The sequence below is a fragment of the Macaca nemestrina genome, chromosome 12, assembly GCF_043159975.1.
Source record: "Macaca nemestrina isolate mMacNem1 chromosome 12, mMacNem.hap1, whole genome shotgun sequence".
NCBI classification, from domain to species: Eukaryota; Metazoa; Chordata; class Mammalia; order Primates; family Cercopithecidae; genus Macaca; species Macaca nemestrina.
The window spans coordinates 71,286,587-71,338,422 of NC_092136.1; the positions used below are offsets into that span (position 1 = coordinate 71,286,587).

Consider the following 51,836-nt stretch of genomic DNA (forward strand, 5'->3'; position numbering starts at 1 on the left):
AAACCCCACAACTTTTCTAGAACTCTTCAAACTAACCAAAAATTTCAAAACTCTAAAGAATATTTGTGAGTGATCTCACCAACATGGTGGACTAGGAAGCTCCTGACCCTCTACCCATGAACATACCAAATAAATCTCTTTACCTCTGACAGAAAGCCAGAGGGAACTCCTCTGAGAGCCAGCTGAGAGACTCCTACCCATTGAGCAATTAAGGAAACATCCACACCATATGGATAGGAAAAGCTGAGGCACACTCGGGCACAGACCTCACCCCAAGCACTATACCATAAAAGTGGGAAAGAAATCCCAACACCCAGCTTCTCCCTGTGAAGAGATGGCATTAAACCTCACATCTACTGCCCTAACTCTAAATGCTCCATTGTTTGGCTCTTAATTCACCAACTTGGGAAGTGGAGAGAATTAGACCTGAACAAGTCTCTCCAGACAACAGGAAAAAAGCAACTTTTTTTTTTTTTTTTTTTTTTGAGATAGAGTCTCACTCTGTTGCCCAGAGCTGGAGTGCACTGGCACGATCTCGGCTCACTGCTACCTCTGCCTCCTAGGTTCAAGGGATTCTCCTGCTTCAGCCTCCTGAGTAGCTGGGATTACAGGTGTGGTGAATTACAGGCATGCACCACCATGCCCGGCTAATTTTTGTATCTTTATTAGAGACGGGGTTTCACCATGTTGGTCAGGCTGGTGTCGAACTCCTGACCTCGTGATCTGCCGCCTTGGCCTCCCAAAGTGCTGGGATTAAGGGTGTGAGCTACTGGGCCTGGTCAAAAAGCAAGAGTTTTATATTAGCACTTAAGTATTGCCAAGAGCTTCATTCCCTGTGATCAGTACAGAGAAGGGACTTTAAAATGCAGCTCCTGTTTCTCCCTGGAAGGGACACACTCTTCCAGTAGCTACTTGATGGTGTGGCTTCTAACTAATTTGCACTGGGGAGTTAAAGGTTCAGACAGATATTAACCTGCAGCCAGCCTGAGAAGCAGACTGGCACTTCCCAATCCTTCTCCCCAGCTCACTCCAGCAATACCCCCAAGTATATAAATACCCCCTGGAAGGAGTTTGTCCACACATCAATTGCCCCAACTTTCATAGCTTCAACCCAAGGGAATGCATCCTAAACTTCCTAGCTCTGGGAGGAGCTAGACGACAAGAAAAAAGTGGCAGCTTTATATGGGCATGTAAGTATTTCCAAGGGCTTCATCCCCCAGGGGTGGTGCACAGAAAGGGTTTTTAAAAATGCAGCTCCCCTGTAGTCCCAGCTACTCGGGAGGCTGAGGCAGGAGAATGGCATGAACCCAGGAGGCGGTGGAGCTTGCAGTGAGCGGAGATGGCGCCACTGCACTGCACTCCAGCCTGGGCGACAGAGAGAGACTCCCTCTCAAAAAAAGAAGAAGAAGAAGAAAAAAAAAAGCAGCTCCCAGCAGGGCATAGGGGTGCATGCCTGTAATCCTAGCGCTTTGGGCCGGGCGCGGTGGCTCACGCCTGTAATCCCAGCACTTTGGGAGGCCGAGGTGGGCGGATCACAAGGTCAGGAGATCGAGACCACGGTGAAACCCCGTCTCTACTAAAAATACAAAAAATTAGCTGGGCGCGGTTGTGGGCGCCTGTAGTCCCAGCTACTCGGGAGGCTGAGGCAGGAGAATGGCGTGAACCCGGGAGGCGGAGCTTGCAGTGAGCCGAGATCGCGCCACTGCACTCCAGCCTGGGCGACAGAGCTAGACTCCATCTCAAAAAAAAAAAAAAAAAAAAAAAAATCCTAGCGCTTTGAGAGGCCGAGGCAGGCGGATCACTTGAGCTCAGGAGTTCAAGACCAGCCTGGGCAACATGGTGAAACCCTATCTCTACAAAAAATAAAAAAATTAGCCCAATGTGGTGGCGCATGTCTGTAGTTCCAACTAGTCCAGAGGCCGAGGTGGGAGGATTGCTTGAGCCTGGGAAGCGAAGATTGCAGTGGGCCACTCTACTCCATCTTGGGTGACACAGTGAGACCCAAAAAAAAGAAAGAGAGAGAAAGAGAGAAGGAAAGAAAGGAAGGAAGGAAGCAAGCAAGAAAAGAAGGAAGAGAGAGAGAGAAAGAAAGAAAGAGAAATGCATCCCCCATTAAAAAAAAAAAAGAAATCCAGGTGTGGTGGCTCATGCCTATAATCCCAGCACTTTAGGAGGCTGAGGCGGGTGGATCACCTGAGGTCAAGAGTTTGAGACTAGCCTGGCCAAAATGGTGAAACCTTGTCTCTACTAAAAATATAAAAATTAGCTGGCATAGTGGCAGGTGCCTATACTTCCAGCTACTTGGGAGGCTATGGCAGGAAAATTGCTTAAACCTGGGAGGCAGAGGTTGCAGTGAGCCAAGATCGTGCCACTGCACTCCAGCCTGGGCAACAGAGGGAGAGTCCATCTGAAAAAGAAAAAAAAAAAAAAAAAAGCCAGGTGCAGTGGCTCATACCTGTAATTCCACCACTTTGGGAGGCTGAGGCAGGAAGTTCACTTGAGGCCTGGAGTTCAAGACCAACCTGGGCAACATAGCAAGACCTCATCTCTCTCTATATGTAAAGCAACTTCCTGTTTCTATTTGGAAGGGGTTTTTGGCATGCATCGAGTGCACAACTTTTCAGTTACCTCCCACAGGTCTCCATCCTAAACCTTTTAAGTCTGTGAGCAGAAGGGACTAGGTATATGTGAGTTTTTTTTTTTTTTTTTTTTTTTTGAGACAGAGTCTTGCTCTGTCATCCAGGATGGAATACCGTGGAGTACAGTGGTGCGATCTCAGCTCACTGCAACTTTTGCCTCCCAGGTTCAAGTGATTTTCCTACCTTAGCCCCCTGCCCCCAGTAGCTGGGATTACAGGCATGCACCACCATGTCCAGCTATTTTTTTTTTTTTTTTTTTTTGCATTTTTAGTAGGGACGGGGTTCTACCATGTTGGTCAGGCTGATCTCGAACTCCTGACCTCAAAAGATCCGCCTGCCTTGACCTCCCAAAGTGTTGGCATTACAGTCGTGAGCCACTGCGCCCAGCCATATGTGAGTCTTTCTAGATCACAGAACAAACAGATAGTTTTAAATTGGTGCACAAACAGTTCTAGGGCTATGCTTCTTTGGAACAATTGAGAAAAGGGGAGGGAACATCTAGTTCCCATTTTCTCTCCCAAAGGGGCTTACAGTACACTTCCAGTGGCTACTTGATGACCTAACAGCGAAGAAACTTGCACCAGGGAGATCATGGAGCAAACAAACAATAGCCCTATTACAGCTTTAGCAAGGGAACTTCATGAAACTTTCCTCTGGCTCACTCCTTAAATAAATCCAGGTCTACTCATTCTTCCAGGAAGGAGCTTGGCCATGCACTGAGTGCCACAACTTCTATGGCTCCAACCCTGGGGACTGTCTCCTTAATGACCTAGCTCTTGAAGTTAATGGAGCTTTGCATTCCTGGGTGGGCTGAGACCACAGAAAATGAAGAGGTGAACATATAATAGGCACGCTTCCAACAGCTATTTCCCCAGGATCAGAAGGCACAACCTGGATGTTAGCATAGGCATTTGCCACAGATCTTCTCCTCAGCTTAATGCAGAGAGAATGGGAGATAGACACCTGTATTCAGCTTTACCATAAAGATAGAAGTAGCTGAAACACACACACAACACTCCAACATTTCCAGCTACACCTACAGAGTCTGGCTCCTGCCTTCCTGGTCTGAGAATACTGAAATGATATGACATAAACTCCAGGGGGCCACCAAAAACAGAATAGAGGCCTGGACAAACACAAAGACTTGAGAGGTACCTTAAAATCTCTGGTCAGACAGATAGGTGAGAGCCTTCTTCTACACGAGGCCAGTCGGACAAGACTGAGAGAGATAGTGATATGGTCAGGCTTTGTGTCCCCAGCCAAATCTCATCTTGAAGTATAATCCTTATAATTCCCATGAGTCAAGGGAGAGATGAGGTGGAGGTAACTGAATCATGGGGGCAGTTTCCCCCATGCTGTTCTTGTGATAATGAGTGACTTCCCAGGAGATCTGATAGTTTTATAAGGGGCTCCTCCCCCTTTTCTTGGCACTTCTCCTTCCCGCCGCCTTGTGAAGAAGGTGCCTTGCTTCCTCTTCGCCTTCAGCCATGATTGTAAGTTTCCTGAGACCTACCCAGCCATGCTGAACTTTGAGTCAATTAAACCTCTTTCCTTTATAAGTTACCCAGTCTTGGGAAGTTCTTTATAGCAGTATGAAAACAGACTAACACAGATAGTTATTTTATCTTATGTGCAGAAACCAACACAGAGAGTCAAGGAAAATGAAGAAATAGAGGAATATGTTCTAAATAAAAGAACAAGAAGAATATCCAGAAACTGACCTGAGTGAAGTGGAGATATGTGATTTACCTGATAGAGAATTCAAAATAATGATCATGGAGATGCTTACTGAGGTCAGCGGAGCAATGTAAGAACAAACTGAAAATTTCAATAAAGAGACAGGAAGTATTTAAAAAGTAAATAATAGAGCTGAAGAATACTGTAACTGAAATGAAAAAAATCAATAGAGGGGTTTAATAGTAAACTAGATCAAGGAGGAAAAAAAAATAGTGAATTTGAAGACAGGTTACTGGAAATTACAAAATCTGAGACCAAAAAGGAAAAAATAATAAAAAAAGAGTGAGGATAATTTAAGAGACTTATGGACCACCATGAAGCATAACAACATACACATTATCAGTATGTCAAAAGGAGAAAACAAAGAGAAAGGGCTAGAAAACATATTCAAAGAAATAATGGCAGAAAACCCCCCAAACCTGGGGAAAGAAATAGAAATCCAGATCCAGGAAGCCCAAAGGACATCAAATAAGATTAATCCAAAGAGACCCGCATTGAGACACATCATAATCAAACTGTCAAAAGTTAAAGACAAAGAGAGAGTTTTGAAAGCAGCAAGGGAAAAGTGAAATATTACATGCAAGGACACCCATAAGATTATCAGTGGGTTTTCAGCAGAAACCTTGCAAACCAGAAAGAAGTAGACTAACATATTCAAAATCCTCGTAGGAAAAATAAATTTTAATCAAGTACAATACCAAGTAACCCTGTCTCCCAAAAAGGGAGAATGATAAAGACTTCCTCAGACTAACAAAAGCTGAGAGAATGTATCACCACTAGATCTGTCTTATGAGAAATGCTAAAGGGAGTTATTTAAGTTAAAGAAGGGGATGTTAATTTAGTAGCATGAAAATATATGAAAGTATAAAACTCACTGGTAAAAGTAAGTACGTTGTCAGGCCTGACGTGGTGGCTCACACCTGTAATCCTAGCCAACGCAGGTGGATCACCTGAGATCAGGAGTTTGAGACCAACCTGGCAAACATGGTGAAACCCTGCCTCTACTAAAAACACAAAAATTAGCTGGGCACATGCCTGTAATTCCAGCTATTTGGAGGGCTGAGGTAGGAAAATCACTTGAACCCTGGAGGCAGAGGTTGCAGTGAGCTGAGATCATGAGACTGCACTCCATCCTGGGTGACAGAGCAAGACTCTGTCTCCAAAAAAAAAAAAAAAAAAGTATGTTGTCAAATTCAAAATATTTAAATACTATAATGGCAGTAGGTAAATCAACTTTATATCTCTAGATAAAGGTTGAAAGATCCTAGCTACTTGGAAGGCTGAGGCAGGAGAATTGCTTGAACCCAGGAGGTGCAGGTTACAGTGAGCTGAGATCGCACCACGGCACTCAAGCTTGGGCAACAAGAGGGAAACTCTGTCTCAAAGAAAAAAAAGGTTGAAAGAAAATCTAGTTAAAACAAGTAAAGCTACAGCACTTTGTTAAGAATACAAATTATTGGCCAGGCGCGGTGGCTCAAGCCGGTAATCCCAGCACTTTGGGAGGCCAAGACGGGGGGATCACGAGGTCAGGAGATCGAGACCATCCTGGCTAACACGGTGAAACCCCGTCTCTACTAAAAAATACAAAAAACTAGCTGGGCGAAGTGGCAGGCGCCTGTAGTCCCAGCTACTTGGGAGGCTGAGGCAGGAGAATGGCGTGTACCCGGGAGGCGGAGCTTGCAGTGAGCTGAGATCCGGCCACTGCACTCCAGCCTGGGCGACAGAGCATGACTGCGTCTCAAAAAAAAGGAATACAAATCATTTAACTTTAGAGAGCTGAGGCAGGAGGATCACTTGAGCTCAGGAGTTTGAGACCAGCCTGGGCAACATAGTGAGACCTTGTCTCTACTACACAGGTGTAATTTGTACCTGTACCTGTATAGGTAATGTAATGATATTGACAAAGAAATTTAAGACAAGAATTGTTAAGAGACAAAGGAAGTCATTTAAAAGTGATAAAAGGGTCAATCCATCAAGAAGACATAGCAAATATAAATATAAATGCAACTACCAACAGAGCCCAAAACACATGACACAAAAAATAACAGAATTGAGGAGAGAAATATATTATTCAACAATAACAGTTGGAGATTTCCATATCCCACTACCAGTAGTATTTAGAAAAACTAGGCAGTAGAGAACTTGAACAACACTATAAACCAACTAGACCTATCAGATATCTACAGAACACTCCAACCAAACAGCAGAATACTCTTCTCAAGTACACATGGAACACTATATTTTGAGCCATTAAAAAAGGTATCAATAAATTAAAAATAATTGAAATAGAAGAAAATATCTTCCCTGATCACAATGGAATGACATTAAAAATAAGAAAAGAACATTTAGGAAATTTACAAGTATGTATAAATTAAATATACTCCTAAATAACCAGTGAGTTAAAGTGTAAATCACAAGGAAAATTAGAAAATGCTTTAAGATGAATGAAATGAAAACACAAAATACCAACACCTATGAGAGGTAACTAAAACAGTGCTTGGAGAGAAATTTAGATTTGTAAATGTCATATAAAAGAAGAATAGGCCGGGCGCGGTGGCTCAAGCCTGTAATCCCAGCACTTTGGGAGGCCGAGACGGGCGGATCACGAGGTCAGGATATCCAGACCATCCTGGTTAACATGGTGAAACCCCGTCTCTACTAAAAAATACAAAAAACTAGCCGGCCGAGGTGGCGGACGCCTGTAGTCCCAGCTACTCGGGAGGCGGAGGCAGGAGAATGGCGTGAACCCGGGAGGCGGAGCTTGCAGTGAGCTGAGATCCGGCCACTGCACTCCAGCCTGGGTGACAGCGCGAGACTCCGTCTCAAAAAAAAAAAAAAAAAAAAAAAAAAAAAAAAAAAAAAAAAAAGAAGAAGAATCTTAAGTCAATAAGCTAACCTACTACCTTTAAAAAAACAAACAAACAAACAAAAAAACAAAAACAAAAAAACAGAGAAAGGGTTGGGTGCAGTGGCTCATGCCTATAATCTCAACACTTTGGGAGACCGAGGTGGGTGAATCACTTGTGCTCAGGAGTTCAAGACCAGCCTGGGCAGCATGGCGAAGCACCGAAAATACAAAAATTGGCCAGGCGTGGTGGCGTGTACCTGTAGTCCCAGATACTTGGGAGCCTGAGGTAGGAGAATCGCTTGAGCCTGGGAGGTGGAGGTTGCAGTGAGCCAAGATGGCACTGCACTCTAGCCTGGGCGACAGAGTGAGACCCTGTCTCAAAACAAAACAAAACAGAAAAAGATGAGCAAAATAAACTAGGAAAAAGCAGGAAATAATAAAGATTAGAGCAAAAATAAATGGAATAGAGGATAGAAAAACACCAAAAATCAACAAAATCAAGTTAGTTCTTTAAAAAGATCAACAAAACTGATGAGCTTAAGCTAGATTGAGCAAGAAAAAAGGAGAGAAGAATCAAATCAATAAAATCAGGAATGACAAAGGGAAGATCAGTACTGACCTTACAGAAATATAAAGGATTATAAGGGAATAGTATAAAAAATTGTATGCAACATATTAGATAACAATGATAAAATGAACAAATTCCTATAAAGTCACAAACTACCAAAGATAACACAAGAAGTAAAGAATACAAATAGACCTGTGACAAGTAAAGAGGTTGAGTTAGTAATTTTAAAATTTCCCACAAAGAAAATTTCAGACCCAGATGGCCTCAGTGGTAGTTTCTACAAAATGTTACTTATTTTTATTTATTTATTTATTTATTTATTTTATTTTATTTTATTTTAAAGACAAGGTCTCGCTCTGTCACCCAGGCTGGAGTGCAGTGGCATGATCACAGCTTCCTGCAGCTTCAACCTCTTGGGCTCAAGCAATCCTCTCACCTCAGCTTCCCAAGTAACTGGGATTACACGTGCATACCACCATGCCTGGCTAATTTTTTTTTATTTTTAGTAGAGACAAGGTTTTCCAGGTTGGTCTCGAACTCCTGAGCTCAAGTGATTCTCCCACCTCTGCCTTTCAAAGTGCTGGGATGACAGGCATGAACCACCGCACCTGGCTCAAATGTTTAAAGAACAATTCACACCAATCCTTCACAAACTCTTTCAAAAAATAAAAGGAGGAAATATTTCTCAACTCATTCTGTAAGTTGTATTATATGAGCCAGTATTACCCTATTATAAAATCGGACACAGATATCACAAGAAAAGAAAACACAGATCAATATTCCTTATGAATTAAGATGTAAATCTTCTTAAACAAATACTAGCAAATTGAATCCAGCAACATGTCAAAAGTATATACTATTACCAAGCAGGATTTATTCCAGGAATGGAAGTTGGTTTAGCATCCAAAAATCAATTGATGTTCACCATATTATTAGAATAAAGGACAAAAACCACGTGATCATCTCTATTAGTGAAGAAAATCTTGTTTGACAAAATTCAATATCCTTTAATGATTAAACAAACGCTGAACAAACTAGAAGTAGAAGAGAACTCAACCCAAAACCCAATGAAGAGCATCTCTGAAAAAAACACATAACATCGTATTCAATGGTGAAAGGTTTTCACCCTAAGATCAGGAATAAGAAAGGGATATGTACTCTCACCGTGTCTATTTAACATTGTACTGAAGGTTGTAGCTAGGGCTATTGTTCAAGAAGAAAGAAATAAAAGGTATCCAAATTGGAAAGCAAGAAGTGAAACTATTTTTATTCATAGATGATATGATATTGTACACAGAAAATTCTGAGGAATTCATAAAAACCATATCACTACCACTAAATGAATTCAACAAGTTTCAGGATACCAGATGAAAATACAAAAATTGCTGGGCGCAGTGGCTCAAGCCTGTAATCCCAGCACTTTGGGAGGCCGAGATGGGCGGATCACGAGGTCAGGAGATCGAGACCATCCTGGCTAACACAGTGAAACCCCGTCTCTACTAAAAAATACAAAAAACTAGCCGGGCGAGGTGGCGGGCGCCTGTAGTCCCAGCTACTTGGGAGGCTGAGGCAGGAGAATGGCATGAACCCAGGAGGCAGAGCTTGCAGTGAGCTGAGATCCGGACACTGCACTCCAGGCTGGGCAAGAGAGCCAGACTCCGCCTCACTCAAAAAAAAAAAAAAAAGAAAATACAAAAATCAATTGTATTTTTATACACTAGCAGTGAACAATTGTGAAAATGAATTTAAGAATATGATTCCATTCATAATAGTATAAAAAGAATAAAATATGTAGGAATAAGTTTAACAAAAGTAAAAGTTACAAGTAATAGACTTGTAACTATAAAACATTGTTGACTGCCTGTGGACGCCGCCGAAGAAGCATCGTGAAAGTCTCTCTTCTCCCTGCCATCATGTCTAAGTCAGAGTCTCCTAAAGAACCCGAACAGCTGAGGAAGCTCTTCATTTGAGGGATGAGCTTTGAAACAACTGATGAGAGCCTGAGGAGCCATTTTGAGCAATGGGGAACACTCACGGACTGTGTGGTAATGAGAGATCCAAACACCAAGCGTTCCAGGGGCTTTGGGTTTGTCACATATACCACTGTGGAGGAGGTGGATGCAGCTATAAATGCAAGGCCACACAAGGTGGACGGAAGAGTTGTGGAACCAAAGAGAGCTGTCTCAAGAGAAGATTCTCAAAGACCAGGTGCCCACTTCACTGTGAAAAAGACATTTGTTGGCAGCATTAAAGAAGACACGGAAGAACATCACCTAAGAGATTATTTTGACCAGTATGGGAAAATTGAAGTGATTGAAATCATGACTGACCGAGGCAGTGGCAAGAAAAGGGGCTTTGCCTTTGTAACCTTTGACGACCATGACTCCGTGGATAAGACTGTCATTCAGAAATACCATACTGTGAATGGCCACAACTGTGAAGTTAGGAAAGCCCTGTCAAAGCAAGAGATGGCTAGTGCTTCATCCAGCCAAAGAGGTCGAAGTGGTTCTGGAAACTTTGGTGGCGGTCGTGGAGGTGGTTTTGGTGGGAATGACAACTTCAGTCGTGGAGGAAACTTCAGTGGTCGTGGTGGCTTTGGTGGCAGCCATGGTGGTGGTGGATATGGTGGCAGTGGGGATGGCTATAATGGATTTGGTAATGATGGAAGCAATTTTGGAGGTGGTGGAAGCTACAATGATTTTGGCAATTGCAACAATCAGTCTTCAAATTTTGGACCCATGAAGGGAGGAAATTTTGGAGGCAGAAGCTCTGGCCCCTGTGGCGGTGGAGGCCAATACTTTGCAAAACCACAAAACCAAGTTGGCTATGGCGGTTCCAGCAGCAGCAGTAGCTATGGCAGTGGCAGAAGATTTTAATTAGGAAACAAAGCTTAGCAGGAGAGGAGAGCCAGAGAAGTGACAGGGAAGCTACAGGTTACAACAGATTTGTGAACTCAGCCAAGCACAGTGGTGGCAGGGCCTAGCTGCTACAAAGAAGACATGTTTTAGACAAACACTCATGTGTATGGGCAAAAAACTTGAGGACTGTATTTGTGACTAATTGTATAACAGGTTATTTTAGTTTCTGTTCTGTGGAAAGTGTAAAGCATTCCAACAAAGGATTTTAATGTAGATTTTTGTTTTTTGCACCCATGCTGTTGATTGCTAAATGTAATAGTCTGATCGTGACACTGAATAAATGTCTTTAAAAAAAAAATTGTTGAAAGACATTAAAAACCTAAATACATAGAAACAAATATCGTATTCATCAGTCAGAATACCTAATATTGTTAACATGGCAATACTCCCCCAAACTGATCTACAGATTCAACTCAAGACCTGTCAAAAATCCCAGCTGTCTTTTTTGTAGAAATTGACAACCTGGGCCGGGCGCGGTGGCTCAAGCCTGTAATCCCAGCACTTTGGGAGGCCGAGACGGGCGGATCACGAGGCCAGGAAATGGAGACCATCCTGGCTAACACGGTGAAACCCTGTCTTTACTAAAAAATACAAAAAAACTAGCCAGGCGAGGTGGTGGGTACCTGTAGTCCCAGCCACTCGAGAGGCTGAAGCAGGAGAATGACGGGAATGCAGGAGGCGGAGCTTGCAGTGAGCTGAGATCTCGCCACTGCACTCCAACCTGGGCGACAGAGTGAGAGGCCGTCTCAAAAACAAACAAAAAAAATAAATTGACAACCTGATTCTAAAATTCATATGGACATGAAAGAGATCCAAAATAGCCAAAGCAATCTTGAAAAAGAAAAACATTGAAGAAATAACACTTTTCACTTTCACAACTTGCTACAAATCTACAATAATCAAGACAGCATGGTAGTGGCATAAGGAGAGACATACATCAGTGGAATCGAACTGAGAGTCCAGGTTTTTGACAAGGGTATTAAAACATGGGGAAAAGAATAGTCTTCCACAAATGGTGCTGGGACACAACTGGATATTCATATGCAAAAAAAAAAAAAAAAAGTTGGACCTTTATCTTACAGCTTTACACAGGTGTAATACATTTGTATAAACACATTTTTATACAATATTAAAAGCAACTCAAAATAGATCCATGACTTAAATAAACATAAAAGCAAAAATGATGAAAGCCTTTGAAGAAAACCTAGGCAAAGAGTTTCACGACATTGAATTAGACAATGAGTTATTGAATATGACACCAATAGCACAGGAAACAAAAATAAAAATAGGTAACTGGACTACATCAAAATTAAAAACTTCTGTCCATCAAAGGATAATCAACAGGCAACATACAGAATGGGAGAAAATATTTGCAAATCATATACCTAATAAAGGGTGAATCCAGAATACATAAAAGAGTACTACAACTCAACAAAAAGAAAATCCACTTTTAAAAATAGGCAAAGGACTTGAATAGACATTTCTCCAAAGAAAATATACAAATGGCTAACAAGCATGGGAAAAGATGCTCAATATCAGTAATCATTAGAGAAATGTAAATCAAAGTCATAATGAGATATCACCTCACACTCAATATAATGGCTACTATAAACCCAAAACTCCCAAAACAGAAAATAAGTGTTGGTGAGGATGTGGAGAAATTGGAACTTTGTGCACTGCTGATGGAAATGTAAAATGGTGTGGCCACTATGGAAAACAGTGAGGCAGCTGTTCAAAAATTAAATATAGAATTACTATATAATCCAGCAATTTCACTTCTGAATATGTACCAAAAAGAATTGAAAGAAAGGTCTTAAAGACATATTTAGATGCCCATTTTCATAGCAGTATTCTTCATGATAGCCAAGAAGTGGAAGCAACCCAAAGGTCCATTGATAGATGAATAAATAAAGAAAATGTGGTACATACATATAATGAAATATCACCCAGCCTTAAAAAGGAATTAAATTCTGATATGCCTCACAATATGGACAAATCTTAGGGACATTATGCTTAGAGAAATAAGCCGGTCACAAAAAGACAAATATTGGGTGATTCCACTTAGACAAGGAACTTACTTATAGTACAGTAGTCCACATCACAGAGACAGAAAGTAGAATGGTGGTTGGCAGGGGCTGGGGAAAGGGAAAATGGGGAATTGTTTAATGAATATAGAGTCTCAGTTTTGCAGGATGAAAAAGTTTCCAAGATTGATTGCAAACAGTATGAATATATTTAACATTGCTGAACTGTACCGTTAGAAATGGTTAAGATGGCACATTGTATGTCATGTGTGTTTTTACCACAGTTTTAAAAAGGCCATCGAAAATTGCTTAATTATGTTTTCAGAAATGCCAGATGGTAATATATTGCTGTTTAACAGATTTGAGACAATTTTAATTTTTCTGTAACCCTTGACTTCTATACCTCAACTTCTTTTTTTTTTTTTTTTTTTAATTTGAGATGAAGTCTCACTCTGTCACCCAGGCCGCAGTGCAGTGGTCTGATCTCAGCTCACTGCAACCTCTGCCTCCAGGGTTCAAACAATTCTTGTGCCTCAGCCTCCCAAGTAGCTGGGATTACAGGCACACGCACAGCACCATGCCCCACTAATTTTTGTATTTTTAGTAGAGACAGGGTTTTACCATGTTGGCCAGGGTGGTCTTGAACTTCTGACCTCAAGCGATCTGCCCGCCTCAGCCCCCCAAAGTGCTGGGATTACTGACGTGAGCCGCTGTGCCCGGCCTATACCTCAGCTTCTACCTATGTCCACCTAGCTGCCCATAAATTAACCCGATAGCTGTCACTTAAGCCTATTCAGTATGTGCCAGGTTTTTCCCTATACAATTCTGAACAATTTTCTAGTGAGCAAACTGAAGCACAGTAAGGTCCAGTGACTTTTCCCAAGGTTGTGCAAGAGATGGAGCTCTCACTGGGTCCCATTGGCCTGACCCTAAAGCCTGGGTTCGTCTCCACCAGACCTTATCTCCATCGAGCTGGCCTTATCCTAAGAACCACTTGGAGTACCTACAAAATCCAGATGCCCCCTGGTGATGAGCAATTCTCTAGATTTTGATGAAAGTTGAATGTGTGAATGCTGGAATGAGTAAATTAACAAGTAAGGAGATGAATGCAAAGAGGAATGACTAAATGGACAGACTTAGGGAGCCTAGAAGGGGGTGGGGCCTGGAAGGGAAGGAAGAGAGGAAGGAGAATAGCTAAGTCGGGAGATTTCACTCTGTGCTTACCAGAGGGCATTGTCTACCCTGTACTGAAGACAGAAGCTGTGGGGACAGCCTAGGGGCCTGGATCTATTACCCACTTAGAGAGAGGCCAACTCAGACACAGCCGTGTATGCTCCCAGCAGCAATGGAGGTTCAGGTAAGATGCCCAAAGGAGGGAAGGTTGACAAGGGCAGTGGAGAGACTTGGAGGGTTTGTGCAGAGGGGAGGAATACACCTTTCTTTCTGTATTGTATTGTATTGTATTGTATTGTATTGTATTGTATTGTATTGTATTGTATTGTATTGTATTGTATTGCATTGCATTGCATTGCATTGCATTGCATTGCATTGCATTGCATTGCATTGCATTGCATTGCATTGCATTGTATTGTATTGTATTGTATTGTATTGTATTGTATTGTATTGTATTGTATTGTATTGTATTGTATTTTTTGAGGTGGAGTCTCACTCTGTCACCCAGGCTGGCATGCAGTGGTGCAATCTTGGCTCACTGCAACCTCTGCCTTCCAGGTTCAAGAGACTCTCCTGCCTAAGCCTCCCGAGTAGTGGGGTTTACAGGCACCTGCCACCATGCCTGGCTAATTTTTGTATTTTTAGTAGAGACGGGGTTTCGTCATGTTGGTCAGGCTGGTCTCGAACTCTTGACCTCGTGATCTGCCCGCCTCGGCCTCCCAAAGTGTTGGGATTACAGGCATGAGCCACCATGCCTGGCCACATCTTTCTTTAGTAAGATCACGCTGGCTCCTGTGGGGAAGGCAACTTGAAGGGGAAGAAATTGGAAGAGGGAAGACTTGACACTAAATGTAGAGCCATGGGCAGTAAGTTTTTGGAGGGACCTTTACCATAGAGGGAGAGGAAGCAGTCTCCATTACCCACTCTGTAGTGACGGAGCCCAAAGGAACAGCTCTGTAATGGCTGGAGGTGGGGACAAGGGCAGCAATGAACAGAGGAGGTGAGGGCTGCTCCTGTTGTTGAGTGCCTTCCAGGATACCAAGTGCTGGTCGGGCTGCTCCAGCATGGGAAACTTTCATGTTGTCTCTCAGATCTAAGGGGCTCCCTGCATTTTTAAAAAATTTATTTTTAATTTTTTAAACTTCTATCGTTTCACAGGTGATTTTGGTTACATAGATAAGTTCTTTAGTGGTGATTTCTGAGATTTTAGTGCACCCGCCACCGGAGCAGCGTACACTGTACTCAATATGTAGTCTTTTCCTCACCCCCTCCTCACCTTGCCCCACCCCCAGTCTATATCATTCTCATCTGCATTTGTGTTTTGAGAGGTAAAGTGAGGTCTGCTGCATTAGCCCAGAGACAGCTGAGGAGGCTGGAAAGGAAAATGGCTTTCAGAGAAAAGGGAAGGAAAAAATCTGAGGAAGCAAAACTACTTAAAAACACTGCTCTTTCCATTTCTGCATCATTTAACCAAACACTATCCTGTGGGTTCTGTCACTTGATCCTCATGCTGATCTGAGAACTCGGCAGAGCTGGGTCACTGCCTTCCCCAGGGCTAACCTGGTTTCTAAGCTGGCACAAGACCCCAGGTGATCCAGCATCTAACCACAGAGCCTTTGCTAGACAGACATTATGTGTCCCTGGCTCTGTTCAGGGAAGCAGGGCATAGGCCTGAAGAATTTAATTACTTGTCATAGATAAAGCCTAGAGAAAAGATGAGGGCACAAAGTATCTCCTCCAAATTGGGAAGACTTCCCCAGGGTTCAACTCACTAATGCCAGTTCTCCTGAGCCCTTAAAGCCTGGGGGCGAGGGAGCCCTCCTGGTCAACCCTCTCTACCCTAGCCTCAGGGAGCTTCAGGGCCCCAGCATTGAAGGAACAGGGTCTGACCTCATTTGCCACTGTAGGGATGGGGAGACTGAGGCAGGAAGTGAATGGGCTCCCAGCTTGGAGCCCTTTCCCCTCAGGATTTGGTTTCCCTACCCTAGCTCCCCCTGCAGGGACAGAGAGACACGGCCTGGAAATGGATGCCACTTCTGCTGCTTCTGGTCTGGGTAGCCACCTTGTGCAGTGCCCAGGACAGGAGTGATCTCCTCAATGTCTGTATGGATGCCAAGCACCACAAGACAAAGCCAGGTCCTGAGGACAAGCTGCATGACCAAGTATGGCTGGAGTGTGCCTCTACTAAGGAGGGGGATGGTTCTAACAGGGAGGAGAAAGTCAGGATGGTGGGAGAGGGATTGAGGGGTCAGATACCTCTACACCCTGAATTTTTGCTGTGGGAGAAGATGAAGGTGGAGTAGGAAGAGTAGAGAGGTGATTTTAGGGGGGCCCTCCCCAGAGGTGGATACCATGTTGGCAATGATATTGAGTCGTCATTCGATGGGCACCTGCCAATTGTCATGTGTTTTTTGTATAAAATTTCATATTCCCAGGGGTTCTTTGATGTAGGTAGATGATATTCTCCACATTACACAAGTAAGTGAAAATGAGGCTCACAAAAGCACATAGGCCCACAAAGGAGCTGGACAGGAATGGCCCCTGTGGAGGGGTAGGAATATGACTGGGTTAGGCTCCTCCTTTGGTGGGCGACAGACTAGGGAAGCTCTGGCTTTTCCCACCCTCACTAAGTGCCAGTTCCATGGAGTGCCAAGGGAGAAGAGGAGGAGGCCCTTCTGGCTGTAATTTGAGGCACAGGGGCTAGACATTCACACAGTCTATATACATGTATGCCAGTGGATTGCAACCCTATTAGATTCAATGTCTCCCTTTTATTACAGATTTTTTTTTAGATTATTTTTTCTATCCTGCAATGAAATTCAAAGAACCTATTTATATGCATAATTTTTGCAAATATCAACATAATGCTCTGTAATATAAAGGAGAAACACACAGAAAGTAACTTGTAATAAAATAATACGTATTTCAATATGTCAGTTCTCTGGTATGACTACATTAGAAGGCATTAGGAAATAGCACATGCTTGCTTTTGTCATAAAATCATTATGAATGGGGAGCTACAAATGAAGATTGATACAGGTATATTCTATTGGTGACTTAAACATTCTAAGATACTATAATATAAGCAATGTTGCTGTTGATGTCATACTTTTCTAAAATAGTGAATAATTCTAGTGGAACAAAACACATAGTACAACCTTCTATTTCATGGTATTTGCAGTCCTAGAAAACCCAGTCTAGATTATAATCTTGTGAGAATATGATGTGCCTCTATGTAAGATAGAGATAGATTTAAAAAGTAGGGCTTTTGCTTACTTTTTTTTTTTTTTTTTTTTTTTGAGAAGGAGTCTCACTCTGTCACCCAGGCTGGAGTGCAATGGTGTGATCTTAGCTCACTGCAACCTCTGCCTCCAGGGTTCTAGTGATTCTCCTGCCTCAGCCTCCCAAGTAGCTGGTACTACAGGCACCCGCCACCATGCCTGGCTAATTTTTTTGTATTTTTACCAGAGATGAAGTTTCACCATGTTGGCCAGGTTGGTCTCAAACTCCTGACCTTAGGAACCTGCCTTGGCCTCCCAAAGTGCTGGGATTACAGCCACGAGCCACCACGCCCAGCCTGGCTTTTGCTTACTTTTTCCAGCAAATATTTTCATGGGCCTACTATGTGTCTGGCACTGGTCTAGCCACCGGGGACACAGATCTTACTACATGCCAAGAAGAATAAATGTATTCAAACTCCATTACGGCATGGCTCACTCCCTCTCTTCCTTTGCTCAAAATGTCACCTATCAATGAGGCGTTTCCTAACCTATTTAAAATTTCAGCAATTCCACATTACCATTTCCTGCTCTAAGTTTTCCCATATCATTTATCATATCCTGACATACTATATATACATATATATATTTAGTTTCTTACTGTCTGTCTCCTCTGACCAGAATGAAAATTCCATGAACACATATTTCTGTCTGATTTGTTCTCTTCTGTATTTCCAGCATCTATAAGCATGACTGGCATAAAGTAGGTGCTCAATAATTTTTAAATGAGTATGTGAAAGAACTTTTTATGAAGTGTTACGTGCCTCATAAATGATAGCTATTACTTTCAAGACAGGGTTTCCCTGGGCTCCCACAGTCCCCTGATCACATGGTTGTAATTGTGTTTCCTCCAAGAAAGGGGTTCCTGGAGGCCTAGGACAGAGGGTCCATCACAGTCAGTGTTCCCAGGGCAACCTGCTTAGGGCAGAGGAGTAAGAACCAAATGGGGGAGAGACAGGAGGTGGCAGGAGGAGGAGGGTATGGCACTTAGTCCTGTGTCTTCCCCACCCAGTGCAGTCCCTGGAAGAAGAATGCCTGCTGCACGGCCAACACCAGCCAGGAGCTGCACAAGGACACCTCTCGCCTCTACAACTTTAACTGGGACCACTGTGGTAAGATGGAGCCCGCCTGCAAGCGCCACTTTATCCAGGACACCTGTCTCTATGAGTGCTCACCCAACCTGGGGCCCTGGATCCGGCAGGTAGCGTGTCTCCCCCCGACCCACCCCAGCAGACTGCCATCCCCCTCCATCACTTCAAGGTGATGGCTGCCAGCAGCCCTGGCTGAGTGGAGCCCTGCCTCCCCACTTCCCAACCAGGTGAATCAGAGCTGGCGCAAAGAACGCTTCCTGGATGTGCCCTTATGCAAAGAGGACTGTCAGCGCTGGTGGGAGGATTGTCACACCTCCCACACCTGCAAGAGTAACTGGCACAGAGGATGGGACTGGACCTCAGGTGAGGGCGATTGAGGTGGGGTTAGGAAAAAGGAGATTGAGGTGGGGTTTGGAAGATCCTCCAGGATTTGGGGTGGGGTGAAGATTTCTGGGGGTGGCAAGAAGTGAGCTTTGGGCCCAGGGGCTGAATGTCGGTGTCCACCATGTCTCTCCCTGAAGGAGTTAACAAGTGCCCGGCTGGGGCCCTCTGCCTCACCTTTGAGTCCTACTTCCCCACTCCAGTCGCCCTTTGTGAGGGCCTCTGGAGTCACTCATACAAGGTCAGCAACTACAGCCGAGGGAGCGGCCGCTGCATCCAGATGTGGTTTGACTCAGCCCAGGGCAACCCCAATGAGGAAGTGGCGAGGTTCTATGCTGCAGTCATGCATGTAAATGCTGGCGAGATGCTTCATGGGATTGGGGGTCTCCTGCTCAGCCTGGCCCTGATGCTGCAATTCTGGCTCCTTGGCTGAGTTCAGTTCTCCCAGACTACCTGCCCTCAGCTTGGATAACCAGGCTGGGCTCAGCTCAGCTCCCACAAAAGACAGCGTCCTAAGCATGCTTCTATAAGTCACCTAACCCTCTGTCACCCGGTCAGTCACTGCTCCATGGTGGGGCCAACAGTCATTTCTAATAAACAGACTGACACATCCATGTCTGTGGAATTATTTTGGTTGTGAGTTTGTGGGGGGGCGGGTGGGAGACAGATTCTATGGCTTCTGGATTCCTTCAAATTAGAGCAACTAGACTTGTGTTTGAATCCCAGCTCTGCTACTTACTTTGTGAAAATGAAACACTTTGCTTCACTGCTCTAAACCTCTGTTTCCTCCCAGATATAAAGAGGATAATAGTCCTGCCCTCAGGCTTGTGAAATATAGAGGAGCTGTTGCCTAGAAAGCCCACGAGCCCGGTGTCTGCACATTAATAGTCTTCAGGGATCCTGTTGCTCCTGTTGCCCCAAGTGGGAGCCAGGTCCTGAGCTGTTTTGTCTTGGTCTCCGAACAGGCTCCTGGTCCTCCAGCCCTTGTCTGCCTGGCTCTGTGCTCGGCTCTAACAGAAAAGCTGGGAATGGGAGTCCAGGAAAGGCTCCGGATTGCCAGTGGGATGAAAAAAATGTGATGCACATTGAAGGAGCAGAGTTGGGGCTTGGAACTCTCAGAGGAAGAACAGAGCCAATTGGAGAGGGCAGTCTAGGGGGTTCCTGGAGTGGAATATTCAACAGCCCGGAACTGGTCCAGCGCTTTGGTGTCCTTGAGGTGTGGCTGGAAGAGTTAGACACCTTTAAGGGCTTCCCGGGGTCAGGAGCCTCTGGCACCTTTGTCTCCTCCTAGGATTGGTAGATATGCCTATCTTGAGGGAGTTGCTATGTCTTCGCAAGGCCCTCGGGGGCTGGGCCTGAGTTATCTCTGGGTCTCCCAACACCCCTTTCCCTTTGGATAAGTCTTTGTTTGCACACTCCTACTACAACTGTCCCCAGAGAGGCACAGGTAAGCGTCTGAGAACACCCTGCAGGTAGGTGGCCCAGCTAGGACTAGAACCCAGGTGTGCAGACTCCTAGTCCAGGTCTCTCCCCCACTACCAAGGAGTCCCCTCACATCAGGCTCATCTTTTCTTATACTAAAAGGTGGCTGATGAGGAAGGTGGCACAGATTGTTGGATGAGTTATTGCGTTCTGGAGGCACTGTTGGGTGGGTGGGTGGATCTCTTAGTTATTACATTTATCTAGTGTGGAAGGCCCCACAGAGCCCCTTCCACGTCCCAGGCTCTGTTCCAGCTGGGTTAAGTCAATGCATATTTGAAACAGACGAAGGAGCTCGCGGGACTGACCCGGGCTCCGTCAACAGGTTCAACGTAGCAAAGTGAAAGTTCTCTCCCAGGTTAAAGGGATTCTCCCACGGCGGCCCAGGAGATGGTGGCGGCGGGAGCCCGACTGGAGGCCTGCGCCTTTAAGGAGCCAGGGGGCGGAGGGGCGGGGCAGGAAGACGACTCCCCGGAGACGCCGCCACCGGCTAGGTCTTTTTTTGGGAGGGGGCGGGCCAGACCCTTTTATGGACTCCGCCCCCTTTCCAGCGGCCGCGTCCCCTTTCCGCTCACGGCGTGAGGGGAGGGAGCCAGGGGTCGTTGAAGTGGACCCCGTCTGGGAGCTCCCCGCTGGGCGTCCGGCCCGCGGAGGCGCGAGTTTGCTGACTCGGAGGGAGCCGCTGGGGCGGGGGCGAGTGCTAATAATACCCGTTCGTCCCGCAGCCGCGCTTTACAGTTTACACAGCTGTCACCTTCGTTCCTCCTTAATTAATAATAAAAATAGCCGCCGTTCGGGAGCGCGGGCGGGGCGCCAGGCCCGGTGCCGAGCGCGGTACGAGCCTGGCCCCCAGAGCCGGTCCTCGCCACAGGATCCCCATTTTCCAGAGCGGGAAGCCGAGCTCAGCCCCACGCCGCGACTTGCCCGAGGTCACCCAGTGGGCCAGCGGCTCCCGGACCGAGGCGCGGGGCGGGGTGAGGCGGGGCGCGGTGCTGCCCCCAGCTCCCCGGGGCGGCGCGGGGCGGGGCGGGAGGCGCGGAGGGCGGGGGCGAGCGCGGATGGCCATCTTAAGTGGCCGCCTGGAGCCCAGGGCCGCTGTCCGGGGAAGGGGCGCCGGAGCAGCCCGGGAGGTGGGGGTCTGCGTGCGGCGGCCAGGATCCCGGGAGGGAACTTTCTCCTAGACGGGCCAGGGGATCCTTCTGGCTTCGGACTGCTGAACCCCCGCAAGGCCCGGCCTGCGGGTGTGGGGGGTGGTGCCGAGGAACTTGGCCGAGAGGGGGAAGGGCTCTGCCGGGCTGGGAGGGGCTGCGTGAGGGGCTCGAGAACGTCCCACTTCGTCTGGGGGTGTGTGGGGGAGCGGATCTTCCCGCAGGCTTTGCCGGGGAACGGTCCCCATGGAGTTGGGGGCTCAGATCTAAGAGGGGGCTGCATTTCGCGGGAGTTGGGGGCCCTGCCTGCCTGGGTGGAGGGAATGGGTGGGGGGGTCGTCCTGGATCCTTCGCAGGTTTGGGGAACTCGATGCAGCCAAGCTGTACGGGGGCCGAGAGGAAGAGCCATGGAGTGGAATCAGACCATTATGGGGTTTAGGGGTCATATCATTGGGAGAACTGAGAAGCGCTGAATTCTCCAGGAGGTGCCTGGATCCCGAAGTGTCGGGCCAGGATTGGGGGACTTGGATTTCGATGGGGGTTTGGGGACTGGATCTCCTCGGGTGAATGGTGGGGGCAGGATCACTGTGGGGTCGGGGAGGTCCCGGGCCCTGCGGGAAGGTGGGGGCACAGTCCCCGCAGGAGGAGCTGGGGGCAGGGGCGGCCCCGGCTGCGGGCCGAGCGGAGGGGGAGGGGGCGGCCGCCGGCTCTGCGCTCCGCTCCCGCCCCTCCCCCGCCGCCTCTGAACAAACTTTTCTTTCTCTTCAAGTTGAGGCCGGCGCTGCAGGCAGCGGCGGCTGCGCGGCGAACGAGGCGGCCTGCGCGGCGGAGTGCTGAGTCCCGATCCCCGGCTCTGTCCGGCCCACGGATCCTCAGGCCCGGGCCCCGGGCCCGGCCCCAGCCTCAGCCCCGAGCGTCTCGGGGCGGATGGCGCGGGGAGACCGGCGCGGGCGGTGCTGAGCCCTGCGCGGGCCATGGCCTCGGCCTGCGGGGCGCCGGGCCCGGGGGGCGCGCTGGGCAGCCAGGCCCCCTCCTGGTACCACCGCGACCTGAGCCGCGCGGCCGCGGAGGAGCTGCTGGCCCGGGCGGGCCGCGATGGCAGCTTCCTGGTCCGAGACAGCGAGAGCGTGGCGGGGGCCTTCGCGCTTTGCGTCCTGTGAGTGGGGCGGGGGCTCCTTGCGGGCTGGCGTGGACAGGGAGCGCGGGCACGGCGGGGTGTGGAGAGGGCCCGGCTCAGGGTGCGTGGGGCGGCGGGACGCCAGACCCGCCTCCACCCCCTAGAGTGGGAGCCTTGGCTTTCTCCTGGGTCTGAGGAGGAACGCAGGGGCACTTCCTGCTGTGTGTCTGGGGGCACTTTCAGGAGCCTTGAGGGCAGAGGATATGGGGTTCTGCGGCCCAGTGTGACTGTGATGGACGAAACATTCGGGCATTCCCCGGCAGACCCCTTCAGGCATCCTCCAGGTAGAAGTGAGCAGGGGAGAGGATGTGCATTCCACGTTGTGTGCAGTCCCGTTTGGATAGGGACTGAGTGGTGAGCAGGAGAGGGAGTCGGGGCAGAGGGACTGACTGGGTGTGTGGGGATGCCTGGCAGCTTCCTTAGGGCCCCTTTCTGTGCTTTGGGGTTCTGACTGGCCGTGTATGGCTGGTGGGGGCGGTGGTGGGTGGTGTAGAGAGGAAGGCTTGGGGAAGCAGAGGCTGAGGCTGTATGGGACCTTGCCATTATTTCTGAACCAATGAGTGAGTGAGTCCTGGCTCTGGGCTGGAGCCCTGGTTACCTGGCTGCCCTAGCCCTGAGCTATGAGTGCTGAGAGCAGAGCCATACTTCGTCCTTCTCTGAGTGGGCCAGGTCCTGTGGCTGTGCCTGTCAGCCGAGTGTGGTAGTGGTGCTGGAGTGAGTTAGCACTCCTGGTTTTGCAGCCTTCTACCTGCTTTGTACCTCCTGCCCTGCAGTTTGACATTGAGTTGGCTTCTGTGGGCCCAGTGAGTGGGAAACTGGGGGGGCTGCTTTATTTAGATCAGTTATTTAGATCTTTATTTAGATATTTCTTGGCCTTGTGAACCCCCTCCCAAACTCCTGTCTGGCTGGCCCGAGCAGGGCTCAGCAACGCCCGCGCCCGCTGCCCCACGCCATCCGCCCGGCTTACCCCTTTGTTCTCCTGACATCTTTGGTGGGGGGGCACATTAGCCTAGACCACGGGAGACTTTTTTTTTTTTTTTTTTTTGAGACAGAGTCTCGCTCTGTTGCCCAGGCTGGAGTGCAGTGGTGCAATCTCGGCTCACTGCAACCTCCACCTCCTGGATTCAAGTGATTCTTCTGCCTCTGCCTGGCGAGTAGCTGGGATTACGGGCGCTTGCCATCAAGCCCGGCTAATTTTTGTATTTTTAGTAGAGATGGGGTTTTACCATATTGGCCAGGTTGGTCTTGAACTCCTGACCTCAAGTGATCCACCTGCCCCGGCCTCTCAAAGTGCTAGGATTACAGGTGTGAGCCACCTCACCCAGCTGGGGAGACATTTTTAATTGTCACAACTGGGATGGTGCTATTGACATCTAGTGGGTAGAAGGCAGGGATACTGTTAAACATTCTACAGTGCACAAGAGAGTCCCCCACAACAAAGAACTGTGCAATCCAAAATGTCAGTGGTATGGAGGTTGAAAAACTCTAGCCTAGTCAATTGACCCAACAAGGAAGGGGCCCTGTAAGTCTCAGCTTAGGCCTCAAGTCTGAGGCCCAGTAGGGGGAGACTAAGGAGGGACAGACTAGGCAGATGAATATCCCCGAGTCCTGCCTCCCAGCCCCCTCTAAGGCATACCCCCTAATTAGGCTGGGGAGGGAGGCAGGTGCTGGGTCAGCTGTTGAGTGGGAGGGGGACAGCTGAGGCCTGTGTCTGGGTGAGGAACATTATTGTCCCAGGAGGGGTAGAATCCTGGCCCCATTGCCAGGGGAGGCTGTGAATGGGGTGAGGGGTCTGTCTGTCAGTGGGGGCTTCAGGTTTGCCAGCTGACTCTGGCTCCTCCCTGCATCTCAAGAGCCTGGGGATAAGGATCAGACGTGGACGATCAGACATGGGCAATATCTTAGATTTGCCAAATACACACATACTTGGTTACCTTTATACATTCCAGGTGTTCATGGATAACATGCAAGACACGTCCCTGCCCCAGCAGGCACAGGCAATCTGACCAGCAGGCTAGGATACTGGCCCTGGCTTTTGCCATGGTTTAAAACCCCAACTCCACCTTTTACTTACTCTGTGACCTTAGGCAAATGATTTTTCCTCTTTGAGCCTATTTCCTCAGCTGGAGAATGGGGATAATAATATCTGTTTGGAAATGTGAGAATTGAGTAAGATTGATAGGACACTGGGTACCCAGCGTGTCACAGATAGGATTCAGTTAATGGTATGCTATTGTAATAAACACAGATAGTGTTTATAATAGTCTACAAAGGAACACCCAGTGACAGACACTCAGCATAAGCAGCTAGGAGAGCCCCTGAGGGGGCCACGGTACGGGGGTCCTCACCTCCCTCCTGCCAAATACCTAGGGTGATTCCTGGGTGACTCCTTGGGGAAGCATACCCTGAGGTGTGGAGGCAGAGGATCTTCCATACCCCACTGATTGTGCACCTGGCTCAGCTGTCACCTGCTCAGCTGGGCTTCTGTCTGTCAGCACCCCTCTTGCCCCTCCTTGGCTTGGGGCTTCTAGAGGCCCGGGTTTCCCATGGGGGCCGTCTTTGGTGGGAAAGCCTAGGGTGATGTCCCCACACTCCTCGGCAAAAGTGCCCTAGACATACCCGACTCCAGCAGAGCCAGACAGCAGCATAAACACGGGAGGCACACACGCGTGTTAGCATGTTGCCCGTGTGTGCAAACAGAGGCTAACCAGGCTTCTGAAGATTCTTAGTTTGGCGGGGGGCCCAGACTGGTACCACAGCCCATAGGGGCTGTTTAGACAGCTGTGGAGGCCACAAAAGATCTCCCTGTTGCTTCCCGGGCCCTGCCCTGTGGTGAATGTGGAGTCTGTGTAGGTCTGGTGGGGAGAGGGGGGTGTTCTGGTCATTCCTGCCCAATAGGCAACACCAGGAGGGTGGAAGTGGACCGGCCCCATCATTAACCCTGTGAGGTGGTTTTAGGGAAACCAAGCAGAGGGGGTCGGTGTGCTGAGCCTGCTGGCAGGAGGAAGGGGTGCTTTGGGTCTTAGACCCCAGCCTGGGGGTGACAGATTCTGTCCCTGCCTTGGCATCAGGTATCAGAAGCATGTGCACACGTATCGCATTCTGCCTGATGGAGAAGATTTCTTGGCTGTACAGGTAGGAGCTTGGGTCCCTGACCCCTGACCTTGATCCAGCCTAGGGCTTGGGGACCTGCTGGCTGACCCTTCCTCCCCCTCTTGCTGGCCCACAGACCTCGCAGGGTGTGCCTGTGCGCCGCTTCCAGACCCTGGGCGAGCTCATCGGCCTCTACGCCCAGCCCAACCAGGGCCTTGTGTGCGCCCTGCTTCTTCCTGTAGAGGGGGAGCGAGAGCCGGACCCGCCAGATGACCGGGATGCCTCAGGTACTTCCCAGTGTGCAGGTCCCCTCCCTGCCCCTGTCCCTTGGCTCTGCCTGCCTCTTCCCATCCCCCCTTCTCAACCCCACCTCTCCCGTAACCCCCTTTTCCTTGGCCATGATGCCGGGGCCCTTTATCCTTCTTTCCATGGAAGTCACTTTACAGCTGCATCGTGCCTCCTACTCCACTGAGTGTGGGAGGTCCAAACGGCTGCCCACTGACCCCTGCCTACAGATGGGGAGGATGAGAAGCCCCCGCTGCCACCGCGCTCTGGCTCCACCAGCATTTCTGCCACCACTGGGCCCAGCAGTCCCCTGTCAGTCCCTGAGACTCCCACAACTCCAGCTGCTGAGAGGTGAGACCCCCATCCCATTCACTGAACAGGAGACCTTTTCTCCTCTGAGAACTATTTCCCTACCAAGGGTGGGGAGGCCTTCTAAGGCCCCACTAGGAACCCCTACCCCACCTCAGCCCAGAGGCAGATACCCCGATCAATCCTGGTTGCCACAGGTACTGTCTCCTCTAGGGATGGGGCAGAGGTGTGGGACAGGTCAGCAGGACCTCCACTGACTTCTTAACTCCTCCCCAAAGTGCTCCCAATGGACTGAGCACCGTCTCGCACGAGTACCTGAAAGGCAGCTACGGGCTGGACCTGGAGGCTGTGCGGGGTGGAGCCAGCCACCTGCCCCACCTCACTCGTACCCTCGCCACCTCATGCCGGAGGCTGCACAGGTATCTGGGACATCCAACCCCATGTATTACACCCTTACCTCTGACCTGTCCTCACCTGCTTCCTGGCTGTACAGGTGCCCTGATCTCTGACCCTGAACAGTGAACTAGCCATTGCCTCTTGACTTTCCTCACCAGTACCCTTTATCCTTGTGGTGAAGTGGAGGCTACACCCAGTGCCCCCTTCCCTATACTTAGGCTGGGGTGGGGGTTCTTTTGATCTGATGTCTCCTCTAGTGAGGTGGACAAAGTCCTGTCAGGCCTGGAGATCCTGTCCAAGGTGTTTGACCAGCAGAGCTCGCCCATGGTGACCCGCCTTTTGCAGCAGCAGGTAGGATTGTAGGGAGACCTCTGGGAGGTGGGTTCGTGTTCTGGAGCTGGGTGGGAGGCTCTGTGTAGGTGACTCATGTACAAGCCTGGTTCTTCCTCCCTGCCAGAACCTGCCACAGACAGGGGAGCAGGAACTAGAGAGCCTGGTGCTGAAGCTGTCAGTGCTAAAGGACTTCCTGTCAGGCATCCAGAAGAAGGTAGCATGACCTCTGACCCTTGACCCCCAATTCACTGGCCACTGTCATTGGCCTAGCACTGATCTCAACCCTGAGTCTGCAACTTAACATTGGCCCCAACGTCAATTGTGCCCCTCCCTGCCCCAGCCTTCAGTGTGTCCCCTGGCCCCACCCTGCCCTGTTCCCTCCAGGCCCTAAAGGCCCTACAGGACATGAGCTCCACAGCACCCCCGGCTCCGCAGCCATCCACACGTAAGGCCAAGACCATCCCCGTGCAGGCCTTTGAGGTACATGGCAGTGGGGCCTCACAGGGCAAAGGGTGGTTGGAGGTGACCAAGGTGCTGCCTGCTCCAAGGTCTTGTCAGCAGCCTCCCCACCTGGCCTACAGGTGAAGCTAGATGTGACCCTGGGTGACCTGACCAAGATTGGGAAGTCGCAGAAGTTCACACTGAGCGTAGATGTGGAGGGTGGGCGGCTGGTGCTGCTGCGGAGACAGCGGGACTCCCAGGAGGACTGGACCACCTTCACGCACGACCGCAGTGAGCCAGGGCCAGACCTGGGAGGGGTGGGCAGGGTGGAGCCCCTGGCCCAGGGGCACAGGCCTGTGTGACCCGTCCTCCATGCCCTAGTCCGCCAGCTCATTAAGTCCCAGCGTGTCCAGAACAAGCTGGGTGTTGTGTTTGAGAAGGAGAAGGACCGGACTCAGCGCAAGGACTTCATCTTTGTCAGTGCCCGGGTGAGCAGCAGGCTGGGCCAGGCCACTGGGGACTGCGGGAGTCCCCCACATGGGTGCTTCCCATTGGATGGGAAGAGAGGGAACACATGATGTAGGCATGCCATCCCTCCTGGCAAGGGTGGGTCTGACAGCGTAGAGGGTGTTGAGAACGGGTGGTTGAGCAGTGGGTATACAGTGGAGAACCAGACAGACCCTCTCCTCATGGACATGAGCCAACTGGCAGGGTATCCCTCTGGAAGGGGGGCTTTCTGGATGCCTACCTGCCCCTGAGTGGCTGCTGTCCCCCCAGAAGCGGGAGGCCTTCTGCCAGCTGCTGCAGCTCATGAAGAACAAACACTCCAAGCAGGATGAGCCCGACATGATCTCCATCTTCATAGGCACCTGGAACATGGGTCAGGCCCGGGCTGGGGCTGGGGCAGGAGGGAGGGATGGCTCCAGAGCAGGTGCCTAACCCCTCCAGACCCAACTTACGCCCTTCACCTCCAGGAAGTGTACCACCTCCAAAAAATGTGACATCCTGGTTCACATCGAGGGGTCTGGGGAAGACCCTGGACGAGGTCACAGTGACCATACCCCATGACATCTATGTCTTTGGGACCCAGGAGAACTCAGTGGGTGACCGCGAGTGGCTGGACCTACTGCGCGGGGGCCTCAAGGAGCTTACGGATCTGGATTACCGCCCGGTGAGGGGGGGTCATCTTGTCCAGGCCCCTGTCCTCACACACCACCTCCAAACTATCCTACTTGACTTCATGGGCAACCCCGGGAGCACAGCTTCACTGGCTTTTTCTCTGATCCCTGAGCATATCCTTTGGGAGATCTGACCTGAGTCCTTCATGCCACAAAAGGAACCATTTATCTCCAGTCCCTCAGGAAGAGGGGTGGCAAGCCTTCCTATCCTGTGATGGACACAAAAGTCTATTTACAGTGCAGGGGGAAATGCAGGCAGTGGGTGTAGCAGCGCAGTGGTGACCATGCACTCTCTACCCAGATTGCCATGCAATCACTGTGGAATATCAAGGTGGCAGTGCTGGTCAAGCCAGAGCACGAGAACCGTATCAGCCACGTCAGTACGTCCAGTGTGAAGACTGGCATCGCCAATACCCTGGGTAAGCGGGGCTGGCAGGTGCCCAAGGGTGGCAGCGTCCCTCTGTCCATGGCTTCTGCTTCCTCTCAAGCCTAGTATTCCCCTTTTTTGGTGATCTTAGTTTTCCCATATATAGGGTACTTTGAACTTTGAAAAGCATATTCATATTCCAAATCTCTCCCAGCACCACTGGGAAGGCAAGGCCAGGATAATTACCCCCGTTTCACAGATGATAAAACTCAAACCCAGAGTGGTTGAGTGACCTGCCCAAGGTCACATAGCAAGTAAGTGGTGGGGCCAGGCATTGTGCCCAGGTCTCCTGATTTTTAGTCTGGTGCTCTCCCAGGAGAGATTCTGCTCAGAATTTGCAGGGCCTTTCAGTTTCACCCTTGGGGTCCCCTGTGATCTCCAGGGGCTCTGCTCACACCTGCAGACAGACTCAGGCCATCCACACAGACCATGTGTGCCCAATGAGGACCCCCCCCCGGGAAGGTGTGGGTGTGTGCAGGGGCCTGCCCGTGTCACAGCGTCTGGTGGCTCAGTGGGAGGATCCTCTCACTGCAGGTTTGAGAGGCAGAAGGGAGACTTGGGAGCCCTCTGAGGGTGACCCAGGCCTTCCTCTCTTGCTTGTCCTAAAAGGGAACAAGGGGGCTGTGGGAGTCTCCTTCATGTTCAATGGCACCTCATTTGGCTTTGTGAATTGTCACCTTACCTCAGGAAATGAGAAGACGGCTCGGTGAGGGGCACCTTTCCCATGGTCTCTTTACACCCATCCTGTTCTCCTGAGGCCTGTTCCCGCTCCCATATCCCAGCCCATGGCCCTCCCGCAGGCCTGTCTCCAGAGACCCCCTGCTCTCTTACCCCAATTCAAGACCCTTCTGTTCCTGACCCTGACCTTGTCCCCAGGGGTCCGGATCTTTATCCCATCCCTGACTCCTGAGACTTCTTCCCTTTACGCCTATCCCTGACTTCTGGCTCTGACCCTGGGGATCTACCCCTCCCTACCCCACACCCCTCACCCTAGGAGGAACCAGAACTACTTGGACATCCTGCGGCTGCTCTCGCTGGGCGACCGGCAGCTCAGTGCCTTTGACATCTCTCTGCGTTTCACACACCTCTTCTGGTTTGGGGACCTCAACTACCGCCTGGACATGGATATCCAGGTGTGAGCAGGGCCCTGCCATGGCTGTAGGGAGACTAAGGGTCACATGGGCTATCACCCCTGGCTCTGGCTCAGGAGGAAAGTTTCCAGCCTTTGCCTCCTGCACCCCAGGAGATCCTGAACTACATCAGCAGGAAGGAGTTTGAGCCCCTCCTCAGGGTGGACCAGCTCAACTTGGAGCGGGAGAAGCACAAGGTCTTCCTTCGATTCAGTGAGTGTGGGCCCGGCAGGTGGTGATCTGAGGGCTGGGAGGCTTGCAGTATCCCTGGGTATCAGGGCCCTGAACCCCACCTGTCCCCTGCTTTCCTCAGGTGAGGAGGAGATCTCCTTCCCACCCACCTACCGCTATGAGCGGGGTTCCCGGGACACATATGCCTGGCACAAGCAGAAGCCAACTGGGGTGAGCCAAGAAAATGGCATGGGCCTTGGGGGACCCCAGGCCTGCGATGAATCAAGAATTTGGGTCAAGGGTATGGGTCTCTGCAGCTTCCACTCCAGCCTTCATGGCCCCTCTGAGGCCTTTGGGTGATCCTGGGTATTGTGAGGATCCGAGAAGGGAGGTGGGTGCTGGGGCCCCTTGTAATAGAAGTGTGGGGACTTATCAGCTCTGGAGTGGGGTCCATGCCAAGCAGCCCCCTAGCTGTCAGCTCTAACCATGCTGCCATCCCCTGCCCCAGGTCCGGACCAATGTGCCCTCATGGTGTGACCGGATTCTGTGGAAATCCTACCCTGAAACTCACATCATCTGCAATTCTTATGGTCAGAGCCTCCCGGACAGAGTGATGGGAGATCTGGGGTGGTCACCATCTGGACTCTGCCCTAACCTTGGGAGGTGGGTGCAGAGGGTGGGAATATTCTCCCTGAGTCCCCATTCCTATCGCCTCTCCCCAGGTTGCACTGATGACATCGTCACCAGTGACCACTCCCCTGTGTTTGGGACATTTGAGGTTGGAGTTACCTCCCAGTTCATCTCCAAGAAAGGTGACTGTTCCAGATGTGCTTGTGGATGTGGCATAATCTGAGTGGGCACAGCTGGTGGCCTCGGGATGTACATAGGTTTGACTATGTAAGTGTGTGTGTGCGTGTGTGTACCAGTGAGTGCAGGAGTGCTTCTCAAGGTGTGATGTGTCAGGGTGTCTGTGTGCTGGGGCCATCACAAGAATTATGTGCCCATGCTTGTGTGTGTACATACGTGAGTGTACACGTATCTATGTGCCTGTGTCTGTCTGTCGGCCCACGTGTGTGTCCCTGAGTATGCCTGGACATGTGGCAATCCCGCAGGCATTCTGGTCCCCAGCATCCTCTTCAATGGGCATTTTATTCTTGGGTTGTCTCTTTGCTCTGGTCCAGGGTCTGGGCTCTGGAGTTTCCCTGTTGGTGGCCCTGCCTCCTTGCTCTGGACCCCTGATTTCATGTCCCAGGGCCCTGCTTCTCTGTCCCATTCCTCCTGTGATCCTCTCAGCCCTCCTGTTTGCTCTTCTCCCTTTCCTCTCAGGGCTCTCGAAGACTTCAGACCAGGCCTACATTGAGTTTGAGAGCATCGAGGCCATTGTGAAGACAGCCAGCCGCACCAAGTTCTTCATCGAGTTCTACTCTACCTGCCTGGAGGGTCAGAGGCGGGTCAGGGGCTGGGTGTGGGCCAAGGAGGATGGGAGGCCAGAGGGTGCAGTCAGCCCCCTACTTAGTGGGAAGGGAAGCTGAGAGGTGGTACTCAGTTGGGTGTCTCCCACCCCCACCCAGAATACAAGAAGAGCTTTGAGAATGATGCCCAAAGCAGTGACAACATCAACTTCCTCAAAGTGCAGTGGTCTTCACGCCAGCTGCCCACGGTGAGGCTGTGGGCAGGGCCCCTGCTTATGGGTGAGGGCACAGAGAGGAGTGCAGAAGAGTTTATTGAGGAGCCTGCCTGGGAGGGAGTGTGGGGCCAGCAGAGCGTGTGTGTTTGTGTGTGTGTGTGTGTGTGTGTGTGTGTGTGTGTGTATGGGCATGAGTGAGGATAAAGGCCTTTGCTTTATTCTGGGAGTGTGGAACCTTGTTGCAGTTTGTTCATTCATTCAGGAGATGCTTCTTGAGCTTTTGCTAAATGTCAGGTCCTGTGTTAGCTACTGAGAAAATTAATTAGTTACAGTGATGCTAAGTGCTGTAAAAGGCCTGTATAGGGCTGTGTCTTCTGCATTAAGGATTTGGCTCTTCTCTGAAGAGTTGAGTGTGAGTGAGCACAGATGACCTGAGGGTGAAGAATGAGTAGTGTCAGGAGCAGCATGTGGGAGGGGCAGGAGGAAGTGGCAGGGCTTTGTTCCTCACTGGGCCTCCCTGCTTCCCAGCTCAAACCAATTCTGGCTGATATCGAGTACCTGCAGGACCAGCACCTCCTGCTCACAGTCAAGTCCATGGATGGCTATGAATCCTATGGTGAGGAGTGAGGGGTGCTGAGGGGAACAGGAAGCCAGGCAGGGCCTAGATTGGCTTGGTAATTTGCTGGTTTGTCCCATCTGCCCCTCAGGGGAATGTGTGGTTGCACTCAAGTCCATGATTGGCAGCACGGCCCAACAGTTCCTGACCTTCCTGTCCCACCGTGGCGAGGAGACAGGCAATATCAGAGGCTCCATGAAGGTGCGGGTGCCCACGGAGCGCCTGGGCACCCGTGAGCGGCTCTACGGTGGGGACTTCAATGGGACATGAGATAGGGTGGTGTGAACAGATCTAGGAGGGCAGGACTGGGGTGTCGGGGGCATGTTGGAACCTCTGGGATACCTGGAGGTTCTGCAGCCACAGCTGGGAATTGTCTGCCCCAAGGCATAGCTGGGAAAGGGCTGGAAGGCCCCGTGGGTGTCTGTGGGATCCAGGACCCTAGGTCTCCTCTGAGTCTCCCTTCCTGCCCCCTCAGAATGGATCAGCATTGATAAGGATGAGGCAGGAGCAAAGAGCAAAGCCCCCTCTGTGTCCCGAGGGATCCAGGAGCCCAGGTGAGCTAGGGCTGTGTTGAATGTCATATGAAAGGGCACCTGGGGGCATCTGGTCAACCCCACTTCATCTCCTCTCTCCTGTACATCCCTGGCAGGTCAGGGAGCCGCAAGCCAGCCTTCACAGAGGCCTCCTGCCCGCTCTCCAGGTTATTCGAAGAACCAGAGAAACCTCCACCAACTGGGAGGCCCCCAGCCCCACCCCGAGCAGCTCCCCGGGAGGAGCCCTTGACCCCCAGGTGAGAGAAGGAACCTGTCACTGCCCCTGCTTCCCCTGCCAACCTCTATCCATCACTATCCCCTGCAGGGTCTCAGGGCTGGACTGGGGATCGTCAGCTGCTTAGGTGCCCTGCTACCCTGTGGTTGAAGGTGCCACAGCCTTATGCCTGTGGCCACTCTGGCCAGCCAGGCCACCCTTAGGTGTGGCTCTGAGTCAAAGGGAGCAGTCAGCCTTTCCTCTCAATTCCGCCTTTAAAAATGGAATTTGAAATTGTTTTTAAGACAGCTCCCTCCATGTAAACAGACCTAGCTTGAGCCTTCTGTTTAGAGGAGGCACACGGCTCGGCCTGGGATTTCCCAGGGTACCTTCTTCGGAACTCTGTCCTGCAAGAGGCCCCACTTGAAATGGGTTTGTGGTCAAATGAGTTTGGGAAATGCTTTTTTCTAGATTCTTTTCTTAGACATTCCCAGTGCACATTGGTATTACCAAAAGTTCTGAGCATGTGGACAGGAAGGAAACCTCTTTTCAGCTCTGTTTAATATGGTTTCTCAAACTTAATGGGCCAGGAAACTTATTTTCCACATAGTAACTATTAACGTCCTGGGGAATTAGTGCTCTGTGTCACACTTTGGGAAAGTGAGGCTTGCTTTCTAATTATATCCAATGGTTGCTTAAACTTACATAAATTCCTAGGTACAGGTTGGTGCTTTTTTACTCACCTTCAGCTGTTGTCAGTCACCCGGGTTTTATCCCCAGGTTTGAATAAGACCCACCTGAATCTCTGAGAAAGATTCTGCAGTGGATTGACTGTGGGTGCCTCGAGAGGCTTTCCAAACCTGGCCTCTCATTGGAGGCTTTACTTGACCTGTCTTCTGGCACCTCTATTCTGAACCATTTAGCTTAGGTTTCACAGCTACAGATAAAGATATGAAAGATCTAAGAATCTTAGCAAGTGAGGCAAGGGTTATCCATTCAAAGGGTTATCCTCCCACTGACCTTTATAGATGAGGAAACTAAGGGCAGCTGATGTGCTCAAGGTCATGAGAAAGTCTAGGACCAGGGGCCTTTCTGACTCCTGTCTAGTTCTCCCTCCACTGCTCCCACTGCCTTAGACCTGGGTTCCTGGATCCTGGAGTCATTCTCCTTCTACACCCAGGTTGAAGCCAGAGGGAGCTCCTGAACCAGAAGGGGTGGCCGCCCCCCCCACCCAAGAACAGCTTCAATAACCCTGCCTACTACGTCCTTGAAGGGGTCCCACACCAGCTGCTGCCCCCGGAGCCACCCTCGCCTGCCAGGGCCCCTGTCCCACCTGCCACGAAGAACAAAGTGGCCATTACAGTGCCTGCTCCACAGCTTGGGCGCCACAGGCCACCTCGTGTGGGAGAGGGGAGTTCTTCAGATGAAGAGTCTGGAGGCACGCTGCCCCCTCCAGACTTTCCACCTCCACCACTGCCGGACTCAGCCATCTTCCTGTCACCTAGCCTGGATCCTTTACCAGGGCCAGTGGTCCGGGGCCGTGGGGGGGGTGAGGCCCGTGGCCCGCCGCCTCCCAAGGCCCATCCAAGGCCCCCACTGCCCCCAGGCCCCTCACCAGCCAGCACTTTCCTGGGGGAAGTGGCCGGTGGGGATGACCGGTCCTGCTCGGTGCTGCAGATGGCCAAGACGCTGAGCGAGGTGGACTACGCCCCTGCTGGGCCCGCACGCTCAGCACTCCTCCCAGGCCCCCTGGAGCTGCAGCCACACCGGGGACTGTCCTCGGACTATGGCCGGCCCCTCAGCTTCCCTCCACCCCGCATCCGGGAGAGCATCCAGGAAGACCTGGCAGAGGAGGTGTGTGGAGCAGGGTGGCTGTCTTTGTGCCTGAGGAGTGTGCTTGCCCACAGACTGGTACCCTTTCACTCCACCATTCAGCTCTCATGGTGTCCCCGCTACCCTGAACCGAGCACTGGGAAGTTGGGAGACACATGAATCAGCCCAGCCTTTCCCTTCCTTTTCCCCAGAGCATGCAGCAGAATGTGACTGTCTGCAGGTGTTTCTATGGGGGACACTGAGCTCCCCCTGACATGCCCTGTTTTCTTAGGCTCCGTGCCCGCAGGGCGGGCGGGCCAGCGGGCTGGGCGAGGCAGGCATGGGTGCCTGGCTGCGGGCTATCGGCTTGGAGCGCTATGAGGAGGGCCTGGTGCATAATGGCTGGGACGACCTGGAGTTTCTCAGGTGGCGGAGGGGCTGGCCCCGGGGGCGGAGCTGGGGCCCTCAGGACCCCCTAGCCCATCTCACTTCCCAGGCCGTTTTACTCCACAGTGACATCACCGAGGAGGACTTGGAGGAGGCTGGGGTGCAGGACCCGGCTCACAAGCGCCTCCTTCTGGACACCCTGCAGCTCAGCAAGTGATAGCGGAGGCACCACGAAGCTGTGAACTCAGCGCCCCTCCCTGCTACCAAGGCCCAGCTATGGCCCCAGGGTTGAAAAGTTATGAGGGTCAGGGGAGTATGTCTCTGCCTATTTATTGGGGATCAGCATTCCCCGCTGCCCAATCATTTGCAATGCCCTAATTAGGGCATCCTGCCCTTCGCCTTTTAGGCTCAGGTCGGAAGGTCAGTTGCCATGGTTACCGAGGACCCTGGTTACTCTGGTGCTGTCCTTTTACTGGACTCCGCCTCCCAGCCCCAGGGGTACCTGTGGGGGCCCATTTGGGTACGTCTGGGCCCCCACTTTCACCAGTGTTTCTGCAGCCTTCCACCGGGCCTGAACCACAGGGGAGGCGCTTCGCTAAGACCTCCCCACCCCCGCTGGGGGTGGGGGCGGGTGTCCGTCCGGAAATGAAGGAAGAGCCCGAGGACCGGGCTGGGGTTTATTTAAACTGTTCTGTGTGGGTTGGGGAGGGAGGGCACCTTAATATTATTGGGGTTAGTTGGGGTGGGGCAGGATCTCAGCCATAAAGTGCCAGTTTGCTTAGTTCTGTCTCCTTGTCCGTGCTGCCCTGCGCTGCGGATGCATGGCGGCGGGCTTGGGGAGGGAGGTTCCTCGCAGGTCTCAGCCTGGGACAAGGTCTTACAGGCAGTCTCCTGGGCAGTCGGAAGGGTTGCGGCGTGATGTCTTCAATAAATTAAGTTTTATTTGGATTGAGTAAAACTTCAATAAATTACAAGTTTTTCAAAGAAAAAGGACAACCAAAAAATTTAGGGAAAGGAAATACCTCTGTCCCATTCCCTGGGCAGCCCCTCCACTCCTCCAACAGGTCCACCCTCTGTGCCAGACGGGCTAGGGAAGAGAGGAGACACGTGAGGGACGAATTGGCAGTGGCCACTGATTATCCCGCAACCACCAGCCTCTGTATGGGTGGGGTTAAGGCGGGTGGGCCCGAGGGGTGGGGCAGCAGACTTTCCTGGTCACCAACGTAAGGGGTGACCCAGCCACTGCAGAGCCAGGGAAGGGGCCTGTGCCGCTCCTCCTTGAGGACCTTCACTTTGAGGGCACTGTGTTAGGGGCAGGCCTCATGTGGTACCGCATCCAAAGAAGGCCAAGCTAGAAGGGGCTCCGGGGTTCTCCTGGAGGGGGTCCCGGTGAAAAGAATTCCGCTCTGCTGGTAGAGGGTGGGTGAGGACGAGAGTGGCCCTGACTTGGTCTCCAAAGTTAGGGAGGACACACCCAGGGGTGAGACAGTAGAGAGTGGAGACGGATGGGGACTTCCAGGTGGGTGGCCAGGATGGGAGGGACTGTCAGGTCCTGGAGGGGCAGGGACGTCTCTGGGGGCAGGCTCGGAGCCTCCAGAGGCTGGCAGCTAGAACAGATTGGTCTTCAGGGCGGGGCCGGGCTTCCGGTGAAAGGAGGACAGAACCCCGGAGAAGGGCCCGGGGCCGGACTCGGCCGGCTGCCAAGCCTTAAGCAGTTCGGCCGCGCCTGCGCCGGGCCCGCCGCCCCCACCGCCCGCCACACCTGCCCACAGTGCGCCCTTGAGCGGCTGTGGCCCTGGCCCGGGTCCCGGCCCGGAGCCCAGTGCGACGGGCAGTGGGCTGGGGCTCAGGCGTGGGCTGGCCAGGCCGGGCGCAGGCGGCGGCGGCAGCGATGCAGTGCTATCCGGCGTGGGGCTGCATGTGGACTCCTTGGAGTCGTCGTCCTCTGAGGAGCAGCGCGCCTCGCCCTTTTTGGCGCCCGACGCGCCCGCCGCCCCTTTGGCACTGGCCGCGCGCTCCTGTTTGCGGAACTTGGCCCGGCGGTTCTGGAACCAGACCTGCGGGCACAGGGGCCAGTCAGCCTGGACGAGGGTCGGAGAACGCACGGGGTCAGCCCGCGGTCGCAAGGCCCGAGTGAGATCCTGGTTCGGAGAGAACCGGGCCCGGGTTCTTACTAGTTGGAGGGGCCTTCGGCCCTCCTGCACTCAGCCCGCTGCCCTCTGCGAGCTCCACTGGCCCCTGCCTCCAGATCCCTGGGTTCTTGCCCTTGGGATCCACTCACCCGCTGACTCCGCTGCCTCCCAGCACTCTTGGTCTCCTGGAGGGGACCCTGCCTCCGTTCTCCTCACCCTAAGTTCTTCCCCCAATTCCTTCTTTTAGGAAGCTCTGGGACTTCCCTCCTGGAGCGTTCCAGGGCCGTGGAGAGCAGTTTAGGGCACCAGGAAAACCTTTTGTCTAGGGCGTCCAGTCAAGGTGGGCCAAATGAACATCTGTACACGGAGTTGTACAAATAGACAACAGTCTGCTCTAGCCCGGCTCTCTTCAGTCCTGTGCCTGCCACAAACTCAGCCTCCCGGGCTCCGGGTTTTCAAAGCTGCAGCGCCGGGATAGGGAACCCCAGGGGTGCTGACTGGCCTCCCTCCACTCCTCAGCTCGGCCCTGAGGTCGCCTGGGTCTCTCCCTCTACCCCCTCGGCCTCCCTCCTGGCTTCTCAAGCATCTCTAGGAACGTTCTGCCCTAGGAGGGAGACAGCGGAGGTGGCCTGAAGCTACCTTGGGAGATCGGGTCTCCTCCTTCCATGGGCACACACTCTCGTACACACACATGCATATACGCACCTGCACGCGAGCCTCAGTGAGGTCGATCTTGAGAGCCAGCTCCTCACGCGTGTAAATGTCGGGGTAGTGGGTCTCAGCGAAGACGCGCTCCAGCTCCTTGAGCTGTGCGCTGGTGAATGTGGTGCGGATGCGCCGCTGCTTGCGCTTCTCGTGCAGGCCGGACGGCTCTGGGAAGAACTTGTAGGGCACTGCGGGTGTGTGCAGGGCGGGTGGGGGAGCAACAAGGATAGGGGAGAAGCAGAGTTCAACCCGTTGTTTCCAGCTCCGAGGGAATCACACGCTTCCCCCGTCCCTGGCCTGGTCCCTCCTCTTGGTCCCAACAGCCTGTTCACCCTATCACTCAGTGGAGCCCGCGGGATAAAGGCGGATGGAGATCAGGGAGACCCGAGCCCCAAGAGCGGCCAAGGGGAAAGCATAATCCAATACTCCAGCCAAGACACCCCCTCCCCCACCCCACCCCCGTCAACGCCCTCCTTCCAAGCCCTGTTCCCTCCACCTCCCCTTGCACCCCCATTCAACCCCTGCCTCTGGCCCTCCCCTCCTGTCTCTCAGCCCGTCTGCTCCCTCTGTTTACCCTGGCCCTGGATGTCTGTCAAGTCTCATCAGCATTGCCAGGCTTCCCACTAACCAGTTCTGGGCCAAGGCTCTGCAACAGAGAACCTCCCACCGGCTCTCCTTTCAGCCCTACCACCAGCCATCCCACTGGCTTTCAGCTGTATACACATTTGGCTCCCTCCACCCATCAACCTCCCCCCTTCCCAAGCCTCATTTCTTCAATCCTGCCCCACTCCCCTGGCCCTCATTCTCCCCTAGATGTCCCCCTCTCCTCTTCCTCATCTTCCTCCATTTGAATGTCTCTTCAACTTTCCACTTCTGGGCCATTCTTCTCTTTGTGCCCATTGAGAAGACTTCCTCCATCTTCTCTTTGCCCTTCTTCTTCTTCCCCAGGCACCTTCTCCATGTCCCATCTCCTCCAAAGCCAACACTGCCCCCTAACTCTCTTCCTATACCCATCCCAGTCTCCACTGCCCCATAGGTAGTGTTTCTGACAGTACCTCCCTTCCCTGTCTCTAACCCTGGTTTAAGTCTTCATATTCACCAGAGGTCTCCAATCTCCATCTTTGCCCCATCTCTCCAGGCCTCCATCTCCCCTGATTCTTGTCTCCAGCACCCCATTTGTATTCCCATCTTCCTCATCTCTATTTCTAATCTTCCTTGGTCCCCATCGCCTGATTGTTATCTCTATCTCCCCAACCCTGAGTCCCCATTTCTCCTAGGATTTCCAGTGCTTCCACCTCTGCTCCCATCTCTCTGTACCTTATCCCCATCTCTCTGGTCTCAAAACCCTGTATCTCTGGAGCCTGTCTCCCCTCTTCCCAATCCCTACCCTCATCTGGCTCAGGGTACCCAATCTCCCCACCCTGGTTCTCATTTCTCCAAATCCAGGTTCTCATTTCTCGTATCTCTCCCCCAGCTCCCAGTCTAAGGGGCCCAGTCTTTTTTTTTTTTTTTTTTTTTTTTTTGAGATGGAGTCTCGTTCTGTCTCCCAGGCTGGAGTGCAATGGCATGGTCTCAGCTCACTGCAACCTCTGCCTCCCAGGTTCAAGCGATTCTCCTGCCTCAGCCTCCCAAGTAGCTGGGATTACAGGCGTGGGTCACCATGCTCGGCTAATTTTTTTTTTTTTTTTTTTTTTTGTATTTTTACTAGAGATGGGGTTTTACCATGTTGGTTAGGCTGGTCTTGAACTCCTGATCTCAAGTGATCCACCCGCCTTGGCCTCCCAAAATGCTGGGATTACAGGCGTGAGCCACTGTGCCTGGCCCTTAGGCCCCAGTCTTCTACTTGGGTCCCCAGTGGTCTTCCCAGGAGGGAAGGAGATAAAATTCCATGAGGCAGGCTGGGACTGTAATCAGAGGGATGAGATGACTGAGAAGCTCAGTGAGGTTGAGGGTTTGGACAGGGACTTGGATCAAAAGGCTTGGGGATGCAGGAGCTGCTTCCATGTTCCACAGGACTCTAGCTGGGAGAGTCTGTGGGGGAGTGGGGAAATACAAGTGGCTTAAAAACCCGGGCCCCTTTATTGCGGGCTACGGGATCTGGTTTTGGTGGCTACAGAAGGGTTCCGGCCCAGGCAGCATGGGTCCAAGACAGGGCAGGAAGGGCCTGATGGCCACGGGGGGCTCTAGGAAGCTTCCCGTCTGGGCAGCTCAGCTGCCTGCAGAGGTCCTTGCTGGGGGTCATGCATCTTGTGGGGCAGGGGTGACGGCGTGGGGTGATAAGTGGTGACAGGGCTGAGCTGGGAGCCTTTTTCAAAGATCCAGGGCTTGTAGAGGTTTAGTGGTCAGTCTCTGCAGGTGGTGAGGGGAAGGTTTAGCGGTCAGTCTTTGCAGGTGGTGAGGGGAAGGCCTGGTAAGGGGCCCAGAGCGGGATGGGGATCCATTTCCTTGACCTGAAGGGCACGAGACAGAGATTTGGCAACGAGAAAAAGGAACAGGAGAGATGAGAGGGTGAGGCTCATTCCTGCGGAGAACCTCTCGTATTCTGGGGGTCTCTCGGGGCATTAGAGGGTCTGGCCAAGGCAGGAATGGGGGCGGCTGAGGGAGTCAGTCGCATTCACTTGGCGAGCGGGCCCGGGGATTCTGCAGGAATTGGAGGGAGGGTTGGGCCGGGGCTGCGCTCACCTGCCGAGTAGGGCGCGGGCTGGTGGTCGCGTAGGGCGCCAAGCGCGCAGTTGGAGGAGCCGAGCGCGGGGCAGGGCGGCCCTGCCGCGGGGAAGGCGGGCCGCAAGGGGCTGTATTGGAAGCCGCCGGGCTGGCTGCAGGCGCCAAAGTCGCCGTAGGCGGACGCCTCCATGGCCGCCACGCACGAGTCGTACGAATTGAGGTAGGAGTAGTCCATCGGCCCGGGGGGCGGGGGCGGGGGCCGGGCCAGGCCGGGTCGGGGTCTGGGTCCGGGTCGAGGTCGGAAGGGAGGTTCGAGCGCCAGGCTCCGAGGACCCGAGGCCAGCTCTGAGCGCCCGAGAGCCCGCCCGCCCCGTCGCGGCCGCACTCAGCCCGGGTGCTACGCAAGTGCAGCCGGCCCGGCCCGCGCGCCTTTTAACGCGCAGGACCCCGCGGAGGGGGGCGAGGCGGGGCTAGCTCCGGCGGGGCGGGGCCTGGGACGCACAGACCCCGCCCCCAGCCGCCCCGACCCCCACCCCGAAGGGTCCCAGCCGCCCTCTTAGGGCTCTAGAGGTGTGGAGCTGGGATGCGCGGGACCCTATCCCAGGAGTGCCTATCCTGCCCCAATCCGGACCAGACCTTCGGTCTCTGCACAGCGTCCGAGGCCAGAGGGTACTGACCCTTTTCCCGGGCCTCCCCACCTGCGGCCCCGCGGAAGGGCGGGGATGCAGGCCTGGCGGCGCTCGTGTGAAGAAGTTAATTCAATTCGTTCTGATAACCGAGTTATTCCGATCTGGCCCCTCAGCCCCGCCCCCAGCGAGGTCCCATCCCGGTGGAGACTGCGGAGGCGGCCCAGGAAGGGGGATGGAGACCGGGACGAGACGGAGCCTGGGATGGGGACAGGGAGGGGACGTGGGTAGACAGAGGAAACAGAGACCGGGAGAAAAAGGGGCAGAAACAGTGATGGAGACAGGGACAAGAGATACAGGTAAACAGAGGGAGACAAGAACGGAACATACACAGCGAAAGACGGGATGGAGCGGGGACAGGGCAGAGACAGGAGATGAGGGTAAGAAAGAGACAGGAGGAGACAGGGACAGAGGGGGACGAGAAAGAGAGTGAGGTAGGCATGGAGACAGAAGGGGTCAGGATGAGACATGGACGGCAACCAGGACTGCGGTGGAGAGCAGGGGAGGGATGAGACAAAACAGAGGCAGGAATCGTGAGACAGACACATATGCCCAGGGACAGTCTCAGAGAGACAGGGCCAGGGACAGCCATAAGCGCGAGAGCAGGGGCTGAGGGCGGAGAGAAAACGCCTCCGGGGAGCTTAGACACGAGGGCTGGAACGCAGAGGGGGCCCAGGGATGGTGCTGGAGGCTCTGGGGGGCTGCGGGGAGGGAGGGTCGTGGGAGCCAGGTCCTTCTACCCTGACTTGTCCCGAGGCCCACACGACCCTGCACCTTCAGGGCCCGCCTGCCTCTCCCTCCCCCAGTTCCCTCAGCTCCATCTGCGGTATGCGACCCTCTCCTGTGACCTTGGGCTCAGGATGTGATGGATGTCAGGAAGGGAGCGTACCCCGTGACCTCTTTATTGTTCTTCAGTCTCTTACCTCTGTTCTCCACGGCCCCCCCTTTTTTTCTCCAGGGAAACCACCTAGACTCAGTCTGCACCTGGCCCCGACATCCCTACACAGATTCAGTCACCAGCTCTCCCATGCTGTGGGACAGCGGGACACGTTCAGAATCCTTACCGTTGGGGAGCTCGTCCACTCAACCCCCAGCCTCCTCCACCGATCTTGGCAGGTCCTGTAGATGGGGAGTCTGAGACCCATGGAGAAGCCGCGGGAAGGGTGTGTCTTTGGTTCCAGCTGAAGTCCTTGGGGGTTGGTATAAGGACTCCTGGAATTCTCCCCAAGTTTGTCAGGTCAGAGAGGAGTGCATCTTTCCTCAGGTAATCCCTCCCCCATCATCCCTTCTGGGCTTCGCAGGAGGCCTCTCCATCCCCAATCTCTGGAACCACTCCATGCCAGGGGATTTCTTCGAGGTTTCTCAGATTACCTCCTTTCAAATGTTTTTATTGTGACAAAATACACATAACATAAAATTTACCATCTTAGCCACTTTAAGCTATAGTTCTGTGGTAGTAAATACATTCATATTTATGTATTAATACATCCATCTCCATAACTTTTCGAATCTTGTAAAATCAAAACTCTGTACCCGTTAAACAATACCTTCCATTTCCCCATCCTTCCTGCAAACCGCCATTCCTCTTTCTGTCTCTATGATTTTGTGTTTTTTTTTTCAGAGTCTTTCACTCTGTCACTCAGGCTGGAGTGCAGCAGCGAGATCATGGTGCAGTCTTGCCTTCCTTGGCTCAAGCGATCCTCCCGCCTCAGCTTCCTGAGTAGCTGGGACTACACGTGCACACCACCATGCCTAGTTAATTTTTAAATCTTTTGTAGAGTTGGAGGTCTCACTATGTTGCCCAGGCTGGTTTCTGTTATTTTGACTAGGGACCTCGTATAAGTGGAATCACACAGTATTTGTCTGTTTACTTATTTATTTTTGAGATAGTCTTACTCTGTCACCAGGGCTGCAGTGCAGAGGTGGGATCACAGCTCACTGCTGCCTTGACCTTCTGGGCTCAAGCGATTCTTCCGCCTCAGCCTCCCGGAGTATTGAGATTGCAGGAGTGAGCCTCCACACCCAGCCCAGTATTTGTCTTTTTGACTTATACTCCTTTTATATACCCCCTTTCCTTATCCGTCCATCCATGGACATTTGGGTTGCTTCCACATTTTAGCTGTTGTGAATAATGCTGCTGTGAACATGGGTGTACACATATCTGCTTAAGATGTTTGTATCTGCTTTCAAATCTTTTCAATATATACCCAGAGGTGGAATTGCTGGATCATACAGTAATTCTCTTTTTGTTTTTCAAGGAACTGCCACAATGTTTTCCACAGAGGCTTTTCCATTTTCCATTCTCACCAGCAATGCACCAGTATTCTGATTTCGACACATCCTTGCCAACACTTGTTAATTTCTGTTTTTCTCAAATGACTTTTTGGGTCTAAACTTGTAGAGATTGAGACCTGCCAGCTCAGCTGCTTCAAAAGATTCTCCCTCCTGGTGTGAGAGGTGCACCTCTCCCCCTCAATACATCCTCTACAGGGAGTACAAGGGATCTCAGAATTGGGAAATCAGATGGGGTAACTGCTCTCAGACCCTCCCATGGCTCTCCATTGCCCTCATGATCAAGTTCAAGCTCTTGCTGGCCGGCCATGTCCTCGATGCTAGCGCTCCAGCCTGCCTCCCCCTCATCTTGGCTTTCTTTGCAGCTGTCACACACTAATCTTTTAGTTCAGAGCTGTTCTCTCTGGCTGGAATGCCCACTTCATTCCCTGCCCTCCCATGCAAAACAAGCAAAAACAAACAAACCCAAGCCTGGTTGACTCCTGTTTATCCATTGGGTCTCAATTTGGATATCACTGCTTCCTGGAAGCCTTCCCTGATGCCGCTAGACTAGGTTGGGCATCCTTGCCATGTCCCACAGTAGTGCCTCCTCTCTTTTGGTCACTCAAATGACCTTGTTGAAGTGTTTGCAATACAGTGCAAGGTCTTAGGGCAGAACTATGTCATCTTGTTTCTCACTCACTCCCCAGCCCTACCGTGGTGCCTAGCCCGTCACTCTGCATGTCATAGGTCCTCTCTTATCTGTTTGTCAAATGAATGGAATAGGCTACTCTGAAATCTTTGTGTTGGAAAATTCTGTCCTCGCTTCCAGGGAAGAAATTCTCATCCCCTGACCCCACTTTGCACTCTCTGAAGAGCGATCATCCTGCCCTCTTCATTTCCCCTCTCTCCAGGGACGGGAGACTTTTTCCCTTGTGGGTAGAGGTTTCTTCCAACCTCTGCCTGGAAGAAAGTCCTTCCTCATCTGAGGAACCTGCAGGTGGCCATACTCCTTCCCCAGTGAAGCTGACCAGCACTAGGAGCAACTGAAGCTTGCATTCAGGGACAAGCAGAGATATGAGGGGAGGCAGAGTCCCAGTGCTGCCTAAGGCCCTGACTCCAACTGTCTCAGAGACCATGATCTAACCCTGTCATTTGTTTTTTTTTTCCCCCCTTTTTTCTTTTCTCTCTTTTCTTTTCTTTCTTTCTTTCCTTCTTTCTTTCTTTCTCTCTTTCTTTCTTTCCTCTCTTTTTTTTTTTTTTTGAGACAGAGTCTTGCTCTGTTGCCCAGGCTGGAGTGCAGAGGCATGATCTTGGCTCACCGCAACCCCTGCCTCCCAGGTTCAAATGATTCTCCTGTCTCAGTCTCCCGAGTAGCTGGGATTACAGGCACCTGCCACCATGTCCAACTAATTTTTGTGTTTTTAGTAGAGATGGGGTTTCACCATGTTGGCCAGGCTGGTCTCGAACTCCTGACCTCAAGTGGTCTACCCATCTCAGCCTCCCAAAGTGCTGGGATTACAAGCATGAGCCACCATGCCCGGCTTACGCCCTGTCATTTCTACAGTTTGGTCCTTGACTCAATAAATTCCCTTCTATCTAAACTACTTTTGGTTGGGCTTCTGACACTTGCTACCAATAGTTCTGATCAATACAATCTTTAAAGACTTAACACATTTATAGGTAATCAAACAAATGGTAGTGGTGATTAGAAGCTTTATTGTAAAATGCTACAGGGTCAGCTGGGCAGGAACTGGCCTTTCCAGGCCTCAGGATGTGGAGTTGGGGTTTCTGTCCCTGCAGGCATCCGTTTGCATCTGCTGATCGGCATAGGAGCTGAGAAGCATTCCAAGGAAGTGTTTTAAACCATGTCCGCTATTGGGTTCAGACCTATATAGACAGGTCTTTCAGATGGCAGAGGTGAGGGAACTTTAGAAGCCAGCCTACACACATGTGCACGTGTGTGCATGTGTGCATGTGTGTGTGTGTGTGTGTGAGATAGGGGTAGGCAAAGGGGCTTCCTGAGAACTCACCATCAGAGAAGAAGGAGACAGGCAGAGTGGGAAGGACTCTGCAAGGGCCTCATACCAGAGCGACTGGTGGTTGAGAGTCTGATATGGGGAGCTCATCCTGACTAAGGCCTCCACCCCCAGAATGTGTGTACTCCTGGGGGAGCTAAAAATGCTCTGGCATGAAACATTGTCACTGCAATCTTGCTGCGAAGCCTCCTTGCAGAGCAGGACAGCTTCACTTCCAAGAATGATGACAAATTCTGGAGCCTGGTTGCTGGGTTCCAACTCTGGTTCCACCATTGATGAGCTGTGTGACTTAGGGTAAGTTAATTCAACCTCTCTGTGCCTCAGTTTTCTCATCTGTAAACTAGTTTTTTTTGTTTTTTTTTTTTTGTTTTTTTTGTTTTTTTTTTTGAGGCGGAGTCTTCACTCTGTCACCCAGGCTGGAGTGCAGTGGCACCATCTTGGCTCACTGCAAGCTCCGCCTCCCGGGTTCGCGCCATTCTCCTGCCTCAGCCTCCCGAGTAGCTGGGACTACAGGCGCCCGCCACCGCGCCCGGCTAATTTTTTTTTTTTTTTTGTATTTTAGTAGAGACGGGGTTTCACCGTGTTAGCCAGGATGGTCTCGATCTCCTGACCTCATGATCCGCCCATCTCGGCCTCCCAAAGTGCAGGGATTACAGGCGTGAGCCACCGCGCCCGGCCTGTTTGTTTTTAAGAGACAGGATGTCTCTTTGTTGCCCAGGAGTGCAGTGGCGTGATCACTGCATCCTCCAACTTCTGGGCTCAAGTGATCCTCCTGCCTCAGTCTCTCCAGTAGCTAGGACTACAGACATAGGCCGCCATGCCCAGCTTAAATTAGTTTATTTTATGATTAGATGAATTAAAGTACATAAAGTGTTGGAATAGTGCCTGGCACATTAAATAAATCAGTTATTTAACCACCAGCACCACGACAACCCCTTCTCCCTCTTTTAAAAATTTTTTTTTAATTTTTATTTTTAAACCCAAGCTGACTTTAATAGGAATTTAAAAATTTTTAAATATATCTCTGGCAAAGAATAATGCAGGGGTAAGGATCTAGGCACAGTCTAACATCTCTCTGAGGCCTCCACACAGGCCCCTCAAACTGCACCCACTCTGACCATGCACCACCTTCCACAGACCTGGTCCCGCAGCTGTCCCTTCCTTTGGGGAAGCGGGGAAGGGATGGCTTTAGGGGGATGCAGAGTCCGTCCCTCAGCCATGCCATCTGCCCCACTTCTTAGGACTTCCTGGGATTGACTGTCCTTCCCTTGACTCCCCCATCCCTCTGGTCCCCTGGTCTCACATGGCATGGCCCCTCCCACCCTCTGGCTTCTGCTGGTTCTAACCATTTTCTCTGATCCCTAGTGCCACCTCCCCATGGTCCTCCTCAGCAACTTCAGCCTTGCCCTCCTTCTCAGGTAGGGACCTCTGACTTGACCCCAGTCCTGTCAGTCCCTACTCTAGAGAGCCCACAGTCCCAGCTCCCTGAGGCCCCACTCTCCAGGACCTGGCTGTACAGAGCTGAGTTGTGGCTTTTGCTGCTACTGCCAGTTGCAGTACTAGGTTCAGGGAGGGCTGGGCCCTGGGGCTTGGGAGCAGGGAGGGTCTTTGTGCTCTCGGTGGGTGGCACAGCATAGTCATCAGGCAGGGTTGTAGGGGAGCTCGTAGCTCTCCTACTTCACCTGAGCTTGGCATCCCCACACATCCTTGGGCTCCTAAGGCAGATCATAAAGGCTCTGGGGAAGGGCTGGGACCAGGCCCTCAGGTTCAACATAGATGGGATCCTGTTTGGAGTCCATCAGCTTGGCCTTCAGCAACTGCTGCTGCTCATGTCCGTACAAGTCCCAATAGAGAGGTTTCTTCCATTGTACTCCCTCTGCTGCCCGAGCAAGGGTGCTGTCCAAGAAGTCTGAGTAGAGGGAGTGCTGGGATGGGCCTGAAGCGATGCACAGGGAGTCTAAGGGCTCAGCATACAGGGCTGGGGGGCTGTCAAGAAGCCCTTGGGGGCCAGGTAGGGAAGGGAATTTCCCCTTTGCCACCTCCCCTTCTTGGGAGTCAGCTCTGAGAACATTCTGACCCTGTCTGGCCTTTCCCTGGGTCTTCTGCCAGTGGATGGCAGTCTCACCTGCCTGGAAGGTGTCATTTCCCTGTGCTGTCTGGAAGGTGAAGGTTCCAGGGCCCAGGAGGCAGTGGCGCTGGCCTCAAAAGAGAACATGACCTTGTCCCGGCCATAGCAATGCAACAGAGTGTAGGGCCAGGACAGGACAGCTCCAGTATCTGACTCTGGGCCCCCATGGTCAGGAGAGTCACCCTCTCAGCCTCCAACCGTCAGCAAATAGAGGCATGCAGGCCACAGTGCGCAGCCGCCTCAGTCCTCTGCACCGTTACCCAGAATTGGGATCCTTCCCAGGTGTGGCTGCACAAGGAGTTCTCCAGCATCTCCAGGGCAGAAAGCTCAGGTGGGTTGTTGGTAGGTTCCAGAATCCAGCTGCCTTTCCGAAAGGGGTTTTGGCAGTGTCTGCATCCAGGCTGCACTGGACAGCACATCAACAGCCAGCAGGTGCTAGTGCTGTGCAGTGTCCAGGCGGAAGGCAGTGGCGCTGGGCTCAGGGGGGCTCTCCACAGCCACGGGGGCCAAACTCACACACTTCACCAGATGGATCACCTTGCAGTACAGGCAGCACGAGCTCCCTCAGCCGCTCCCAGAGCTCGACCCCTTATGGTCAAAGAACCTGAGCCACGCTACGCCACGGGGACTGACCAGGTAGAGCACAGCCCAGGTCTTCCTCCACCTCTTGGTCCCAAAGTGCTCACTCTGCAAAAACAGTGGCCCTTCCATCACAGCTCCATCCATGGCCCCCAGCAGTTCCTTCCCCGCTTCTCCCTCTTATCAAGTGACTGAGTACTATGGCACTGACAGATCCACACCAGACTCTGGCCAGGCTCCCTCTGATCTGTTACTCCTGACGCTTGCATATATAACCCAGACACGATGCACCACAGCATCACCTTTACCTGAAAGATTTCAGAAGGCATCAGGGCCCTGCAGAATTACCCAGCCTGATGCCTTCATTTTTGCAGATGAAGAGACCAAGGCCCAGCAAGGGATCCCATAGAAAGAGTAAAAGTAAAACCAATGAGCATGTGTCAGAGGAGGAGTCCCCCACAGCAGGAATGGCACATAAGAGGATTCTTGGGGACAGATACAGTGGGGACGGCCCTGGATCTTCTGCTTTGGTCCCTGCTATGACATTAACTTAGTCTGTGAGCTCAGGCAGTGGAAGCGGATGAGGAAGGACCCCTGTCCTGGAGAACTCTTTCTGCCAGTGTTCATTTGGAGAGTGGTATCCTGGGGATTCCCAGTTGCCACCACCTTATTCTCACTTCTGCCAGCAACACTGATCTTAGCCTCCCCTCAGAACTCTGAGCAAGAATGTCCTGGGCTCAGAGTGTGACCACCGCGCTGGCTTCTTACTCCAGTGCACTCCTGTCAGCCCTCTGGGGGAGCACACGGAGTAGCAGCTCTTCCCTACCATCGAAATGCATCTTTGTACCCTCCAAAATGATGTCTTCAGTGTCATTGTTATTCAATTATGATCAGAAGCCGAGCTTGATCAGACGTTCAATCTAACTTCTATTAAGTCATGAAACTCCTTTTTTTTTTTTTTTTGAGACGGAGTTTTGCTCTTGCTGCCCAGGCTGCAATGGTGCGATCTCGGCTCACTGCAACCTCTGCCTCCCGGGTTCAAGCGATTCTTCTGCCTCAGCCTCCCGAGTAGCTGGGATTACAGACATGCGCCTCCATACCCAGCTAATTTTGTATTTTTAGTAGAGATGGGTTTTCTCCATGGGGTTTCTCCATGTTGATCAGGCTGGTCTCAAACTCCTGACCTTGGGTGATCCGCCCACCTCGGCCTTCCAAAGTGCTAGGATTACAGGCATGAGCCACCGCGCCCGGCCAAGTCATGAAACTTCTCTATCAGTGAAAAGTTAACACATTGTCTGGTCCTGCTTAAGGACAAGAACTTTTACCCCCCATCTATCTACCAACTTCATAAGCAGCCATATTTCAAGTCTCTATTCTCTGCTGCTGGGACTATCTGGTCCAGGGAGGGTGAGAAGCAAACACATCTATTGTATATGATCCTGACCTTTCTATCAGAATCCATAGTCTTTTGCTCATCCCTCTGTTATGAGGACAACACTTGCTGACCATTCTCCCTACCAGTACCTTAGGTCACACAGTCTTCCTTTTTGTTCTTAGCTTCTAGCTTCTAGCATCAGGGCTTTCCAGGCCCCCAAATGGCCAGCCACCAGGGATCCCTGAAGAATGAGGAAAGACCTTAATCCAGTTCTACAAACATTTTTTTGAGTGTCCAATCCATGATGGACCCTCATGAGGCACTGGACACATGGGAATATGTTCATCTTGGATGCTTTCTTTCTTTCTTACCTTTTTCTTTCTTTCTTTCTTTCTTTCTTTTCTTTTTTTTTTTTTTTTTGAGATGGAGTCTAGCTCTGTCACCTAGGCTGGAGTGCAATGGTACAATCTCGGCTCACTGCAACCTCTGCCTCCCTGGCTCAAGCGATTCTCCTACCTCAGCCTCCTGAGTAGCCGGAATTATAGGCACGCGCCACTGTGCCTAGCTAATTTGTGTATTTTTTGTAGAAACGGGGTTTCACCATGTTGCCCAGGCTGGTCTTGAACTCCTGACCTCAGGTGATACACCCGCCTCAGCCTCCCAAAGTGCTGGGATTATAGGCATGAGCCACCATGCTGGCGGGATGCTTTCTTTAAGGATTTCCCAGTCTGTTGAGCACATGGGAACTTATCTGGGGAGAGGGGGGATTTCTCTTCAGAATGTCTTAGTTGTTGGTGTAAGAGAATGGTACAGAGAAGTTTTGTTGATTCCTTTAAAAAGGGGAAAGAGAAAAAGTTTAACCCTACCAACCTTGCCATGCTCTGACAAGCTTATCCAGGTGACATAGTTTGGCTGTGTCCCCACCCAAATCTCATCTTGAATTGTAGCTCCCATAATTCCCACGTGTTGTAGAGGGACCCGATTGGAGGTAATTGAATCATGGGGGCGGGTATTTCCTGTGTTGTTCTTGTGGTAAATAGGTCTCTTGAATAGTCTCACGAGATCTAATGGTTTTATAAATGGGAGTTTCCCCTGCGCAAGCACTCCTGTCTACCGCAATGTGAGATGTGACTGTGTCCCTTATTTGCCTTCCTCCATGATTGTGAGGACTCCCCAGCCATGTGGAACTGTGAGTCCATTAAACCTCTTTCCTGGCTGGGTGCGGTGGCTCATGCCTGTAATCCCAGCACTTTGGGAGGCTGAGGCGGGTGGATCACCTGAGGTCAGGAGTTCCAGACCAGCTTGGCCAACGTAGTGAAACCCCGTCTCTACTAAATATACAAAAATTAGCCGGGCATGGAAGTGCCCTGCCTGTAGTCCCGGCTACTCTGGAGCCTGAGGCAGGAGAATCGCTGGAACCTAGGAGGCGGAGGTTGCAGTGAGCTGAGATCATGGCACTGCACTCCAGCCTGGGTGACAGAGTCAGACCCCATCTCAAAAAAAAAAAAGTTTTTTTTCTTTTATAAATTATCCAGGCTCAGATATGTCTTTATCAGCAGTGTGAGAACAGACTAATACACCAAGTTATTGTGCATGGGAAGGAACCTGCCAATGGGCTGCCATAGTGAACAATTATGGAGTGGTTATCCAGCACCATTCTTCCTTCTTGGGAACTGTTACGTCCATCTAGATGGCTCCCCAGGGACCATTGCTTTTACATAATCCTTCCCTCAGTCATAATTGGCCTAGGTGTGGACCCTTTTCAAAGATGGGTCAATAAAACCTTTCCTTACCATTTTTTCTTATTTGAACTTAGAAACAAGTCATTCTTTTGTTTTTTTGTT

At 51.6% G+C, this 51,836-nt stretch overlaps 3 protein-coding genes and 2 pseudogenes across 4 annotated transcripts; 3 read left to right on the forward strand and 2 right to left on the reverse strand.

The window, feature by feature from the left end:
- The first annotated feature begins 9,705 nt into the window (after positions 1-9,705).
- Positions 9,706-10,906, forward strand: LOC139357346 (heterogeneous nuclear ribonucleoprotein A1-like; annotated as a pseudogene).
- A 3,037-nt stretch (positions 10,907-13,943) lies between these two features.
- LOC105468698 (folate receptor beta) lies at positions 13,944-19,271 on the forward strand. The gene is made up of 5 exons (XM_011718933.3): positions 13,944-14,091; positions 15,896-16,069; positions 18,198-18,386; positions 18,504-18,639; positions 18,798-19,271. The coding sequence occupies exons 1-5, from the start codon at positions 14,065-14,067 to the stop codon at positions 19,088-19,090; spliced, it is 819 nt and encodes a 272-aa protein (XP_011717235.2). The 5' UTR covers positions 13,944-14,064; the 3' UTR covers positions 19,091-19,271.
- Positions 19,272-22,116: 2,845 nt separating this feature from the next.
- Positions 22,117-36,361, forward strand: LOC105468700 (inositol polyphosphate phosphatase like 1). The gene is given in 29 exon segments (XM_011718937.3): positions 22,117-22,440; positions 25,533-25,596; positions 25,691-25,841; positions 26,070-26,190; positions 26,427-26,567; positions 26,802-26,895; positions 27,002-27,091; positions 27,262-27,357; positions 27,459-27,609; positions 27,700-27,806; positions 28,096-28,198; positions 28,293-28,489; positions 28,798-28,915; positions 29,533-29,629; positions 29,918-30,056; positions 30,167-30,266; positions 30,367-30,455; positions 30,733-30,814; positions 30,947-31,036; positions 31,551-31,664; positions 31,796-31,884; positions 32,380-32,467; positions 32,559-32,714; positions 32,943-33,021; positions 33,117-33,257; positions 34,395-34,437; positions 34,439-35,068; positions 35,319-35,452; positions 35,540-36,361. Coding segments are annotated over 29 exon segments (3,777 nt in total). The 5' UTR covers positions 22,117-22,258; the 3' UTR covers positions 35,631-36,361.
- Positions 36,333-41,321, reverse strand: LOC105468699 (paired like homeobox 2A). Of its 2 annotated transcripts, none has more exons than XM_011718935.2 (3): positions 40,933-41,321; positions 38,251-38,438; positions 36,333-37,470 (listed from the first exon to the last, which is right to left on the reverse strand). In XM_011718935.2, exons 1-3 carry the CDS (start codon positions 41,147-41,149, stop codon positions 37,021-37,023), a joined length of 855 nt encoding a protein of 284 aa, XP_011717237.1. In that variant the 5' UTR covers positions 41,150-41,321; the 3' UTR covers positions 36,333-37,020. The 2 variants fall into 2 exon arrangements, with proteins under 2 accessions (XP_011717237.1, XP_070931339.1); XM_071075238.1 differs by lacking the exon at positions 36,333-37,470 and adding an exon at positions 37,843-37,902.
- A 6,003-nt stretch (positions 41,322-47,324) lies between these two features.
- On the reverse strand, positions 47,325-48,764 carry LOC105468937 (docking protein 1 pseudogene; annotated as a pseudogene).
- Between the last annotated feature and the right edge of the window lie 3,072 nt (positions 48,765-51,836).

Bases quoted from the DNA above. Each gene is read 5' to 3' on its own strand.
- LOC105468699 (XM_011718935.2), bottom strand. From the start codon at position 41,149: ATGGACTACTCCTACCTCAATTCGTACGACTCGTGCGTGGCGGCCATG. The intron at 38,439-40,932 runs GTGAGCGCAGCC...ACACACCCGCAG, and splicing joins GCCCGCGCCCTACTCGGCAG to TGCCCTACAAGTTCTTCCCA. The intron at 37,471-38,250 runs GTGCGTATATGC...CTGTGCCCGCAG, and splicing joins TCACTGAGGCTCGCGTGCAG to GTCTGGTTCCAGAACCGCCG.
- LOC105468698 (XM_011718933.3), top strand. From the start codon at position 14,065: ATGCTCCCAGCAGCAATGGAGGTTCAG. The intron at 18,387-18,503 runs GTAGCGTGTCTC...CTTCCCAACCAG, and splicing joins TGGGGCCCTGGATCCGGCAG to GTGAATCAGAGCTGGCGCAA. The intron at 18,640-18,797 runs GTGAGGGCGATT...CTCTCCCTGAAG, and splicing joins AGGATGGGACTGGACCTCAG to GAGTTAACAAGTGCCCGGCT.